Source organism: Dendropsophus ebraccatus, chromosome 12, assembly GCF_027789765.1.
Source record: "Dendropsophus ebraccatus isolate aDenEbr1 chromosome 12, aDenEbr1.pat, whole genome shotgun sequence".
Classification (NCBI taxonomy): domain Eukaryota; kingdom Metazoa; phylum Chordata; class Amphibia; order Anura; family Hylidae; genus Dendropsophus; species Dendropsophus ebraccatus.
Genome location: NC_091465.1, coordinates 36,829,494 through 36,901,582, shown reverse-complemented (window position 1 = coordinate 36,901,582; position 72,089 = coordinate 36,829,494). Strand labels below are relative to the sequence as shown.

Sequence of the window (72,089 nt, the reverse complement as noted above, 5' to 3'; positions counted from 1 at the left end):
GAATTATTTGCATTATTATTATTTGTGTTATTTGATTTCATTGTGGTCCCACCCACACACTACACAGTTACTACCTGTAACACCACACAGCACACAGATATTACCTGTAACACCCACACAGCACGCTGTATTCTCTACCTGTAACGCTGATATTGGAATAAAGTAAAGAACTTTTTGAATTTAATTTTATTTTTTTTTCTTTTCCTCTCCACGCACATATTATGATTGAGCATCTTTTATCTTTGAAGTTGAGCCCCACAATAAGGACTTTATCCAATATTATCTTACATGGGATATACTGTTTATGCCTTGTTTTTTTCCCCTGGTGGGGTTGGCAGTGCCAGCTCTGTCCTGTTTAGCATCATTTAATTGTGTACTGCATCATTTTTTTGAAGACGCTGCAGTAATCAGTGAAGTTGCAGCAGCTGCTTCTGGATGGTCAGAGATTGTTAATCACTCAGGGGTTTTGGGATCCAGCCAAGCCTCCGGTGACATCACGCCCTGCCCCCTGTCTGCATCATCAGCCTGTGCTCAGCAAATACACACAATGTGAGACAGAGGCATGGAATCTTTGTCTCCTAAGGTGGGAGAGCAGTGGGAGCAGGAGACAATGTGAATTGGCACAGAGGCCATTCTTCACTTCCTGGATTTCTATCAGCTACCAGTGTGGCAAAACCGTACAGATATGGTAAGACATTATATAGACGCACATACTGTATATAACTTTTAATGTACTTTTATTAGAAAACAAGTTTTCCTTATGTGGAGTTCCCCTTTAACTACCTGTGTCTTGAAAATTAGGATTATGTATTAGGGATAGAAATGGTCGTTATCAACAAGAAGTTGAGTCTGTAAGATTCAGGAATGATATGGAAGGGCTGGTGAAGAAAGTTAGCTAGGGAAAGGCGTGAGAGAAATTGTTGGTCACATCCACCAATTGGGATAGTGTATTCAGGGGGATTCTGATGATAAAAAGCACATAATCGGCAAATGCAGTCATGGTGACATCACGACAGTATTGTGGTGAGTTTGCATATGGATGTATGTGACATAATAGAGGGTCAAGAGAAAGGTTAAAGAGAAGGGGGGAGAGGGGGCAACACTGTCGTGTTCCTCTGAATGTGTCAAAGGGCAAGGTCTGTTAATCATTAGTTTGGAATTGGCATCCGACTGGGTGTAAGCTAAAAATTGAGTCAGGGCTAAAACGTCTGCGCTGGATAGTGGTGTGAAGACAAGGCCATGAAGCCTTTTCAAAAGCTTTTTCGGCATCTAAACTGAGTATAATAGTCAAAGAAGATGAGGGATTCTGAGCCTCTGCTAGGCAGGAGATAGCAGTTCTCATATTGCAGACAGCCTGTCTATTTCGGGTAAAACCTTGTTGAGAAGGGTGAATAAGAGCAGGGAGTATAAACTGCAAACGAGTTGCCAAAAAATTGATAGTCAGTGTTTAGCAAGGTTATAGGCCTATAGGATTGGGGGAATTGGGGTCTCTGCCTGGCTTCGGAAGCAAAACTGTCCGCGAATCTAGGAAAAGATCCACTGGAGCGTGTCGGATAGATACATCTTGTATAAGCAGGTGAGCAGCGGTATCAAGTCAAGTTGGAGGTCTAGGGGGACCAATGCAGTGGGCTTGCTTGATGGAGATGACATCAGAAGGGTCTCCTATCTCCAATGCTGTTGACAAAGTAGACGTCAGAAAATGTAGGAGAGTCGGGCTGAGAAATGATTCCGGGATGCCAACAAACCTGAGGTTATTTTCTCATTCACGGTTCTTCAGGTCATCCATTTTATCTGTAAGTGCTGTCTCAGCTTTCTGGTATTGCACAACAATTTGTTCCAGTGTAGAGGTTGTTGTTTCACATGATGTCACTCTGCCTTCTAGATCAGATTTTTTTTGTGTATTGGCAGTGATCTGAGTGAGCACTGAGGCAATAGACGTATAAAGAACATCCAAGCGTTTCTCAAACATTGGCATTAATATGCAGGAAACCTTTTGAGCTACTGATGTGGCACTAATGGGGTTATGGACTGGAGAATCTGCTAGGCTATAGCTGGGGGACAGATTAGGTGGTGTGATGTCGTCCCTACCTGGAGAAGCAGGTGCAAATAGATCTCTAGAAGATTGTTGGGAGGAGGCCAAAGGTGGTTTGGGTATGATTTTGTCCCGTTTGCTCTTTAGTAGCCATGACGGTTGGCTCGTTGGCAGATGAGGATGCTGAAGACTATAGATGTTGGCGAGTGGCTCTCTCAGGCATGGTTTTAGATAGGAATTTGTCCATTACCTCACTGGAAGAAGCAGTATAGAATAATAGGATTGCGGGGTTTACTCTGGCTCCATAGGAAAATAGATGACATCAGAGGCATCAAGAGCCCAAGGGCTTAGTGACGCTGATAAGGTGATATTGGGTGAGAGAAAGGCGATCGTTTGCATGTAGTGCAATGCTGCAGATTTTTGAGGCAGAGGGGTCTTCCAGTAATGCAATACAGTTGGGTCAACATGATAAGTTTACTTTGTCAACAAGTAATGCGATTAATATATTGATATCAAAACGTGTGACATACAGCAAAGCGTCCGTGCAGGCACTTAGGGTCACTGTGCATGAGGACAATGAGATTCTGTTGCCGTTTAGCAAGGTTGGCTTTATAGGTCATCTTTATCAATGAGAAATGCTGGCCAATGCGCCGAGGTCAAGGCGTATTAGATACAGCAAAGCATCCATGCAGGCACTTAAAGTCACTGTGTAATGAGATTAGTTTAGGTCACTGAGGAACAAGATTGACTTGTCTGGTCAGCTACTGGTCAGCTATGACAATAAGAAATGCAGGTTAATGTGCTAAGGGCCAGGCGTATTACATACAGCAGAGCGTGCCTATGTGTAATGAGATTAGCTTAAAACGAGGTTCTGCAGCAGTGTGGTAAGGTTGGCTTTGCTGGTCAGCTATAACAATAAGAAATGAAAGCCAATGTGCTGAGCTCTGAGCATATTACATAGGCAACTTATAGCTAGTATCGTATAGCTATAGTATAAGAGATCAGGTGCTGCGGGTATGGAGAGAGGGTCTTGGGCTGGAAATACTCACAGTCCTCTATATTGGTGGAGCAAAAGTCTGGTCTATTGTGAAGCTCCTGCATCACTCAGCCCTGCCGCCTGTTCCCCAGATCTAGATGCCAGACCTTTGTTGCGCTTCCCCCCTGGAAGCAGATGGGCAAGGTCTGGCAAAAATGCTGAGGTGGTTGCTGTCAGCATCTCTGCCGTGCCACTACGCCAGTCTTCTGTGCCCCAGACGTGAGCGCCAACTTCAGGAGCCGGGAAGTGGTCTGGCTTGTGCCCCTCTGAACCCATGTGGCTCCCTGCATTGGCGGTCCGGGCAAATCCCTCACTGTGTCGGACCAACATCCTCTCCCCTGTTCTCAAGACGCGAGTGGCAAGGCGCAGAAGCCAGGGAGAAGCAGTCCGATGCCGTGCCCCTCTCAGCTCACGTGGCCCACTTACAATGGCGGTCCCGCTTTGTGCAGCCGGCGTCCGTTTGTCGGACTGACTCCCAGCATCTTCTAATTTGGGACCTCCAAGCTTCCTGGGTGCGAGGGGGAAGGGTCATTGAGATTGTGGCAGTACCAAATATGTGTAGATTTAATAATTTATTTTTTAATTTTGTAGGGGGAACATATAGGCTATGTTCACACTATATACAAGAAACAGAAAAAGCGTCCGCTTTTTCTATTTTAAAAAACCTACGATTTTGCCACAATTTAATTGACTTCATTGCATTGAAGCCAATGGAATGTCGGACGTCCAATGCACACAGTGTACTAAATAACGGAAATTGTCTCCGTGGCCGTCAAAATAATGATCATGACAATTTTTTGCAGATGTCTTTTACAAGCACCAGATGTTATTTTTTAGTTGTTCACACAGTTTTTCTTTTTTTTTTTTTACCACCCTTTCACTGTTTTCACTATTAAAGTGGTTATCCAGTGTTACAAAAACTTGGCAACTTTTCCCCCTCTCTTGTCTTCAGTTCAGGTGTGATTTGCAATTAAGCTCTATTTACTTCAATAGAACTGAATTCCAAACCCCACCCAATCTGGAGACAGGAGAGGGGAAAAAGTGGCCATGTTTTTGTAGCGCTGGAAAACCCCTTTAACCCTTCGAGGATCGGGCCAATTTCAATTTATGCATTTTCTTTTTTCCTCCTTGTGCTTAAAAGGCCATAGCAGTTGCATTTTTTCACCTAGAAACCCACACGAGCCCTTATTTTTTGTGCCACTAATTGTACTTTGCAATGACAGGCTGATTTTTTTCATAAAGTACACTGCAAAAGCAGAAAAAAATTAAATGTGTGGTGAAATTGAAATAAACACATTTTTTATTTTTTATTTATTTAATTTTTTTACGCCGTTCGCCCTGGGGTAAAACTGACTTGTTATATATGTTCCTCAAGTTGTTACGATTACAACGATATGTAACATGTATAACTTTTATTTTATTTGATGGCTGTTAAAAAATGCATTTTTTGCGCCATGATGTGTTCTTTCTATCGGTACCTTGATTGCGTATATGCGACTTTTTGATCGCTTTTATTACAATTTTTCTGGATTTGATGCGGCCAAAAATGCGCAATTTTGCACTTTGGTATTTTTGCACTTATGCCGTTTACCGTGCGAGATCAGGAATGTGATAAATTAATATTTTGGGCAATTACGCACGCGGCAATATAAAACATGTTTATTTATTTTTATTTATAACATGGGAAAAGGGAGATGATTCACACGTTTATTAGGGGAGGAGGGTTTTTATTAATAATAACACTTTTTTTTTCCACTTATACTAAAAGCCCCCCTGGGGGACCTCTAGTATAAGTACACTGATCTCTCATTGAGATCTATGCAGTATAGTAGTACTGCATAGATCAATGAGATAGGCACTCTATTGCTTTGACAGCTGCATCTGAATACTTAATTAGTGGGCATGGCGATTGGACCGTGCCCGCTAATAGCCGCGGTCCCGGGCTACAAGCGGCACTGGGACCGCGGCAGTTCAGAGCGGGGCCATCGCACTGCCTCACTCTGAACTCCCCTAGCGACCACTGGACGTAGGGGTACACCCAGGGTCATCTAGGAGTTAAGCTCCATTTACTTCAATGAAGCTGAGTTTCAAACCCCACCCAAACTGGAGACAAGAGTGGTGCAAAAGTGGCCATGTTTTTGTAGCACTGGATAACCCTTTTAAATTCTTTGGACTTTTCAATTAAACACACACCCAAAGGCCCACCTAAACTAGAATAATGTACCAAAAGCAGTCATTGCACTGACGGGCATCCAAACAGCAGAATGACGGATGCAATTTTGAACTCAAAACAAACATTTTACCAAACCCACCATTCACCTGCAATGTTCTGATTGCTTGTGCAATACACCCCACTGTATGTCAACATTATACGGAGAGGTAATATATACAGCCACATTTTCTCTATGGCTGTATACGGGAACAATTATGTCAGGCCTGGGGCCTTCAAAAGGCTTGACTGTGATTTGACTGTGGCATGTAAGGACTTACACTCTCAGGATCAGAGGTTTCTCTGGTCTTGGCAGTTAATGCTGGAGCGTGGTTGTCATACTGACAGTCAAGCTCCCGAGATCTTGGCAAAGGAGACCTATGCCTGGTGACTAGGCTGCTGCCTTAAAATGTGGAAGCGAAGTCCGGCAAAAAATTTTATTAAAGTATAGTATTGCCCCCCCAAAAGTTATACAAATCACCAATATACACTTATTACGGGAAATGCTTATAAAGTGCTTTTTTCCCCTGCACTTACTGCTGCATCAAGGCTTCACTTCCTGGATAACATAGTGAAGTCACTTCCTGGATAACATGGAGATGTCACTTCCTGGATAACATGGAGATGTCACTTCCTGGATACAATGGTGATGTCACTTCCTGGATAAAATGGTGATGTCACGACCTGACTCCCAGAGCTGTGCGGGCTGTGGCTGCTGGAGAGGATGGTGGCAGAGGGATGCTCAGTGTCCCTCCAGTGCCCTGTGTCCCTCAGTGTGCCCCTGCCATCATCCTCTCCAGCAGCCACACCTGTTAAAAACAAGGCACATGATGAGTTTTTGGTTCTGTATTTATAACCAGAGGTTTGATGAAGTGTCCTCCCTTTTTAATAGCTAAACATTCATATAAATCTTTTGTCCTATGAATTGTGAGTAATCCAGGAGCTGCTACTGTACCTGCATACCGAATAATTTTACTGTATACAATGGCTGTTATGGGTGTGCCTGGAAATCAATTAACCATCGAATTCGATGCACAGTACAGCCTGCATGACAGCCACACAGTGTGTGTGAACTGTTTTAAAAAAAAATACATTGCTTAAACATAGATATGAACAGAAAATTTATATACTCAACTAGAAAAGTCTGCAATAAGGGTGGGTTCAGACTATGGAATTCTCGCGGATAAATTCTGTGGAATTCCATCGCCTATACGCGCTCATGGCTGCGCGCCTTTCCGCCGGCTCCACAGACACCATTTTATGGGCCAGCTGATTCCGCATTCCGCCAAAAGAATTGTCACATCAATTATTTTGGCGGAATGCGGAAAATGGCCCATAAAATGGTGTCTATGGAGCCGGCGGAAAGGTGCGTGGCTGTAAGCACATACAGGCGACGGAATTCCGCAGAATTTATCTGCGAGAATTCTGTAGTCTAAACCCACCCTAATAGAGGAAGGAGCCCTCGTTTAAAGGTGTAGTTCACCCAAAAAAATTTCTTTCAAATCAACTGGTGCCAGAAAGTGCCAGAGATTTGTAATTTACTTCTACTAAAAAATCTCTTTTAGTCTTCCAGTACTGCTCTATGTCCAGCAGGAAGTGGTGTATTCTCTCTATTCTGACACAGTGCTATCTGCTGCCACCTCTGTCCATGTCAGGAACTGTCCAGAACAGCAGCAAATCCCCATAGAAAACCCCTCCTGCTGTCCAGACTGCAAAGAATACACAACTTCCTGCCGGACATACAGCAGCTGATAAGTTCTAGAAAAATCCCAAAAAATTGTTTATAGAAGTAACTTACTAATCTTTGCCACCAGCTGATCTGGAAGAAAAAAATTTTGGGTAACAACCTCTTTAAACTATGTTCTCACTATGGGATCATAGCGGGGAAAGGCAGCCGCCCCGTGTTATTGATGGCAGCTAATAAGAATCATGATAGTAGGAACATAGCCTTAAAGACCCTTACCTTTTGGCTGAAGTCCAAAGCAATTACACAGAACATCTTTTGCTATGAAAGACCTGCCCTGCCCCGCATTACACAAACATCTCACTGGTTAAAAGGTTTTTATCAGTCAGGGTCTAAATGGGGAAAGCCACCGGCAGCCAAACTGCTCTCTCACCTCTGTGTCTATGAAACCATGATGGTCCCATAGACTTACATTATAAGTCTGTCCTAGTCATGTGACATGGAGCTGGAAGAGCATGGGCTAAGCACAGATCATGGTTTCTGCATTACAAAACATACATATACATGGGTAACGAAGTATGTTAGTTACATAGTGTAAGTTAACACCCGATTAGTGATACATAAATAACTGTGCCGGTTAAAAAACATATATAATACACACAGACCTTCAACATAGGCCGAATCTTCAGATCATCCTATTACAGGATTACTTTTTCTAGACTGTGTACAGAATGGCATAGCAATCATAGCAAACATAGCAATCCTAAAATCTACCTCCTAATTATATCTCAATAGCATAAAACTGGAGGCTTGTATAGTAAGAACTGGTTTGGTACCTATGACTTTTTTGCTTGTTTTTTTATGTTTGTTCTTTATAGAACGGAGGACATGTTTCAGCGTGACAAATGTTGAAACTTGCACCTTTAATCCCACCACATAATGGTAAGCCTGGTTCTCACTGATCATGTGTACACTTTACCTGTGATTTGTTGCATATAATTGCTCAGAGGGGCTATTTCCATCGGGCAAAGAGATGGCAAGCCACTAGGGTATAATATTATTTGGGAGTGTTGGGTGTCTGAGCTCTGGGACCCTCAAAAATCTTAAGGTGAATGTTTGGCTTCAACCAAACATTTTTATATAACCTCTTGGGTGCCGCTGCACGAATTCCGATGGTGACTTCCACTTTTTGAAACACCGCCCAGTTCAATGTATACAAATTAAGTCTTTGGTGCCCTGAAGGCAGGCCTAGCACCCCAATGCACCGATGTCTCCTCCTCTGGGTGACACGTGACTTTCTGTTCTCCTCTGTTCTGCCTCCTGTATGCCTATGAGCTCCGTTGTCAGAGTGGGTTATGAGTTCTAGTGCACAGGTTCATACCCTGCTCTAAGCACATTTGAACGGATGGTCAAGTGGATGTTTATAAAGTGCTGGCTGCATCAGTACCGCAACCGTAATACGGTGGTGTGAGTGGTACCTATATTTTGGTAGTGGTCTTCATAAGCATCCACTAGATCGTCTGTTTAAATGTAGAAGAGGGTATGAACCTGTGCAGCAGAACTTGTAACGCGTTCTAACAACGGAGCTTATAGACATACAGGAAGTGAGACAGAGGAGTGCAGAAGGTGTGCTGTGTTGCTGGGCCCACCTCCATTGCACCTAAAGATGTAATTTGAAGGAGATCTCGGGGGTTGGGTAGCACTCCAAAATGTGGAGGGCATTATCAGAATCTGTGCAGCGTCACCCATCAGGCCATATGGAAATTTTTTATGTTGGTTGACGTGGTACCTTGTTACTGGAGGAAGTGCAGGGCAGTCTTACCCAGAGAGAGAGAGGACACAAACAAAACTGTTCCTGAAGTAGCTAAGCCAGGGCCTGGCTTATGCCAGGACCCCTGTCCAGGACACCAAGGGCCAGTTCAGACTAGGTCATCAGTGTGAACAGATGCAGGTAGTGACAGAGTTTTCCTCAAGCAACTACTTCTTACACTGTGCAGGGCTAAGCACAAGTAAGGTAGAGTAGCCACCAAGGAACATCCTAGCCCATGCCAGGAACACATCTAAAAAGTGCAGCACAGACTCCTGGTACAAGTGGAGCTGGTCTCAGTAGGACAAAGATACCGTAAAGTTAAAGTCTATGTATCCCACTGCGCAGTGCAGGTAACTGGGAGACCTCAGAGACCTACCTATACCCAGATAGCCACGGCTGGGGCTCGTGCTACCCACCTAGGATGAGTTCTACTACACTAGGGGGCAGAAGGCGGTAAGACACTGTCTAAACGTGAGTATCACTTCACTACTGAAGATATCTACCAAGGTTCCGCCAGTGTACAAGGCTACACTGGGCTTAGGGCTCCTTCGGCAAACTCCTCTCCTCTCTACCTTCTACAAAGCACTACTACTTCTTCTGCTCTTCTCAAGCACCTACCTCAAGCACTAAGTTAAGCATTTAAGCCTGTATCCAGATTGTTATTGTCTGTAGAACGTGTACTGTTAACTTGCAAAAGCTTTACAGTAAAGTTGTTCTATTCTTATACCAAACGCACAGGACTCTGCTCATCTCTGTCTGTACCAGCACCTATACACACACCACCTAAATACATAAGACGATTATCTGTCAAATTAGGCAGATATTGATCCATGTAATAAAAACAGTGATCAGCCGAGGAGTGAGCAATCATTCGCCTGTTGGCTAATCAACAAAGAAGAAATCTATCCACACTACCTGCTGTGTCTCTGCAGCCCCCACTGACTGCAGCGGCCACTATACTTCTCTCTGCAGCGACAGCCCGCTCAGCCAATCACAGGCTGGGGTGCTGTCCCATCTCTGCCAGTGATTGGCTGAGAAACCTGTCACTGCAAAAACGTTTTAGTTGGTGACTGCAGTCAGACGGGGAGCGTGGAAGGCAAGCATAAAACATATTTTTTTAATTTTACCCTTTTAAAGCAAGGACTGCATGGACGCCACTACCAATGTCTGTGCACCCCCGTCTTCACAGTTATTAAGCCTTCTAATAGCATCACATTGTGCATAAGGCCGTCTAATACAGTCCTTAGAGGGATATAATTTACAATTAAGAAATTCACACTGCAAATTTGACACAGTGAAAAAGGTTTTTCCTTTTTTTTTTTTTGTTTAAGTATATGTTCTGTCTCCCTACTCTTCTGTCATGCTTGAGGAAGTGCTTAGCTATTTATTCAATAAAAATGAATGCAGAGGTTTGATAACAAGGCATACAAACCTCCCAAGTGTCCCTGTTTTGGAGGGATAGTCCCTATTTTTGAGCCAAGTCCCTCTGTCCCTCTTTGTCCCTTACATGAACCTCTTTTTGACCTCGAAATTAGATTTGCATCAATAAACTTTCTTATGTTGCTCTAGAAAGTGTCTGGTTTCTTACTGTATAATAGACCCAAACTTGCATACTATTCTATCATGTGGTGCAAGCTGGATCCTAAAAAAATGTTCAGATGAATTATGTGACATTATGGCCCCTTTTACACATTATATCACATACAGTATGGAGTTCATATGGCCCCATACACACATCTGTAGGTGTTATGGATTCATTTTGGGAGCATGTTCCATGACAAAAAAAATTTTAAGCCATTGTGCGTCCATGTCACCTACATATATGACAGGGGGTCCCTGCAAATGCGTAGAGTTACTGAAACACATTTTTAAACCTATCCGTAGTTGGTATGTTCACACTACGGAATCAGCGAGTAATTTCAAGCAGAGGTTGAAATAAGACTGACCAAAATACTGACAAAAATACCATGTGTGAAGATAAACTAAAACTCATGGAATCCATAGACCTCAAAATGTTCAAAAAAACAAGAATCCTACTTTAAATATGTTTTAATAAACCTAGTAGGATTTTATCTTGTGTTTATGTAGCAGTTTGCAGTCATGCAGTATTTCAGTTATTTACCCAAATGAATCTAATGTTCCTCCTTCTAAGAGCCATAGCGCTTTTATTATTCCACCTACAGAGCTGGCTGGGGTGTCATTTTTTGCACCATGATCTCTAGTTTTTATGAATATCATATTGGTGTAATAGAAAAATTTTGATTGCATTTATTAATTCTTTTCTGATATATAATTTTAAAAAATCAGCAGTCTGGGTGTTATTTTTTTTCCCTGTTAACGCCGCTCACCATGCGGGAACAATATTGTTATATTTTAATAGATCGGACAATTCCACAAGCTATGATATGTAATATGTTTATTAATTTATTTAGTTTACATATTTTATAATGGGGGTATAAAGGAGGTATTTTAAACTTTTATAGGGGGTTATAAAGTTTTTTTTAAAAACGTTTAAAAACTTTTTTTATTACACTTTTTTTTACACCTATATTTCTACACCTATCATTAGATTGCATATACTGATCTATGCTATGCCATAGCATAGCATAGGTCAGTGTCATTGGCGATCTATGTAGAGAGCCTTCCTGAGAGCAAACTCTATGCACAGATGGGCGATCCAACAGGATGGAGGTAAGTGTCTTACCTCTGTCCGTCGGTACGAGTAATCAGGACCCCTGCAGCATGGCTGCAGGGGTCCCGATTAGTCAGTGACAGGTGTAAAACCTTTCACTAACTACTTTAAACGCAATGACATTAACTCCTGTGCTCTCTGTATGATTGTCTATTGCAGGAACAGTCAGATTATTCTTCAGACTTACAAGTAGTAGGGGCAGTATTATTAAGGTTTAGTACCTCTTTACAATAGTCCATTAATTACATACAGTGCAAAAACATGTTCAGACCTTAATGCTCCAAAGACAGGTGTGTATACTAAACATCAACAGAAGCTACAGTACTTATTCACAGGGTACAAGCTTCAGGCTTATGTCAGCTTGTACTGTATTTCTATGTTACACTGACATCTACAGGGCTATTGCATAATACATTGTATTCATAAAGATGCATCACAAAGACATAATGGAGGGGATTGAACACAATGGGGGAATTTATCGAGACCATCCCTACATACCATCGAGTCTATCCCTACATACATTCTTACATTGATATCATCTTCACAGAAACTATATATCAGCTTCAAGTACATATCAGCTGCTGTATGCCCTACATAATGTTTTTTTTTATTCTCTCTAGTTTGACAAAGTGCTCTCTGCTGCCAACTCTGTCTGTGTCAAAAACTATCCAAAACATGAAAGGTTTTCTATGGGGATTTGCTACTGCTTTGTGCACATTTTCTCAGTGTGAACATACCCTTATTGTGGAGTTATGACTAGAGATGAGCAAGCTGCGGTTCTAAAAGTTCACTCATCATACTTACCTGTCTGTGCTCCTCCGGTATCCTTCTTCTCAGTGGCCAACCACTGTCCAAGGGTGCTATCCCGTCCAAGTCATTCAGTGATTGTAGAGTAACAGCCTGCTCAACCAGACAGCTGGAGGTACTGGAGACCCACCAGGCAACACCCGGGGAGCTCAGACAGGTAAGAAAATATTTTTTTTTGTTTTGTTTGTTTTGATTTGTGGCTGCCATCTTTCTGGACTTGCTCCGAACTCGGTATTGAACCAAACTTTTTGCAAAGTTTGGAACAAATCTGGGTTTGGGAGGCTCAGCTCGCTTATCTCCAGTTGTGACATGTCTTTTGGGTTTGAAAACGAGAACGTTTTTGATAACAAATATTTACACAAAAAAAATCACTTCACTTTACTTCACTTCACTTGTAGCATATAGGAGTTTAATAGCCGCAGGCCTATGTGTAATCCATTTTTTACAGGAATATTCCAAAATAACATTCTTACAATGGTCATAGAAAACAACAGACGCACTTGCTACATGACATTTATAAAAGAAGCTTTTACCGTGCTAGTAAATCATTAGTTTAAAATACTCAGCAAATTAATTACAGTTAATTTAGTGTTAATTGCAAAGATATAACCTTAAGGATTTAGGAATATAGGAATAACCTTAAGGATTTAGGATATAGGAATACTACAAATTTATATATTTCTTATATTAGGTGTTTTGGAACCCATGAAAATGCTTAGTCTGGGGTTACAATAGTAAATACCAGCAGTACATCAGTTGTTTTAAAGTAGCAGTCCGCTTTTTTTTTCTTATTGTCACCCCGCTGCAGGTTGGTCCCTCACCCTGTTTTCCTGGGGTTCAGCATCATTACGGTATTCTGATGCCATTCAGATCCTGCTGACGCTGAAGTCAATCACTTCCGGCCCCTCTTTTTTTCCCCATGGCTTTTGAATACCGGAAATCAAAGTTTTTAATGCATCTCTATTATCACGTTCAAATCTACCCACCATCTACTATCCAAGGGTGTAACATTTGGCTAGCCACATATACTATTACTATTTCATACATGCTTTTTGCATGGTGAAAATGATGCAGCGTTTTATTTCATATTTTGAAACTTATGGCTTGTCTTTAGTTCAGGTGTGGTTTGCAATTAAGTGCCATTCACTTCAATGGAACTGAGCTGCAAAACCCCACCCAAACTGGAGACAAGAGTAGTACTGTCTCTGGAAGAAAGTGGCCATGTTTTTGTAGCACTGGTTAACCCATTTAACCTAATCCAACTCCAAACTGATTATTAACCAGTTTAGCATTACATGTTTACAAGCTAAAGCATGCAGATATTTACCAGTACTTCCAAGAAATGGTGGCTATAGATTTTTTTTTTACTCTGGTTTCCGAGCGTGAATAAAATAGTTAGTGTCATAATCAGTAACATCCATCCTTGATTTATCAGCACGCGGTGTATACACGGCTTTTATAATTTGGTAACCAGCTTCCTTAAACGCCATCTCCAGCTCTTCCTTTTTTACAATCATTGAACTAAAATGTTTTTGACCAACAGAATAAAAAGTAGCATTCAGTCCACTTAAAATTAATAGGTGACCTCCAGGTTTTATCAAGTCCTGGAAATTTTTCAGAACATCACAGAATGACTTTATGTCCGGACACGCAACGTCAAGGCAGAGACAAGAGAGGAGACAATCGACTTGTGGCACAACCACAGGGTCATAGGGGTTTCTTTTCAGAGCATCACATTTCAGGACTTCTTTCACCTTACTGCGGAGCTTCTCAGCCTTTTTTTTGCAATTTTCACTTGAAACATAAACAAACAAAATGTTATACAGTGTATCCTTTTTTTTTATATATAAAGTGATAATGGATACCAGAAGAAAATGCAAGAGATTAAACAGTTGTCTTATGCACAATCCCTGTGCATTGCATTTAAAACGACTCTGTATTCACAATCTCCCCCCCCCCCCCCCCTTTGCAGTGCAGGGATAGGTCAGGTCCTGGGCACTAACACTACTTTACCGCCGTTGACTGCCTTGCAGGATCTCTGTCCTGAGAAAACCTGTCCAGGTTCGAGCATGCACAGTTGAAAGCTTATCTGACTTCCCGGGAGGAGTCCGCATCACGGAACAGACCGACCTGGAGTCTATACTCCTGTTGCCGTCGCCCCCTGGGGGGGGGGTCGTCTCCCAGCTGTACCGCCTTCTCTTGGCCAAAGACGCAGATCATGCCCTGGCCTATATTTCAGCATGGGAAACAGACTTGGGTGTCACATTTTCTGAGTCAGACTTGCAAAAAATCTTTACGCTCACGCATAAATGACCACTGGCCTGCCATGCGCAGGAAAAAAACTTCAAAATATGTACTTACCCGATGGTACCGCTGCCCCTCACTGCTCCATTGCTTCTATCCAGATGTATCCGACACGTGCTGGCTCTGCACCGCGGCTGTAAGCTCCATGCTTCATATATAGTGGGACTGCCCTGTCCTGCGCCCTTTCTGGGATGCAGTTTTTGAAATCTATACCACGGTCACAGACAGGGCCATAGCTCCATCTCCTGCCCTTGCTCTGCTCTCCTTGGTCCCTGGCCCCTCCTCGGCCGCCAAGAAAGGCCTGCTCCGTCATTTCCTGACAGCTGCCAGGGCTGTAATCCCCAGGCACTGGAAGTCCACGACAGCCCCCTCCATTGCTGAGTGGCTGGCCGAGATGGACTTTATTTATCAAATGAAATCCTTGACGGCGGTGGAGCACGGCTATAGGAAAAGGGTGGATCGCATCTGGCTCCCATGGCTCACCTTCAAGACTAGTCCTTGCCTTGCAAGATGGCTCACGTGAGCTGAAATTGTGGTGCCAGCTCCCCTTTCTGGCCCCGGATACGAATGATACTGCCTCTGCATCTGGGATGTCATGGTTCTCCTCCCATATCTGTTCCTGCATATCCCTTCCCTGTCTCTCCCCGCCTCCCCCTTCTCTCTTTCTTTTCTCCTCCTCTCCTCCTCAATTGCTCCCTCTCTTCCATGCGTTACTTCTTTTCTTCTCCTTCTTCGGAGATCTGTTCTGATTTGTTGGTTGCCTAATAGGGCGTTTGCTTGTTATGATATTACACTGGTGGACACGAAAGACTGCATTTTCGGCCTCCTGAGGCAGAAATACTCCAGCCCACTTACTCCGCCACATTGGATACAGCGGAATCACTTCTTCCCAGACTGTTTGCTGAATATGTATCCATTGTCTGTTGGACTCTGATTTGTCTGCCATTACCCTGCCTTACTTTCTTTCTGCTTTATTGTTAAAAAAAAAAGTCTTTCAATAAAAGCTTGATTTACAAAAAAAAACAAACAAACAACTTTTAAACTTGCAACCCTGTGTCAAATTGGTGTGGCCTAAAGTGCAATCTATGCTGTAGCCTTGCACCTCCCCTCCATCCCTCCCCCCTGCCCTCTTCACCATTAGGAATGCCCCAGGCAGGATTTCTACTACTCATCACCTGTCTGAACACTGCACATGTGCTGGATTGTTAAGGCACCTGTGCAGTGTTCAGACAAGCGATGAATAGGAGAAAAATTGCCTGGGGGCATACCTTATGGTGAGGAGGGATGGATAGGCGGTAAAAGCCTAGGGCAGGGGTACTCTAGGCCACGCCGATTTGACACAGGGCTGCAAGTTTAAAAGTTGTTTTTTTAGGACAATAACTACATCACCTGCCGAACGGACCCCAGGACAGATCTTGGATTAAAAGCTATCTGTTTTGCAAATATATGCAATGCCCATGATATACCAATTCTGGATCATCTATATTTAATGCTCTGTGATGTGCCGTTCTTCTGTTATTTCTATTAGATATCTATGACTCAATAACCAACTGGGTGTTACCAAATGGGGGCGTGTCCCTACTCTGTTTGACATCATCCAATCAGAGCTGACAGTGTCAGACTGTGTATGGACATGCCTCCAACTGGTAATACACAGTTAGTTATTGAGTCATATGTTTCATAAGAAAGATGGAGCAACCACACATCATAGAGCTATAAAAAAGATGTTCCAGAAATGTTTTTTCATAGTTCAAGTATTTACTAGAACAGACAGGTCAGTAGAGGTGACAGATTCCCTTTTATATACATTGTTCAAAAAGTTACAACACAAAAGAAAAGTTGTAAGAACAGGACATACACATAAGAAATCAGTTATACAGAATAAAAATGAATACAACAAAGAATAAGGAGTCCTCTTACTAATTTCAGTTGGTAAAGTATTCACAAAGGAGAACCATTGAGATTCTGGATGTGTCTGCAAACCTGACTTGCATCTTTATGAGTCTCAATACATGTAAGTCTCAATGTTATATTCTTAAATTTCCTTTGCCCCCCTTCCAGTCCTCCTTTTACTTTTATGACAGAAGGCTAGCTACTTATATTGTAAAAGGGAACGATAATATGGCCATCAAGTTTCCAATGAAAGTTACCTACCTGTATCTTATACTGTTGTTTCAAACCATCCCTATAATGTCATTCCTAACATATTTGAAAATCTCACTGTTGTTATAACTTTCTAAATCAACAGTAGATGTGATATAAAGCAAGTTTGCAATTTACATTCATCATTAGGCTATGTTCACAATACTTAAGTTTCCGGCCGTAGCGCGTTCCGTGAATAAGCTGCTGGAGATTTACGTAGTTTGCGTACAATGGAAAGTATACGATCTACGGCTGCACAGTTCACACTACGTAAGAACTTACGCCAGGATCGTACGCGGCGCCGTAAAAAATGAACCAGACCATTGTTTTTGGACGGAAATGCCGTAACTTACGCCCGTAGCGTAACATGCGGTCCCATACGGAGTGGTGATTTCTTCATTTTTGCACTTTGATTTGCCGATCCAAAAGGTTCTGTGGGGTGTCCGGGGCTAGCCGAAGATATCTAAGTAAAAGACCGCTGTCAGATCGCTAAGTACGGCGCTCGGGAAGCGTATGTAGACTACGGGCGTAAGTTGGCGGACAGTACGTAGCCGGCCGCAACTTACGTAAATCCCCGGCCGGAGTTTCACATGTATATGTCCGGCCGCGTAAAATATGCGGCCAGACATATACGTAGTGTGAACATAGCCCTATTATGTTTTAGTTATGCTGTAAAACAAAGCTATACTTACTCGTATCCAGGTCCAGTCGTCTGAAGGCAGATTTTTATTCTTGCGCTTGTTGAAAAAAAGAGTCTAAACGCAGGATTGATGCCTTCTCTGTGTGCAGATGACTGGGACTTCCTGTATTTGGTCACTTTTTTTTTTTTTTACAAAAAATATAAACACAGGAAGTCCTGTGTTTCCCATTATAACAAAAAAAAAATAATGAATGTAAATTGCAAACATGCCTTATATCACATCCCCTGCTGATTTAGATTTTGAAGGTTATAATAACAGACACTTTAATAAAAATGACTCCTTAGCCCATTAAAACAGCTGGGAAGTCCTTGCCAGTAGGTGTCTCCTTGCAATCTGCCGTTCACTGCCTGTTGTTAGGGGAAACATGAAAGAGGGGAGAGTCTGGGCTACGTAGCCGCAAGCCATTTATATCCACTTCTCATCTACAACAAGCTATGAAGCTTAGGAAAGCTGTCCTTTGTGTAGATACCATCCATAACTATAGCATAACAAATGGTCTGAGGGGACTGAAATATCCACTTTTGTTTGAAGGGGTTGGCTACTTTATAGTAAAATTGCTCAGTGTACATTATTAGTAGGTGTACTCACTGTATATACTGACAGCAGCTCCCTGTGTACCTCATAGAGCTAAAATCGGGCTCCCCTCCTCCAGGCTGTGCTGCCCTGCTCTGTGGCGAGTCTGTCCATAAGATGGCTGACATGAAGGAGCATGTGACCATGCCCCGTCCCCTGTGTCCACCATAGGCATATATAGGCTCAGTGTTGGACACTGGGGGGTGGGGCATGGTCACATGCTTCTCCATGTCAGCCATTTTATAAACAGAAACACAGAGCGGGCAGCCCAGCCAGGAGAAGGGGAGTCTGATTTTAGCTCTATGAGGTACACAGGGAACTGCTGTCAGTATATACAGTAGGTACACTTACTAATACTGTACACTGAACAATTTTATTATAATGTGGTCAACCCCTTTAATTTATGTATATTGCTACTGTAAATGACTTAAAGAATTATTCACAGAATAACACACATTACAAAGTTATACAACTTTGTAATGTATGTTATGTCTGTGAATGGCCCCCTTCCCCGTGTCCCACCACCCCCACCTGTGTACCCGGAAGTGTGGTGCGCTATACATTACCTGTCACGTGCCGACCCCGTCTCCGATCTTCAGTCAGTGACGTCTTCTTCGGCCGGCCGGCGAACAGCTCCGACTGTTCCGAATGCCAGCCACCCTCTGCAGCATCATCCGATGCTCAGCCGCGATTGGCTGAGCATAACTGTGCTCAGCCAATCGCGGCTGAGCGGCTGATGACGCGGCCGCAGCTGAGCATTGGATGACGCTGCAGAGGGCGGCCGGCATTCGAAACAGTCGGAGCTGTTCGCCGGCCGGCCGAAGAAGACGTCACTGACTGAAGATCGGAGACGGAGGTCGGCACGTGACAGGTATGTATAGCGCACCACACTTCCGAGTACACAGGTGGGGGTGGTGGGACACGGGGAAGGGGGCCATTCACAGACATAACATACATTACAAAGTTGTATAACTTTGTAATGTGTGTTATTCTGTGAATAATTCTTTACCGCCGCACTACCCCTTTAAGTCATTTACAGTAGCAATATACATAAATTAAAGGGGTTGACCACATTATAATAAAATTGCTTAGTGTACAGTATTAGTAAGTGTACTTACTGTATATACTGACAGCAGCTCCCTGTGTACCTCATAGAGCTAAAATCAGACTCCCCTTCTTCTGGCTGGGCTGCCCTGCTCTGTGTTTCTGTTTATAAAATGGCTGACATGGAGAAGCATGTGACCATGCCCCGCCCCCCAGTGTCCAACACTGAGCCTATATATGCCTATGGTGGACACAGGGGGCGGGGCATGGTCACATGCTCCTTCATGTCAGCCATCTTATGGACAGACTCGCCACAGAGCAGGGCAGCACAGCCTGGAGGAGGGGAGCCCGATTTTAGCTCTATGAGGTACACAGGGAGCTGCTGTCAGTATATACAGTGAGTACACCTACTAATAATGTACACTGAGCAATTTTACTATAAAGTAGCCAACCCCTTCAAACAAAAGTGGATATTTCAGTCCCCTCAGACCATTTGTTATGCTATAGTTATGGATGGTATCTACACAAAGGACAGCTTTCCTAAGCTTCATAGATTGTTGTAGATGAGAAGTGGATATAAATGGCTTGCGGCTACGTAGCCCAGACTCTCTCCTCTCTTTCATGTTTCCCCTAACAACAGGCAGTGAACGGCAGATTGCAAGGAGACACCTACTGGCAAGGACTTCTAAGCTGTTTTAATGGGCTAAGGAGTCATTTTTATTAAAGTGTCTGTTATTATAACCTTCAAAATCTAAATCAGCAGGGGATGTGATATAAGGCATGTTTGCAATTTACATTCATTATTTTTTTTTTGTTATAATGGGAAACACAGGACTTCCTGTGTTTATATTTTTTGTAAAAAAAAAAAAAAAAAAAAAAAAAGGGACCAAATACAGGAAGTCCCAGTCATCTGCACACAGATAAGGCATCAATCCTGCGTTTAGACTCTTTTTTTCAACAAGCGCAAGAATAAAAATCTGCCTTCAGACGACTGGACCTGGATACGAGTAAGTATAGCTTTGTTTCACAGCATAACTAAAACATAATAGGGCTACGTATATGTCCGGCCGCATATTTTACGCGGCCGGACATATACATGTGAAACTCCGGCCGGGGATTTACGTAAGTTGCGGCCGGCTACGTACGGTCCGCGAACTTACGCCCGTAGTCTACATACGCTTCCCGAGCGCCGTATTTAGCGATCTGACAGCGGTCTTTTACTTGGATATCTTCGGCTAGCCCCGGACACCCCACAGAACCTTTTGGATCGGCAAATCAAAGTGCAAAAATGAAGAAATCACCACTCCGTATGGGACCGCATGTTACGCTACGGGCGTAAGTTACGGCATTTCCGTCCAGAAACAATGGTCTGACATGGTATGGCGAACAGCTCCGACTGTTTCGAATGCCTGCCGCCCTCTGCAGCGTCATCCGATGCTCAGCCGCGGCCGCATCATCAGCCGCTCAGCCGCGATTGGCTGAGCACAGTTATGCTCAGCCAATTGCGGCTGAGCATCGGATGACGCTGCAGAGGGTGCTGGCATTTGGAACAGTCGGAGCTGTTCGCCGGCCGGCCGAAGAAGACGTCACTGACTGAAGATCGGAGACGGGGGTCGGCACGTGACAGGTAATGTATAGCGCACCGCACTTCCGGGTACACGGGTGGGGGTGGTGGGACACGGGGAAGGGGGCCATTCACAGAAATAACATACATTACAAAGTTGTATAACTTTGTAATGTGTGTTATTCTGTGAATAATTCTTTACCGCCACACTACCCCTTTAATGTCTACCACTCCAATTAGAGACTATATGACTCTATATGACACTGTATTCAGCTAAAACCTTTGGAGTGCAATGGTTTTCCAATACCTCGTGGACAGAGATGGCAGTAGAAAGCTCCATGTCAGACTGGAAAGAATACCCCACTTTCTGCAGGGCAGCTTCCTACAGCAGCTTATAAGTAGAAGTAATTGTGCAAAACTGTAAAACCTTCTGACACCAATTAATTTGAAACATATTTTTTTTTACCAGTGTACCCCTTTAATACATAAGAGAGGAAAATGGCTGCTGACCTTCCAGTGTGTCCTAAAAATTGTTAAAATTGGTCATCGGTACAGGAGCAGTGGGGGCCTTAAAGGACAACTTAGTTTTTTTCTGGCAATTAAAAGACATTACAAAGTTATATAACTTTGTAATGTGTTTTAATAAGCCTTCTAAACCCCCCCCCCCTTTTTTTTACAGGTGCCGAAGTTTTCCTTGAGATATAACTTTTTGATCTTTTTATGGCTGAAATTGTCCCTTTTTGTTAACTTTAGTCACCTTGGGCACCCACAGATTGATAAGTTTTTATGACTTATTATGTGACCTTTATTTGCTTTAAGTGTCCCTGTCCTTAAAACTTTCAAAATCTGAATCAACAGTAGATGTGACATAAAGCAAGTTTGCAGTTTACATTGATTATGTTTTTTTTGTTATCATGCTGTAAAACAAAGCCATACTTATATCCAGGTCCAGTCTTCTGAAGGCAGATTTTTAGTCTTGGCCTGGTTGAAAAAAACAGACTAAACACAAGAAGTCTGACCAGAACAGAGAGTCACATTCACACGACTGCCTTCTCTGTGAGCGCAGATGACCTGGGAAACACGGGACTTAGACTCTGTGTTTAGACTCTTTGAAAAAAAGGGAGAGCCTTAACACAGGAAGTTCCGTGTTTCTCATGATAACCAAAAAAAAAAATGTAGATTGCAATCTTGCTTTATATCACATTTACTGTTGATTTAGACTTTAAGAGCAGTGCAGAATGGAATTCAATACCTATTTCCTTCCAGCTCACAGACATATTTGATAATGTGAGTCCAGTCAAAAGCCTCCGGATTCTTCTTTAGCCATTTCTGAAATTCAGCGCGGTTTTGCTCAAGGAAATCTGAGACAATGATTTTATCAAAGACCTCGCAAGCAGAAAGAAGGTGATAAATGGAGGGTCCAGTGCCAAAATCAAGCAGCGTCTCTCCTCTTACTCCACCTTAAAAGAAAGCACATTCAATATATATATAGCAAAGGTTACTCAATAGTGCAAGGAAAAATAAGAAACTATGTAATATATCTTGGATTATTTATTCTGTTGTCAGGCAACTTCTATGTCCCCCTCATTAACTTAGCCCCATCCTTTAGCAAGATCGGGGATCAAGTTACAAGCAAGGCAGCTCTATGGAGGTTGGAGAAGAAAGATTGGAGCGGAGTGCCTGGGTACACAGGCAGAGAGAGAGAGAGAGAAAGCCTGCTCTGTAAGAGATAGCATCCCAGGGCATTATATACAGCTTTACCAGGGCTTGCATGCTGCCGCTGCTGCTTATTAGGCTGCTCGCAGAGACAGAAAAGTACAGGATCTCCTCCTCTGTGTCTGTAGACACTATAGACATTATGCTTCACCCACCAGCTCTGGAAGAACTGAAAATATGAGGTCAAGTTGCTGGTGACTTCACTGTGATTAACCTTCCCGGCATTACATATTGAAGAGACAGACGCCCAGGGACGCTGTCTTCATGAGCCATCTCGGAAGGGAGGGGGGATGCTGAGGGGTTTCAGAGTAGAGATGGAGAGAACAGAACAGGGGAAAGGAGACTGAAAGGATAATAACAAGTATGGAACAAATCGTTAGTCTCCATGAGTGATGATTCAACATTTATTTTACCCAATCAGATAACCCCTTTAAGCCAGCAGTATCTCTGTTTGTATCTGTCTATCTATCTGTCTGTCTCTATCTGTCACAGGTTTGGTCCTGTAACAGTGGGGTTGCAGGGCGATTCCGTGGCCCCCCTTCCCTGCTTATGCTCGCTTTGCAGGGTTAGCAGTCACTGACCGACACAGTGTTGATTTAGTGTAAGGATTCATGTGAGCCAGGAGACCTGCATGTGGTACATGAGGCAATATGATTTGATCAAATTATATACCAGCCTTCTGGCACTGGTTTTTAGATGTAGCCGAGAGGCAATAGTGTCAGCCATAGGCGTGAGGTGCAGTTGCTCCTTTCTCTCCATGTCCGTATGATTCAACATTTATTTTTACCAATCAGATAACCCATTTAAGCCAGCAGTGTCGCTGTCTCTAACTCTTTCATTGCAGTTTCTTACTCCTCCCATGTTGTCCTTCTACTAGCATTATAACCTGATCTCTCAGTGAAGGTGAAAGTCCATATACTCTCTGCTCTACAGATTCCCCCTTTGAGAGAATGAACAGGTTAAAAGTCAGTGAGAAGTAGAAAAGGAGCGTGATTAGGGGAGAAGGGGGCATTTTTCTCAAACATACATTGCAGAGTTTTTTATAGCCCTTTTTTTATCGATTAATGCAATGTTTTGTAATGACAGACTCACATACATAAGTGGTTAAGCAGATGTTTAGTTTCCATAGATCTCCTGGAATATTATTAAGGGTGGCTTGACACGTAACGGATCTTCAGCGGATTTCTCACTCTGGATCCCTGCCCTGTACACTCTATGGGCACACAAACTCGCAGCGGGATGGATATCCCGCTGTAAGTATGTCAGCAGTCCCGCCCCGTTAACCCCCCTGCCGCCGGAGCGTATGCATTACCTTCTCCACGCTCCGGCTTGCTTCGGAGGTTCCCGTCACGTCCTGCTTGCCCAATCAGTTCGCTACCCCACCGCCAAGCACTGATTGGCTGAGCGGGACGTGAACATGCCGGGAGCCCCAAAGCGAGCCGGAGCAGGGAGCAGGTAAATTATACGCTCTGGCGGTGGGGGGTTAACGGGGCTGGCTGCTGACATACTCACAGCGGGAATGTACAGGGCAGGGATCCGTTATGTATGAAGGCACCCTAAAGGAGAAGTCCAGCCTCAACAAGTATGTGACAGGCAGCAGGGGAGAGCATAACAATGAGGCATTGCTTACCTCTCCCGGGGCCAAAGATGGGCCATCTGACCAGCCACAGGATCCCTGCCAGAGAGCAATTTTCCCCAAGTTGTGATGGCGTCTTGACTCTGGGATAAAAGCCCATCACGGCTTTGGACAGCCCACTCAACCAATCAGTGCCTGGAGTGGCGTTTCGCCCCAGTCACTGACTGGCTGAGCTGCCAGTCCAACAGTCGGGTTGTGACATTGGCTCTAGTGGAGATCCCGGAGCCCGGCAGTGGTCCTGGAGCAATGATCCAGCGCTGAACGGGCACAGGTAGGTGAATTAGTAATGTTTGTATTTTTTCCCTCTTGCCCTGCCGTTGCAAAAAAAAATTCTGAATCCGGACTTTTCCTTTAAGAGCATATTATGTGCCTGAAGAAATTTATATTAACACCATTCACTGTAGATTATTGTGGTCACTGAAGCAAAGGAAGCAAAAAGAAAAAAGGGTAGGGAAGGCAAGAATCTAAGAATGGATGTGCGGTTTCATTCTCAATGGAATGTTTCATAAGAATAATTACTTAAATATGATTTTAAATTGCTGTTAAATTTTTCTTTTTTATTAATGCCAAACAGCTCCTTGGTGGGGGGGAGCCGGGTGTTGCTACTCCGCCAATTATCTATTAATAGCTTATGCTGTGGATTGATTATTAATTGTTTTAATGCGAGAAACCTTCTTTAAAGAAACCAACCAAACAAGTAATAATTTCACCATAAATGTCACAATCAAACCTTTTAGTGAATTACCTTTAGTGAATGTGTCATGTAGATTTGTTAATATAAAATCTGTCAATTCTCCACAAGCAGCAGCATCGCCAGGCACATAGTATGTCTGCAGGTATTCCTTGGGATTAAATTCATCAATGTAGCTCTGCTTGTCAGTAAAAGAAACGGCCATAATTTTCTGTCTTCAGGACTTTCCTTGGATTCTCTGTTTGACTTTTAGAAAAAAAGAAATGCATGTAAAATAGTATTAACCATTTACCTGCCTAAACCTGCTACTCTTCCCAGTGTCTAGTTCTGATCACAGTGTATACAGGAGTATATAAAACTTAGGCTATTACAAGAAGTAAAATGACCCCTTTGGAATTGCCGGGATTTCTAACCAAATCACCAGAGATGAGCACAACTCGAGCATGCTTGAGTCCCATCATTTTGCATTTGATAACCGGTGGCCGAAGAAGTTGGGTGCAACCGTAGGCCTCCTTAGGTCAGCCATTGGTATCAAAATTCTGAATTGCGCATGCTCGAATTGTACTCATGTTTTCAAATTACTTATACTAACTAATGTGGTTTGGTGATGCTTTTCCTACATCTCTGCTTTGGTTTTGCAGGTGTCACAAGGTAGCTCGATGTCCCACACATGGTCTACAGACTACTGCTTTTGACCATCCTTTTAAAGATGAACAAAAATTGTTTGACAAAATTTCAATGCATGTGGATTCACTTAAACAATTCACCTTAATAAATACCTCAATTTACCATCGCCTCTCTTCCCTGTCTTCCTTTTCTGACCGTTATATATATAAAGCTAGTGGGCACCACTAATAATCATGGAGTGCTAAACCAATGCATATAAGTAGTACATCATCCTCTCAAAAGAAAAATACATATGCACAAAAAATGGTAGCACATCACAAAAATATTTATTATAACACTGACATAGATACAAAAATACCACATAAATATATGAATGTACAGGAGTAGTAAAATGAGGGAGACAACACCCCAAATACTGCTCTACATTAAAAACACTAAAATGTCACCATATGTCCTGCTGGCGTTCCAGCCAGGACTAATCTACCACTCTGTAGAAGAAAGTCCCGGCACTTCACCAATTCAATTGTTGCTTATTTTATTATGTGCAAAACATCACATGCGTTTCGGCATGTTGCCTTCATCAGCTCCTGGCCTGTCCCCCTCCTTGAATTGGTGAAGTGCTGGGACTTTCTTCTACATTACGTCTGGGACACCATCCCACCACGAGCACCACCACAGCAGTGCCATCTCCACCACTACTCCTACTCTACCACTCTGACTCTGGACTGTATGTACAATATCAAAAATCCAGCAGCTCTACCTAGACAGAGACCCGGTAAAACAAAATACTTTATTAAGCCTAAACTACAGTACATTTGCAGACCTCTGTGTAAAATCCTACTGTAATTAATTTTAACTGTTATACTGCCACCTACTGGCCAAGTCTTGAATTACAGTTAGATTACAATTAACGTGAATACCCTGACACATTAAAAGAAAAGTTTAACGCGTCAGGGATCATGTTGAAAGTGGCTACATCTGTATAACCACAAATAATGAAGAATAGAAAAAAATTGGAAAAGATCACCATATGCAGTCCAACAGAATGAGAGCCAGATGGGATAAGAAATCACCCCATGCGTTCTGCCATGTAGCGGCTTCCTCGTGATGTGCTTTTCTGACCTTCACATGTTGTCCATTTTATATTCTTATTTTTGTTAAAAACAACAACCAAAAGTATATTGAGAATCATTACAGCATTAGATGAACGTATAGCCCTATGTTGGCTGCCTTTTACCTGGGGAAAAACAGCCATTTGCCATTATGAGGCTAAAAGTGAGGTTTATAGGTTTTTCTGCCGCTACAGCTGAATTGCCTCCAACATTTGTGCCTAAATAGAATAGTTGCATATGTCAGGTCCATAAGTGAACAATTTGGTGGTTCTAAGGGTAACACCACTGCAAGCCTATGAATACAAATCTTTACACAATAGTCTACGGCTCTTAAGTTGCAGCGTTTTCCACCTGCTTGGTAGTGGTACACAACTAGAACAACTCTATAAGAAGCTTAAAAAGTGGCACAGAGCACAGAAGGAAAACCAATGTCGTTTGTTTTTTTGGGGGGGGTTGTATAAACTCTTCATCAGGTAGAAACACTGTGGTTTTACTTCAACAGTAAAAATAAAATCTTATGTTTGGATTCCTTCCATTATCCGAATGGGTTTTTCAAGCTTTTCACATGCAGTATTGCCATAAGAAGCTGCTACCTCTCTCTCTTTCTATACCATGTGCTCCCAGTCCCCCCCCCCCCTTAGTATGCACACTCTTTATGCCATGCGCTCCCAGTCCCCCCCAGTATGCACATTCTCAATACCATGTGCTTCCATTCCCTCCTTAGTATGAACACTCTCTCCACACTGCCCCCCTCCTTAGTATGCACACTCTCTCCACACTGCCCCCCTAGTATGCACACTCTCTCCACACTGCCCCCCTAGTATGCACACTCTCTCCACACTGCCCCCCCTTAGTATGCACACTCTCTCCACACTGCCCCCCCTTAGTATGCACACTCTCTCCACACTGCCCCCCCTTAGTATGCACACTCTCTCCACACTGCCCCCCTCCTTAGTATACACACTCTCTCCACACTGCCCCCTCCTTAGTATACACAGTCTCTCCACACTGCCCCCCTAGTATGCACACTCTCTCCACACTGCCCCCCCCTCCTTAGTATGCACAGTCTCTCCACACTGCCCCCCCTCCTTAGTATGCACAGTCTATCCACACTGCCCCCCCTCCTTAGTATGCACACTCTCTCCACACTGCCCCCCCTCCTTAGTATGCACACTCTCTCCACACTGTCCCTTAGTATACACACTCTGTCCACACTGCCCCCCTAGTATGCACACTCTCTCCACACTGCCCCCCCTTAGTATGCACACTCTCTCCACACTGCCCCCCCTTAGTATGCACACTCTCTCCACACTGCCCCCCTAGTATGCACACTCTCTCCACACTGCCCCCCTCCTTAGTATACACAGTCTCTCCACACTGCCCCCTCCTTAGTATACACAGTCTCTCCACACTGCCCCCCTAGTATGCACACTCTCTCCACACTGCCCCCCCCCCCTTAGTATGCACAGTCTCTCCACACTGCCCCCCCTCCTTAGTATGCACAGTCTCTCCACACTGCCCCCCCTCCTTAGTATGCACACTCTCTCCACACTGCCCCCCCTCCTTAGTATGCACACTCTCTCCACACTGTCCCTTAGTATACACACTCTGTCCACACTGCCCCCCTCCTTAGTATGCACACTCTCTCCACACTGCCCCCTCCTTAGTATGCACACTCTCTCCACACTGCCCCCCTAGTATGCACACTCTCTCTACACTGTCCCCCTCCTTAGTATGCACTCTCTCCACACTGCCCCCCTAGTATGCACACTCTCTCTACACTGTCCCCCTCCCTAGTATGCACACTCTCCCCACACTGCCTCCCTCCTTAGTATGCACACTCTCTCCACACTGCCTCCCTCCTTAGTATGCACACTCTCTCCACACTGTCCCCTTCCTTAGTATGCACACTCTCTCCACACTGTCCCCTTCCTTAGTATACACACTCTCTCCACACTGCCCCCCCTCCTTAGTATGCACACTCTCTCCACACTGCCCCCCCCCCTCCTTAGTATGTAATCTCTCTCCTCATTATTTCCAGTGCCCCTTCCTTCTCCCTTCTCCTTACTACACACACTCTCTCCACCATGTGTTCCAAGCCCCCCCCTCCCCCTTCCTTTGCATAGCTGGGAAGGCCCCTCTCCCCTGGACATCATACCTGCCTGGCAGCTAGTGGGCAGGTCACAGGAGGCAAAGCATTTCTATGTGTACCTTGTGTGTCTGGCCCTCCTCCTATCCAGTGATTGGTGCTCAGGAGTCAAGGGGCGGGGCAGTCAGATGCAGGGAGAGCAGAGACAGAACTGAGTGACTGCGACCGCTGCGACCCCTGTAGCTACACCACTGTCTCTTCCCTTTGCTCCTCTCTTCTGGGCAGATGTAACAATAAACTTCCTGACTTTGTTATCATTAATTTGTTTGCCTTTCTGATTTGCTGAATGAAACACATGATATATTTTATTTGAAGCAATTGTCTATACTTGTAATAATTTCTTGAGGATCCTGTTGCAATGCTGAGGCTTGTCTCCAGGAAATGGCTGATTCTGGCAGTCATCCTGTATAAGGAATTTATTAGGTTCATGTAAGGCGAGGAATGTTCCCTGCTTATTATGAAATAGTAGTTGGTGTAACTTGGTGCTCCAGGGCCTGATTATGCCATCTCTAACAGCTCCTCCACCCACCACGTGCCATTAGTAACTAGTGTTGGACTGGGGTACCTGGGGCCCACCAGAGGAAATGATCCTTGTGGCCCACCAATATAGAACCAGTGAGACATGACACGCTGACCCCGTCCTTTCCTGGATTCATCTGTATCTGTGACAAATCCCTTGTGAACAACATTTTCAGTTGAACTAAAACTCTCAGAACACCCTTTATGTATACAGCTCTCAGGGTATGCTGGGAGTTGTAGTCTCTGAGTGGACAACCCTATAATAAATCACTGTGTGCAGAGGCTCCTGGTGGCTGCAATCTGTGGGCGACAACCATCAGTCCTGAAGGTCCAGCAATACATCTGTCTACAGCGGCAGTTATCAGAGGATTGTACTACTGTACTACAACTCCCAGCATATCCTGAGGGCTGCAGACTGTCAACTTGGGCCTCGACCAAGATATCTATATACCACCACAAGATATCATATTACCACCACAACCACTACCATCACCACCATATTGTTACTGATCAAATCCAGTATACTAAATCAGATTACAGGTAACAAATAATACCCCCGCATACTGACTAACACCACCACATGCTAACTAACACCACCACATACTGACTAACACCACCGTTGCTACTGACTAACACCACCGCTGCTACTGAATACAATCCACTGTACACAGATCACTATCACCTCATACAGTCATATAGAGGTAGACCCAGCTGTACACAGGTTCTGTAAACCATATTAACCCCTTAACGACCGCGGGCGTATATTTACGCCCTGCGGTCGTTAAGGACGTTCAGAGCGGGGCCGCGCGGCGACCACGCTCTGAACCGCGGCGGTCCCGGGTGCCGCTTGTAGCCCGGGATTGCAAGTATTTTGACAGCTGCATCCGATTACTGTATTAGCGGGCACGGCAATCGGACCGTGCCCGCTAATACAGTAATCGGATGCAGCTGTCAAAGTTGACAGCTGCATCCGATTACCGTTTGCAGAGATGGCGCCGTCCCCGGCTCGGCACTCGTTTACTTCCGGCTGCAGCAGCCGGAAGTAAACGAGTGCCTATCTCATGGATCTCTGCAGCGAGATAGATCAAAGCACTTATACTAGAAGTCCCCCAGGGGGGCTTCTAGTATAAGTGTAAAAGTAAAAAAAAAAAGGTTGTTATTAATAAAAAGCCCCCTCCCCTAATAAAAGTCTGAATCCCCCCCCTTTTCCCAGGTTATAAATAAAAGTAAATAAATAAATAAATAAACAAACATGTTTGCTATTGCCGCGTGCGTAATCGCCCGAACTATTAATTAATCACATTCCTGATCTCGTACGGTAAACTGCGTCAGCGCAAAAAAATCCCAAAGTGCAAAATTGCGCATTTTTGGTCGCATCAAATCCAGAAAAAATGTAATAAAAAGCGATCAAAAAGTCGTATATGCGCAATCAAGGTACCGATAGAAAGAACACATCATGGCGCAAAAAATAACACCTGACACAGCCCCATAGACCAAAGGATAAAAGCGATATAAGCCTGGGAATGGAGCGATTTTAAGGAATGTATATTTGTAAACAATGGTTTTAATTTTTTACAGGCCATCAGATACAAGAAAAGTTATACATGTTATATATCGTTTTAATCGTAACGACTTGTGGAACATATATAACAAGTCAGTTTTACCCCAGGGCCAACGGTGTAAAAACACATATCCACTAAAAACACAAAATGTGTTTTTTTTTTTCAATTTCACCACACATTGAATTTTTTCCTGCTTTTGCAGTGTACTTTATGCAAAAATTCAGCCTGTCATTGCAAAGTACAATTAGTGGTGCAAAAAATAAGGGCTCATGTGGGTTTCTAGGTGAAAAAATGCAACTGCTATGGCCTTTTATGCACAAGGAGGAAAGAAAGAAAATGCAAAAATCAAAATTGCCCCGGTCCTTAAGGGGTTAATTAAAGTGCAGTTATATCAAGTGACTTACAGGGGGCGTCTTCTCTGATCAGACTCGTTTTCATCCTCTTCTCCATCTTCCCTGGGCCATTATAAGAACTTCTCCGAGCCACAAATCCACAGAATCTGCCAGACAGACATATTAGGCTCCTCACTCTGTCATCCTCATCTCTCTACAAACTGCACATCTGTATTGGTCCCTCTATACCCTCATTTAGTGGGTAGGCTGACTCTATGTGACCCCCCTTATAGGTGCCCCCTGTATTATCCCCCTTATAGATGCCCCCCTGTATATTCCCCCTTATAGATGCCCCCCTTGTATTATCCCCCTTATAAATGCCCCCTGTATATTCCCACTTACAGATGGCTCCCCCTTATAGATGCCCCCCCTGTATATTCCCCCTTATAGATGGCTCCCCCTTATAGATGCCCCCCTGTATATTCCCCCTTATAGATGGCTCCCCCTTATAGATGCCCCACTGTATATTCCCCATTATATATGCCCCGTATATTCCCCCTTATAGTTGCCCCCTGTATATTCCCCCTTATAGATGCCCCCCCTGTATATTCCCATAGATGCCCCCCTTTATATTCCCCCTTATAGATGCCCCTTGTATATTCCCCCTTATAGATGCCCCCTTGTATATTTCCCCTTATAGATGGCTCCCCCTAATAGAAGCCACCACAGTATATCCCCCCTTAGAGACGGCTCCCCCTTTATAGATGCCCCCCTGTACTGTATATTCCCCCTTATAGATGCCCCCCCTGTATATCCCCCCTTATAGATGTCTCCTCCTTTTAGATGCCCCCCCAGTATATTCCCCCTTATAGATGGCTCCCCCTTTATAAATGCCCCCCCTTTATATTCCTCCTTATAGATGCACTCCCCTGTATATTCGCCCTTATAGATGGCTCCTCCTTATAGATTCCCCCCTGTATATCCCCCCTTATTGATGGCTCCCCCTTTATAGATGGCTCCCCCTGTATATTCCTCCTTGTAGATGCCCCCCCTGTATATTCCCCCTTATAGATGCCCCCTCCTGTATATTCCCCCTTATGGATGCGCCCCCCCCCCATATATTCCCCCTTATAAAAAAAAAACACATCACACCTTACAACTTCCCCGTCGCCTGTCTTTTCCCCCGGATGCTGTCCCGTCTGGCTGACCGGCAGCACATGCACCAGCGAGCTCAGTGTGCGCCGGTGCTGGTACTTCCGTTACAAATAGCGTCTCTAACACACGCTCCCTGTGCCGGAAGTCCCACCCCCGGCGCACACTGTGGTATGCTATCTGTCCGACCACCCCTAGGGAGCCAGGGGGGGGGGGGGGCATGAACACTGATGCTGTCATCTGACTGGGTGAGGGTCCAGTCAGATGACAGCATTGTTAAAGGGGCCGCCCGACAGTCAGTGTGCCCCCTGCGTGTCGGGCCGGGGCCTAGTAGAGGATCCTCCGGAGGACCAGTCTGACACTGTTTGTAACTCTGCTATTATACCTCTGTACCCCCTATAGCTATACACCTGAGTGTCCTCACTTCATAAGTCAAGGCACTAATAGTTATTATTCACATTACGCTGTAATTATCATATCACATCTAGATCATGTATATGCATGAATCCTTTCTAGACCACCCCTATGCATAGGGCTCTGATGCTTAATGGAAAAACCAACACTAAGTGGGAACAGAGCCTTAAAGGGGTATTCCCCCCAAGAGCTAAAAAAATAAAATGCTCCCAAACCTAGCTGGTCTTACTCACCAAGGCCCCCTGAGAATTTTGAGCCATCTCCCCTCTTTTTTAGCTGCTTCTGTTCGTTCCAAAGTTTTAAAAAAAGCCAAACTGTATCCAACATGGTGCCGGCCAGAAAACTACATCTCCCATCATGCAATGCTTATGCCTGATTGGTACATGATGTAGCAGAGCTGATATCCACAATATATAGCAGAGTTGAGTGAGCCGCATAGCAAAGTTGAGTGAGCGGCATAGCAGAGTTGAGTGAGCTGCATAGCAGAGTTAAGTGAGTTGCATGCAGAGTTGAGTGAGCTGCATAGGTTTTGTGTGTGCCGCAGGTGAGCGCTCCTGTACTGTGACACTTCCCCCTCCACACACAGCCGACAGTGCCCGCTCCTGTCAGCCACCCAGCCCGCACATGTGCTGTGATACCCATGCTGACATTGTGCGGCAGGGGCAAAGCACAGGATCAGGCTGGCACGGAAGCTAGAACAGGCACAGTAAGCTGTGTGTGTGGAGGGGGAAGTGTCACAGCGCAGCACAGGAGTGGGCATGGTTGGATATGGGAGGGGGGGAGCGGGCCGGGGGATCATAGGAGCAGGTATGGTTGGATTTGGGGGGGGCGGGCCTGGTTGGATCTGGGGGGGGGGGAGTGGGCCAGGAGATCACAGGAGCGGGCATGGTTGGAAGTGGTGGTGGGGGGGATGTCACAGCACAGAGGTGAGCCGGGGGGGCTGACAGGAGCGGACATCCAAAGATGTGTGGGGAGGGGATCACAGCAGCACTGTAGGAAGCTAAGTGAGACTGTAGCTATCCTCCCTCTCTTCAGTGGGCTGGGTTAACCCGGCCCATTAAAGAGATGGAGGACACGTGATCCCGACACGGAGGAGGGGGGCCAAGAGCAGGGAGCAGTGATGGGTTGGACTTAGATCTAATGATTCTATGTGTTTGGTGGGGGTGAATGCACCTAGATAACAGCAAAACTATGCAGAATCCATAATACATTGATATTGAAAAGATGTAAAGCTACAGGTGGGCAATGTATTAATGCAAAAATAATTTTGGGGGGAATACCCCTGTAATCTTAGTGTTTCATAGTATGCTGCAAGTTTAGACAGGTTTACGGCCATATTTTAACTACAAAAAACATTGTGTGCGTATACTGTATACCTAATGCTGCTGATTTTAGGGTGGAATTATATTGGCATTGAACCAATATAAATTAACAGCTGAAATCTGCACCATTAAATCTGCAGCAGATCTAGCTCCTTAGGAAAGCCTCTAGTGCACCGTTTAGCCGACCCGCCGCCTCCTACAGTTATGCCTATGTATGTATATTGAAGTATGCATAAGCAGGCCGGTCTTTTTTGCACATGCATCGGAACAGCAGCCCATGGGAGATGGGCTGCTGTTCCGATGCATGTCCAGAAAAGACAGGCCAGCTTATGCATACCTGAATACCGTAGGAGGCGGCAGGCAATCTGAACTTTGCACTGAACACCGAGGAATACCACCAATGCACCTAAGGATCTAAGTTACATATTTCCCTCAGATTAACCTATTTGAAAACATGGGGACATACGAAGATAACAAGAGTGGAGCCGGAAGGAGGAGGTTTGCCCAAACCTCCTTTTAAAGGTTTTATTCAGGTATGGAACCTGGACGATTTCTTCCGTTTTGCAACTAAGTTCCATCGACATAAAAAAAAAAAAAAAAACACACCCACTGCAAAACCACACCCAAACTGTAGAAGAGCATGATGATGTTTCTCGAAGAAAGCCGCCATGTTTTTCTAAGCCTAGATAACCCCTTTAAGAGCCGTTGATGCCAGATTAAATGAATGTTCATTTTAACGTGTTCACGTTCTTTGCTGTTGAATATATCTGACTAGACCTCAAAGAGTCACGTATCATTCTATGGTCATTGTCTAAAATAATTTTTCTCATAAAAGAATCGATTTAATAAAAACTCAAGTCAAGACAAATAAAAAACTACAACCAGACTGGCAGGAATGATGGCCTATGCTTTATCTATGACTGCCCTAAAGGCTTTTTTTTTTTTTTTAAATAGAACAGAGACCTGCAGTATATATACTTTTGCCAAGAAACTTTGCCAAATTTCTATTAGTCATGCAAAATGGAGAACCACCTATTAACATAGCAGTTTTGTATGTATCCACGTCAGCTTCTACATCTGTATATCTAATGACTGTGGTAATAAATGGAACACCTCTTCCCAATAATAATATTGCCAGGGGGTAGACCTCACTAAACAAACATTGATGGTATATAGTAATGGTGTGTTTACACAGAGAGATTTATCTGACAGATTTTTGAAGCCAAAGCCAGGAATAGATTTGAAAAGAGGAGAAATCCCAGTCTTTCCTTTATGACCTATTCTCTGTTTATAGTCTGTTCCTGGCTTTGGCTTCCAAGATCTGTTAGATAAATCTCTCTGTGTAAACGCACCATAAGGTTGGGCAATCAGTGTTATAACCTTGGAATCCCTGTTACTTAAGGGGTAGTGTAAAGCAGACTTGATCTTAAGGGATCAACTGAGCTGACATACCTTGCCTTCTGCCATACAGCGTTTAGATAATAGAGCCCTTTTACTTATTCATGCAGGAGTTTTGATTTTCAGCAACAGTTTAAACACAATACTGCTAATGTAAATAAATAAATAAAAAAAAACTTGTCGTACACAGACTCAGCAAAAAACGAACATAAGGTTTTCATCAGACTTTACGGCAACCTCATTCAAGTGGCATAAGACTGTGCTGTGACCACTGTTGGTGCCTACAGGAGGACCCACCGCCCAGTGGTGCCAGACTAGTTCACCCCTAGAGAACACCACAACACAAGTGCACACATCAGAAAACCTTACCATTCCATGTGGCCCAACCCTAGAGAAAAATAGCTACTGGAAACACATGAAGATGTAAGGTTCTTTATATCGGTTCATTTGTTTGTGGTGCTGTGTCTGTGGCATTTAGACAGGCCAATCACAAGTCTATGTAGCTGTCGATAACATTTCTCTGCACGTCGGTTGATTTCTTCTTTTCCATGTAATTAATAAAGACCATCTCTATAGGACCCACCACATAAATTGTCATTCTATGGATTTAAAGGGGGTTTCCAGTGTTTGTAAAATATAATATGTTGCTGGGCTGTTGTAATACAGACATAAAAAAAGATATATATTTATCTATCCCATGTCTCCTGCAGCTTCTTCCAACTTCTTCGCCCATGATTGGCTGAGGGGGCAGGTACTGCAGAGAGCTCACGCCTCGGTAGAGTAAGAAGGCATGAGCTATGGGGACTAGAAGAAGCAGAGTGGGAACCAAAGGTAGGTGAGTATAGCTTTTTTTGGTTTCACCATAGCCCCAATAACAAATTATAAATGCCGGAATTCTCCTATAAATTGGCACTACAGGTCAAATCCATTCCAGATTCCCATCACGATTTTTTCTGCAGAACGCAAAATAGACTTCTTAAAATATATAGTCTTTGTTACAGCATAATGAAGTATAAAATTTGTGCACAATAAATACGAATAAACATAAAAAAACACAGCTACCTATTCCACCTACTGCTCCCAGAGCACCGGTCCACCCCACTGGCCTGCCTCTCCTCCTGAATATTCATCCAGTACTCTGTAGTGATGAGTGACGGAGTGACATCACTGAAGAGAGCAGCCTCTATATTCATGAGGAGGGACAGGCCAGCAGGGTAAGTGCACTGAGGACGATAGCCCCACCACTGTTCTATCAAACTGACTCATTTTCATATTGAATATAGTAAAGATTTCCCCAAAAGAGTGCGGAGGATGAAGGTAAGAAAATTACCTTCATCCTCAGCATTCTGTGCCCTATGGGTGCAACAAAAATTTAGTTTATACAGTATGGCTGCACACTACTTGGGAAAAAAAAACATTTGAGCCAACAGGTTTTAGTTCATGTTTTTTTTAAGTACTGTAGGAGAAATTATTTTACCTATAGTAGCATCCTTTTTAGCTACAACATATTTATTATTAAATATTAAGGTTAACTTACACAGACACAGAGTAGGGAGAGGTTTCTTGAAAATGTATTTAATTTTATTGTTCTCTACTGAAAGATTTAGAAAGAAACAAATATTCCCCGGTCACTCCATCCAACTATTGACACCAGCCCTGACAACCAGACCAGGTGTCAGAGTAGGGAACTGGATGACAAAGGACAGATGCTGCCCTGATGCTGGCACCTACCCCTCTGTCCCTGTCTAATTACCTCAACTGTCCTAGGTGGCAGTGGACACTTGGTTGACAGTCCCTAACCTGTATAAATGAACGCTGAACAAAGACAGACAAAAAACACAATAGGTCAGGGGTCTGGGTTGGTAAATGATAGGCAGAGCAGCACAAAAATATAATCTAAAAGGGAAGTCAAAAGAAAGAAAGTCAAAATGCCAGTAATTCCAAGTGGGAAAAAATTCTAGGTCAAGACGAAATTCAGGGTATGAGGCTCTATTGCAGGCAAGGAACAGGGACATGGGAAGGTTAAGACCTGGAGTCTTATAAGACCTGGAGTCCCAGCCCCAGGAGTATTCTGACAGCTGACTGGCAGTGCCGCCCACCAGTCAGTTAATTAAAAATCACCAACACCTTTTGCCGATCATCCAGGGACGTTGAAACCCCACACTCCCCGTACCCGGCCGGGCCAGTTGCCAGGGACGCTGTTGTCAGGAGGCCAGCCACACACTCTGGAGACACGGGGAGCCGGCTGGCTCCTGACACCAGGATTTTGCACGGTCGGTGGCATGTCCTGGGCTGGCATTTTTTTCATATTGTGCCCACCTTGTGACAGTGGGTGGTGACACATGACGCAGCCACTTCAACTGGCCTCATGGCAGAAGCCCCTGATGACATTTTGTTGTGTTTTTCTTAATAAATGTCCCCCAATATTGTTACAACCCCCATATATGATTATTCAAAATGCAATAGAATCAGTCCGGCACAGCTGACTCATTCACAGATGTTGGGTTAATCAGTATGATAGCAACATGCAGCCAACTTATCGTAGACAAACAAATCAGTACAACCTTGTTGCGGTGCTCTGCCCCATGCAGCAATCCAAGTATTTAAATACGAAGTAGTGAATAGGCAGCACTCACCATATAAACTTAAATAGTTATTTTATTGGATGAAACATTAACCAACATACTGTATGTGCAAGACAAGACATAGGCAACAGCCGTTTCACTTTATTCATGCATCATCCGGCTTGCACTTATGTTGTAATCGCTAAATGTTTCGTCCAATAAAACAACCATTCAAGATTACATGGTGAGTACCGCCTATTCACCACTTCATATTTATACTGTATACCCATATATGATTATTTTCACATATAAACTCCACTGTTTATAGTGTTGACAAGTAAAACCTTTTTTTGGTGGTGTGGAGTCAGTAAACATTTTTATTAAGTTTTTAGACTGTTCCCAACACCAAATCATACATTTACTAGAACTTGGTGTTATTTTAACAAGTTAAAGCATGCAGATATATAAGTATTTCCAAGAAATGGTGGCTGTAGAACTTGACCTTATTCTGGTTTACGAGCGTGAATAAAATAGTTAGTGTCATAATCAGTAATGTCCATTCTTGATTTATCAGCACGCGGTGTATACACGGCTTTTACAATTTGGTAACCAGCTTCCTTAAACGCCATCTCCAACTCTTCCTTTCTTGTGGTCATTGAACTGAAATACTTTTGACCAACATAATAAAAAGTACAATTCATTGCACTTAAAATTAATAGGTGACCTCCAGGTTTTATCAAGTCCTGGAAATTTTTCAGAACATTGCAGTATGACTTTATGTCCTTACATGGGGCTTCCAGACAGAGACAAGAGAGGAGACAATCAGCTGGTGGCACAACCACAGGGTCATAGGGGTTTTTCTTCAGAGCATCACATTTCAGGACTTCTGTCACCTTACTGCGGAGCTTCTCAGCCTTTTCTTCACAAGTCTCCCTTAAGTATATATATAAAAAAAATGTTATACACTGTATTTTGAATGTCATTGTAATGATATAGCTTCTAGAAATGGTAACAGAATTCACTGATATTACCTAGATTTCTGTATTGATTGTTAAAGGGGTTATCCAGTGCTACAAAAACATGGCCACTTTTGCCCCACTCTTGTCTCCAGTTCAGGTGCGGTTTGCAATTAAGCTCCATTTACTTCAATGTAACTGAGTTTCAAACCCCACCCAATCTGGAGGCAAAAGTGGCCATGTTTTTGTAGCACTGGATAACCCCTTTAAGAAAATGTGATCTGACACAATTATCGACAAGGACAGTCCAAGTAGACTACTAACACACAAACAGTGGTACCGTGTCTTTTATTTAACATTTTGGACCAGATTTTTCACAGGGTATAAAATACAAACTGAGATAAACTGAGCAACCAATCACAGCTCAGCTTTCAGATCTGATAAAATAAAAACTGAGCTGTAATTGGTTGCTATAGCCAGTTTATACCAGTTTAAACCTATTTTACACACTTTGATTAATTTGGGCTATTGAATAAACATCCATGGTGCAGGGAGAAAAAGGAAGATACTTACACCTCGCTCAGGGTTGGAGTGGTCAGACCTTCACCAATATCTAGAAAAACCTAGGAGAAGCGTTTGGCTGAGAGCTTCACTCTCTGGTTTCATGTAATTTCTGTCTTGCTGCAGAAGACAAGCTCTTGACCTTAAAGGGGTTGTCCAGCATTAGGCTCAGTTCAGAGCGGGGAGAGGAGGCGCGTGAGCCTCCCATAGACTGTCATTATGACAGGGAGGCTGGCGGCATTCTCCACAGCAGAACTCCACCACTTTTGCTCCGTGTGAACGGAGCCTTAGAAAAACATGGCCACGTTCTTCCAGAGACAGCACCACTCTTTTCTTTAGATCAGGTGTGGTTTGCAAATAAGCTCCATTCACTTCATTGGAACAGATTTGCAAAACCTGCACCCAACCTGGAGACAAGAGTTGTTTTGTCTCTGGAAGAAAGTGGCCATGTTTCACTAAAGCTGGATAACCCCTTTAGGGTGCGTTCACACCTACCGCATCCGCAGCTTATTTTTCCGCGGAAATCCGCAGGTCTGGTAGTGCAGATTTCAACCTGCGAGAAATCCGCATATGTGTGCGTTTTGCGTTTTTTCTGCAGCAAGTTTATCGCAACTGAAATGTCAGTTTAAAATGTCTCTCATTCTAAACGGACATTTCAGTTGCAATAAACTTGCTGCAGAAAAACCGCAAAACGCACACATATGCGGATTTCTCGCAGGTTGAAATCTGCAGTACCAGACCTGCGTATTTCCGCGGAAAAATAAGCTGCGGATGCGGTAGGTGTGAACGCAGCCTTAAAGGGGTTTTCCCGCGCTAATTCTTTCCGCCCAAAGAATTGATATGTCAAAGTGATTCTAGCAGGAGTGTAGACAAATCTAACCTGCTGTTGGATTCTAATAGTGCAGGGGATGGGTACCATGGCCATACCTTTATTAAGAAGGTGATTTAATATGTAAATAAGGCAGTTTAGAGCACTGGGGGCACTCCTGTATCCTTAAAGGAGACCTGTCACCCCCTGTGCCGGGGGGACAGGCTCCCAACCCCCCAACTCCCCCCTGTTACAGCCCCCTATACTCACCTGATCCCGCCGGGTCACGGAGATATCAGTGCACGAAGCCCGGGAGAAGCCCGAAGCCCGCGTGCTCACAGGAGAGTCCGACGCTCATAGAGAATGAATGGGGAGTCCGACGCTCCGTCATTCTCTATGGTCATCGGACTCTCCTGTGAGCGCGCGCGCCGAGATTCGGGCGCTCATATTTCTGTGACCCGACCGGATCAGGAAGCGGGACCCGGCGGGATCAGGTGAGTATAGGGGGCTGTATCGGGGGTCGGGAGCCTGTCACCCCGGCACGGGGGGTGACAGGTCCTCTTTAAGTGCTCCAATATGCCTACTGGCTTCTACAGCAGTATATTTAATCCTCTCTGACACAATTTAGTGCAGTAAGAAACCTCCATAATAATCCAGAGCAGTAGCAAACCCCTATAGAAAACCTGTCCTGCTCTCGACAGTTCCTGTTACAGACAGAGGTAGCAGCAAAGAGCACTGCGTCATCAATTCCTGCAGAACGTACAGCACCTGATAAATACTGGAAAACTTGATTTTTTTTTTTAATGGAAGTTATTTACAAACCTGTATAACTTTCTGACACAATTTTTGTTTCGCCGGAGTACCCCTTTAAGACAAGACGCATTGCGTCTAAACCTAGGCCATGTCTCTTTTATCTTTACCGCGGCCATTTCCTAATAAACCACGCCTCCTTGTCAGGTGATGATGGTTTCTGGTCGGTTTGGTGCACTTTGCTAATATAATGTGAGAGATTGATCAAACATGGTGTAAAGTGAAACTGGCTCAGTAGCCCCTAGCAACCAAGCAGATTCCACCTTTCATTTCTCACAGACTCTTTGGAAAATGAAAGGTGGAATCTGATTGGTTGCTAGGGGCAACTGAGCCAGTCTCACTTTACACCATGTTTGATAAATCTCCCCCAATGTGTGTTGATTGCTGAGCGCTACAATTCTGATGCATTTAAGGACACAAATCTAGCAAGTTGGTGTAAACTTGAAATTGAAATCAATACCTATTTCCTTCCAGATCACAGACAAATTTGATAATGTGAGTCCAATCAAAAGCGTCCGGATCCTTCTTCAGCCATTTTTGGAATTCAGCGCGGTTTTGTTCAAGGAAATCTGAGGTGATGATTTTATCAAAGACCTCGCAAGCAGAAAGAAGGTGATAAATGGTGGGACCAGCGCCAAAATCGAGCAGCGTCTCTCCTCTTACTTCACCTTTAAAAAGATAAGTTGATGAGATGGGAAGATTTGCTTTAAAGAGTTGGTTTTTCTTGTACAAGTGTTGGAAAGAAGTGAGATTGAAGAGCAATAATATTAATATTACATTACTGCTAGAGATGAGCGAACCTGGAGCATGCTCGAGTCCATCCGAACCCGAACTTTCGGCATTTGATTAGCGGTGGCTGCTGAACTTGGATAAAGCCCTAAGGCTATGTGGAAAACATGGATATAGTCATTGGCTGTATCCATGTTTTCCAGACAACCTTAGAGCTTTATCCAAGTTAAGCAGCCCCAGCTAATCAAATGCAGAACGTTCGGGTTGGATGGACTCGAACCCGAACCCGGTTTGCTCATCTCTAATTACTGCCATAAACCAATTCTACATGAATGTTAGGGAGATGAGCACCTGGGTATCTTCAACATGAGATCTTATATTCCTGTTTTTGACCCCAGATTTAAGCCCCACCCCGTATACCAATGTAGTTGGTTTAACCAGAAAATATTCTGAATATTCTTGATCATGTCTGTAAGAATAAATTTCCAGAAGGGGGTGGGACTGGGCAACTCTGTCATGGCTGCATATCCACATTGCAATATACAGTAGTCATTGTAGCAAGATCTTCTTTCTGCTGATTTCATAGGGGAGTCTCAGTAGGTAGACCCCCACCAATTTTACGCATTTACCTATTCTGTGAATGGATGCTTTGAGTTGGAATGATTACACTAAATATCATATTATTTTCAATAAACTGAAATCACTTACCTTTAGTGAATGTGTCGTGTAGGTTTTGTAGCACAAAATCTGTCCATTCTCCAACAAGGAGACCTCCCCCTGGCACATAGTATGTCTGTAAGTAATCTTTGGGGTTAAATTCATCAATGTAGGTCTGCTGAGAGGTAAAGGTGTTGGCCATGATGTTCTGTCCTTAGTAATGTCCTTAGAATATTTTAGATGCTTCAGACCTCATTGTAAAAAACAAACAAAAAAAACCCAGAATATTATATAAAATAGCTTTTCCACCTTTCTATGGAACTATGTAGGGTCCACTTCTTATACTGAGATATCCATCGTAAACACTTTCTGTGGTAAATAGGACAAAGAGGCATTGACTCTCCTTAAGGTAAGGCCCGTCATAAAGACGTGTGGAGACTTACAGACCATTGCTGCTCCACTGAGAATTCTGAGATATGCAAAATGGCTCTCACACTTCTTGAGCAAAGAGATGTCCCTTCAAGTCTAGTCTCGCTTAGTCAAGGAGCCTTAGAACATTGACTGGAGATTTTATGCCAAGCCAAACAATTAGAGATGAGCGAATAGTGAAATATTCGATAATTAGAAATTCGATTCGAATAGCTCCCGATATTCGTATATTCAAACGAAACCCATTATTGTCTATAGGAGGTCACCAAGTGCCCAATAAAACCTCAGGAAATGATGCCAACACCTCTAGAATGCATACGGGACAGCAGGGAAAGTATGCCTGGCTGCATCTATTACTAGTGATGAACGTAAAGTAAAAGCGTATGTTTCGGTCTAGCGGTACGCACTTGCGTAATATTAGCATATATATATATATATATATAATATTATAATATACAACATATATAAAAATAAAAGAGCTGTTTAATTCCTTTACAGGATAAAGACTGTGCAAATCAGTAGTAGCAAGATAACAGGTATTATTCCACAATCACAGTATACAGCTGAATACTAGATATATAATTGTTTTTTACAATAATAAAATGAAAAAATGTTAAACATGGTGTAAAGCGAAACTGGCTCAGTTGCCCCTATCAATCAGATTTCACTTTTCATTTCTCACAGACTCTTTGGAAAATGAAAAATGGAATGTGATTGGTTGCTAGGGGCAACTTAGCAAGTTTCACTTTACACTATGTTTGAAAATTCTTCCCCATAGTTTTTATACTCTTAGCCCTAACAAGGGCTTTTGTGGGGTTCCTTCCTACCTAACTTCACCTAAAACTTTGTCTCCCTGGTAAACAGTCTGTCCCTCTCTAGCTCCAACCAGCAAGTGACACAAATCTGAAATTCCCTATTCTTATACTAAGTAGGTGACATAGTTTAGCCAGCCAATCACAGTTAGAGGGGTTTTTTTATGTCCTGCCTATTCCTAGTGCCTTTATATATATAAAGCTAGTGGGCACCACTAATATTCATGGAGTGCTAAACCAATGCATATAAGAAGTACATCATCCTCTCAAAAGAAAAATAGCATATGCACAAAAAATGGTAGCACATCACGAAAATCTTTATTATAACACTGACATAGATACAAAATACCACATAAATAAATGAATGTACAGGAGTAGTAAAATGAGGGAGACAACACCCCAAATACTGCTCTACATTAAAAACACTAAAATGTCACCATAAGTCCTGCTGGCGTTCCAGCCAGGGCTAATCTACCACTCTGACTCTGGACTGTATGTACAATAACAAAAATCAGACATCTCTACCTAGACAGAGATGGAAAAAAAATAGGAAAAAAATTCCCTGAGGAAGCCGATAGACGGCGGAACGCGTGGGGTGATTTCTTATTCCATCTGACTCTCATTCTGTTGGACTGCATATAGTGATCTTTTCCAATTTTTTTCCTATTCTCCTTTTTTTGTGGTTATATTTTGTTTTACAGCGTCTCTGTCTAGGTAGAGATGTTGGATTTTTGTTATTGTACATACAGTCCAGAGTCAGAGTGGTAGATTAGCCCTGGCTGGAACGCCAGCAGGACTTATGGTGACATTTTAGTGTTTTTAATGTAGAGCAGTATTTGGGGTGTTGTCTCCCTCATTTTACTACTCCTGTACATTCATTTATTTATGTGGTATTTTGTATCTACAGTATGTCAGTGTTATAATAAAGATTTTCGAGATGTGCTACCATTTTTTGTGCATATGCTATTTTTCTTTTGAGAGGATGATATTCCTAGTGCCTGTCCCCCCCTGCATGTTTATTGGCTGGAAAAAAGAGCCAGGGGGTGTGGGAGGTTGAATTAAATTTTTACAGCGTTATCCTTCAAATATTCGAACGTAATCGAATAGCATGAATAGCGTACTATTCGATCCAATACACTATCCAACAACATTTATGCCTAAATAGAATAGTTGCATATGTCAGGTCCATAAGTGAACAATTTGGTGGTGCTCAAGGGTAATACCACTGCAAACCAATGAATACAAATCTTTACACAATAGTCTACGGCTCTTAAGTTGCAGCGTTCTCCACCTGCTTGGTAGTGGTACACAACTAGAACAACTGTATAAGAAGCTTAAAAAGTGGCACAGAGCACAGAAGGAAAACCAATGTGTTTTTTTTTTGGGGGGGGTTATAAACTTTTCATCAGGTAGAAACACTGTGGTTTTATTACTTCAATAGTAAAAATAAAATCTTCTATTTGAATTCCTTCCATTATCTGAGTGGGTTTTTCAAGCTTTTCACATGCAGTATTGCCTTAAGAAAGCTGCTATCTCTCTCTCTCTCTCTCTCTCTCTCTCTCTCTCTCTCTCTCTCTCTCTCTCTCTTTCTAGCCTACATCAGTAATAATGGATGTTACCAGGGTAGTAGCTAATGTTTCGTGGGCCCTGGTTCAAGAGGTCAATCCAGGCCCCCCACCCTTGCCAGCACCTGCTCCCCACCCCACCTTCACGTAATTAAAAACCCAGTCCCTGCCACCCCCCTTCTTAGTTTGCACAGTCTCTCCACACTGCCCCCTTCCTTAGTATGCACACTCTCTCCACACTGCCCCCCCTTAGTATGCACACTCTCTCCACACTGCCCCCCCCTTAGTATGCACACTCTCTCCACACTGCCCCCCCCTTAGTATGCACACTCTCTCCACACTGCCCCCCCCTTAGTATGCACACTCTCTCCACACTGCCCCCCCCTTAGTATACACTCTCTCCACACTGTCCCCTCCTTAGTATACACAGTCTCTCCACACTGCCCCCTCCTTAGTATACACAGTCTCTCCACACTGCCCCCCTAGTATGCACACTCTCTCCACACTGCCCCTCCCTTAGTATGCACACTGTCTCCACACTGCCCCCTCCTTAGTATACACAGTCTCTCCACACTGCCCCCCTAGTATGCACACTCTCTCCACACTGCCCCCCTCCTTAGTATACACACTCTCTCCACACTGTCCCCAGTCCCCTTCTTAGTATGCACACTCTCTCCACACTACCCCCCCTTAGTATGCACACTCTCTCCACACTGCCCCCCTCCTTAGTATGCACACTCTCTCCACACTGTCCCCCTCCTTAGTATACACACTCTCTCCACACTGTCCCCCTCCTTAGTATACACACTCTCTCCCCACACTGCCCCCTCCTTAGTATGCACACTCTCTCCACACTGTCCCCCTCCTTAGTATACACACTCTCTCCACACTGCCCCCCTCCTTAGTATACACACTCTCTCCACACTGCCCCCCTCCTTAGTATGCACACTCTCTCCACACTGTCCCCCCTCCTTAGTATGCACACTCTCTCCACGCTGCCCCCCCTCCTTAGTATACACACTCTCTCCCCACACTGCCCCCTCCTTAGTATGCACACTCTCTCCACACTGTCCCCCTCCTTAGTATACACACTCTCTCCACACTGCCCCCTCCTTAGTATGCACACTCTCTCCACACTGTCCCCCTCCTTAGTATGCACACTCTCTCCACGCTGCCCCCCCTCCTTAGTATACACACTCTCTCCACACTGCCCCCTCCTTAGTATGCACACTCTCTCCACGCTGCCCCCCTCCTTAGTATGCACACTCTCTCCACATTGCCCCCCTCCTTAGTATGTACGCTCTCTCCACACTGCCCCCCTTCTTAGTATGCACAGTCTCTCCACACTGCCCCCCTCCTTAGTATGCACACTTTCTCCACACTGCCCCCCCCTCCTTAGTATACACAGTCTCTCCACACTGCCCCCCCTCCTTAGTATACACACTCTCTCCACACTGCCCCCTCCTTAGTATGCACACTCTCTCCACACTGCCCCCCTCCTTAGTATGCACACTCTCTCCGCACTGCCCCCCTCCTTAGTATGCACACTCTCTCCACACTGCCCCCTCCTTAGTATGCACACTCTCTCCACACTGCCCCCTCCTTAGTATGCACACTCTCTCCACATTGCCCCCTCCTTAGTATGCACACTCTCTCCACACTGCCCCCTCCTTAGTATGCACACTCTCTCCACACTGTCCCCCTCCTTAGTATGCACACTCTCTCCACGCTGCCCCCCCTCCTTAGTATACACACTCTCTCCACACTGCCCCCTCCTTAGTATGCACACTCTCTCCACGCTGCCCCCCTCCTTAGTATGCACACTCTCTCCACATTGCCCCCCTCCTTAGTATGTACGCTCTCTCCACACTGCCCCCCTTCTTAGTATGCACAGTCTCTCCACACTGCCCCCCTCCTTAGTATGCACACTCTCTCCACACTGCCCCCCCCCTCCTTAGTATACACAGTCTCTCCACACTGCCCCCTCCTTAGTATGCACAGTCTCTCCACACTGCCCCCCCTTAGTATGCACACTCTCTCCACACTGCCCCCCTTCCTTAGTATACACACTCTCTCCACACTGCCCCCCTTCTTAGTATGCACACTTTCTCCACACTGCCCCCTCCTTAGTATGCACACTCTCTCCACACTGCCCCCCCCTCCTTAGTATACACAGTCTCTCCACACTGCCCCCTCCTTAGTATGCACAGTCTCTCCACACTGCCCCCCCTTAGTATGCACACTCTCTCCACACTGCCCCCCTCCTTAGTATACACACTCTCTCCACAATGTCCCCTAGTATGCACAGTCTCTCCACACTGCCCCCCTCCTTAGTATGCACACTCTCTCCACACTGCCCCTTCTTAGTATGCACACTCTCTCCACACTGCCCCCCTCCTTAGTATGCACACTCTCTCCACACTGCCCCCTCCTTAGTATACACAGTCTCTCCACACTGCCCCCCCCCCTTAGTATGCACACTCTCCCCACACTGCCCCCTCCTTAGTATGCACACTCTCCCCACACTGCCCCCCTTCTTAGTATGCACACTCTCTCCACACTGCCCCCTCCTTAGTATGCACACTCTCTCCACACTGCCCCCCTCCTTAGTATGCACAGTCTCTCCACACTGCCCCCCCCCTTAGTATGCACAGTCTCTCCACACTGCCCCCCCCTTAGTATACACACTCTCTCCACACTGCCCCCTCCTTAGTATGCACAGTCTCTCCACACTGCCCCCTCCTTAGTATGCACACTCTCTCTACACTGCCCCCTCCTTAGTATGCACACTCTCCGCACTGCCCCCTCCTTAGTATGCACACTCTCTCCACACTGTCCCCAGCCCCCCCTTAGTATGCACAGTCTCTCCACACTGCCCCCTAGTATGCACAGTTTCTCCACACTGCCCCCCTTAGTATGTACACTCTCTCCACACTGCCCCCTCCTTAGTATGCACACTCTCTCCACACTGCCCCTTCCTTAGTATGCACACTCTCTCCACACTGCCCCCCTCCTTTGCATTGCTGGGAAGGCCCCTCTCCCCATAACATTTAGAACATCATACCTGCCTGGCAGCTAGTGGGCAGGTCACAGGAGGCAAAGCATTTCTATGTGTACCTTGTGTGTCTGGCCCTCCTCCTATCCAGTGATTGGTGCTCAGGAGTCAAGGGGCGGGGCAGTCAGATGCAGGGAGAGCAGAGACAGAACTAAGGCCCCGTTCTCACTGAGCAAAGGTAGCGGAATTCCGTGACGGAATTGTCCGCCGCGGAATGCCGTTAGCCTCCCGCTCATAATGGGAGTCTATGGGAGGCGCGCGCTCCTGCCCTGTCCACGCTGAAGAATGAACATGTTCATTCTTCAGCGCGTACAGAGCAGCAGCGCGCGCCTCCCATAGACTCCCATTATGAGCGGGAGGCTAACGGCATTCCGCGGCGGACAATTTTGCTTTGCTTTGCTCAGTGGGAACGGGGCCTAAGTGTCTGCGACCGCTGCGACCCCTGTAGCTACACCACTGTCTCTTCCCTTTGCTCCTCTCTTCTGGGCAGATGTAACAATAAACTTCCTGACTTTGTTATCATTAATTTGTTTGCCTTTCTGATTTGCTGAATGAAACACATGATATATTTTATTTGCAGCAAATGTTTATACTTGTAATAATTTCTTGAGGATCCTGTTGCAATGCTGAGGCTTGTCTCCAGGAAATGGCTGATTCTGGCAGTCATCCTGTATAAGGAATTTATTAGGCTCATGTAAGGCGAGGAATGTTCCCTGCTTATTATGAAATAGTAGTTGGTGTAACTTGGTGCTCCAGGGCCTGATTATGCCATCTCTAACAGCTCCTCCACCCACCACATGCCATTTGGAACTCTGCTATTATACCTCTGTACCCCCTATAGCTATACACCGGGGGGTACTCACTTCATAAGTCAAGGCACTAATAGTTATTATTCACATTATGCTGTAATTATCATATCACATCTAGATCATGTATATGCATAAATCCTAAATGGACCACTGGGGCTCCAATGCTTAATGAAAAAAACAACACCAAGTTGGAACATAGCCTTAATCTGCTCTGGATTGCATAGTATGAATCTGATGCTGCAAGGTTTATGGTCATATTTTCGACACAAAAAAAATTGTGTGAATATATACCTATTGCTGCTGATTTTATGGTGGAATTACTTTTGAATTAAACCAATATAAATTCACAGCTGAAATCTGCACCATTAATTCTGCAGCACTATTACATGTGAACATACCCTTAAAGGGAAACAATCAGCAGGTTTGTGCAAACAAACCTTTTGATATGTCCCTGTAGCCACCTACCTCCTCTTTCCGGCTCTACTCTTGTTATCTGTGAGTACCTGAGTATGCACACCTGAATACCGTAGAAGGCGGCAGGCGACCTGAACGTTGCACTGGGCACCAAGGAACACCCCCAATGCACCCCCTAATTTACACATTTTCCTCAGATTAAACTACTTGAAAACAAAGATAATAAGATCGGAGCCAGAAGGAGGAGGTTTGCCCAAACCTTTTGATAGTTATTCAGGCTTGGAACTTGGCCGCTTTCTTCCAGAAACAACACTCTTGTCTATAATGTGGGTGCGTTTTTGAATCTTTGTTCCATCGAAATATAAAAAAAACACACTCTGGAGACAAAAGGGGTGCTGTTTCTAGAGAAAGCAGCCATGTTTTTCTAAGCCTAGGTAACCCCTCTAAGCGCCGTTGATGCCAGATTAAATTAATGTTCATTTTAACGCATTTACATTCTGCTGTTGAATATATCTGACTAGACCTTAAAGGGTGACATATCATACTATGGTCATTGTCTAAAATAATTTTTCTCATAAAAGACGCTGTGGTATCCTACCATGAGTGTTGCTATTGGTTACACACTTCGAAAAAGCCTGTACTTATTCTGCAAAAGTGGTGATGAAGGTAGTGATAAAGTTTCACCACTAGATGAACGTATGTAAAGGGTTATCGTTTACATGTGTGTCACATGGATCTGCGGACCTATGGGAATCTGTTCTTCTCTCCTATCACCTCTATCTTTACTTCTTCTATTGCACTCTTCACCCACTCACAGCGCACTTTAGATATGCTGAGGAAGAAAGTCACATGGGTGGAGGAAGTGCATGAGTCTTTTGAGCTGGTCATTGTAGAGGAAGGACGCAAGCTAGACATCTCTCTACAGTGGTCCTCTCTGGGCCCTGGCCCTCTGCCAGGTCCCCTACTCAAGTTTAGTCTTAGTCAGAACCCCGTATGGGTAGAAAGCAAGACAGGACACAGTGTTATGACTTCACTAGAGAGGACAAGTCAGAGACAACCTCAACCCACACTGTGGACTATCAGAGTCACAGAGCAGGACAGTATCCACAGACAGCAGTAAGCTAGGAACTGATCTGGATAGAGCAAAGTTGTGATAAGCCTAGGAACTCTATCTGGCAGCGCGGTTGTCAGCAGGGAACCATCAGCATTCTGGGGCCTTGTGTCACCCTCATAGGACGGGTCACCCAACACTGGGCACAAGTATTCTCTTCTTCTTCTAAGTATTCTTCTACCTCATCCTCCAACATCTGGGCAGAGCACAGTATTACTTGGGTTGAGACTTTCACGACATCCTCCTCTCTGCTACTCTGCTTCTTTGTATGTCTCAACACTCTACTCAGTCAGCACGACTGTTCTCCTCACTCTATTCCTGTCGCAGATCTAGTTATTGTACTATCAAGTGTTTTATCAAGTGCTTTATCAAGGGAATTATCAAGTGTAACCCATCTTGTCAAAGTAAAGCTGTATAACTTGCTGCACATAAGTATCTTTCAAGTAAAACCAAGCTTATTTATGATAAAGAGACTTTGTGACACCGACACAGTATACACTACAGCCTTGGGACATTTCCCCTTTCTGTGGGTGAGAGTTCCGATAGTCCGGGAGGGTCACTACACCATCCGTGACTACACTATCCCAAGGGACCCCGTAGCAGCCCAGCAGGACACTGTCCACAGGGGAAAAGGGTACAACTGGCCTTTTAATATAAAAGCAGGTGTGCCACCACATCTGTGTTCCCTACTGGCGTCACAAATTAACATCTTAAGGTCCAGCTGTATCTCGGCCAACCACCACAGAAGTGGCGTCACGCCTCGCCATCTGGCAAGTGACCAGCTGCTCCTCAGACACAACACCACCAGGGGTTACCACAAAGCAATTTAATAAAAACTCAAGTCAAGACAAATAAAAACCTGCAACCGGACTGGCAGGAATTATGGTGTACAGTCAGCACAAACTAATGAACGTCTTTATATCTATGACTGCCCTAAAGCCTTTTTTTTTTATTAAATAGAACAGACACCTGTAGTATATTTACTTTCGCCAAGAAATTGTGCCATATTTCTATTAGTCATTGAAAATGGAGAACCACTTATTAACATAGCAGTTTTGTTTGTATCCATTTGAGCTTCTATATCTGTATATCTAATGACTGTGGTAATAAATGGAGCACTGCTCCCCAATATTGCCAGGGGGTATACCTCCACTGAACAAACATTGATGGTATATAGTAAGGTTGGGCAATCACTGTTATAACCTTGGAGGACCCTGTTACTGAAGGGGTACTGCAAAGCAGACTTGAGTTTTAGGGATCAGCTGAGCTGACATACCTTGCCTTCTGCCATACAACGTTTAGAGAATAGAGCCCTCTTACTTATTCATGCAAGAGTTTTGTTTTTCAGCAGCAGTTTTAACACAATACTGCAAATCTGAATAGAAAAAAAAACTTGTAATACACTGACAAAAACAAACATGAAGTTTTAATCAGACTTTACGGCAACCTCATTCAAGTGGGTCCCTGATCTAATAGGCATTGGACTATGCTGTGACCACTGTTGGTGCCCACAGGAGGACCGAACTCACAGCCCAGTGGTGCCAGACTAGTTCACCACTAGAGAACACCACAACACAAGTGCACAGATCACAAAACCTTACTATTGTATGTGGCCCAAGACCTAGAGAAAAATAGCTACTGGAAACACAAAGATGAAGGCTTCTTTATATCAGTTCATTTGGTTGTGGTGCTGTGTCTGTGGCATTTATTACAGACCTAACACAAGTCTATGTAGCTGTCGATATAAAAACCATTTCTCTGCACGTCGGTTGATTTCTTCTTCCCCATGTAAATTAATGAAGACAATCCCCAAAGACCCACCACATAAATTGACATTCTATGGATTTAAAGGGGTTTCCAGTGTTTGTGAAATGTAATATGTTGCTGGCCTGTCGTGAAACAAACGCACACAAAAAAAGATATAGTTATCTATGCCTGGTCCCCTGCAGCTTCAATTCAGTTTCTTCCAGTCCCCTGATCTCCTGTTTTTGTACTACTTTCAGGTTGAAAATTCTCTGCAGGACCTGCCCACTTTCTGGTCAAGAAAGGACACTGCTGTCACCCATGATTGGCTGAGGGGGCAGGTCCTGCAGAGAGCTCTTGTCTCGGTAGTAGTAAGAAGGCACAAGATATGGGTACTACAAGGAGACAAATAGGAAGCAGAGGTAGGTGAGTATAGTTTTTTTTTTTTTTTTGTTTCACCATAGCTCCAAGAACATAGTATTGTTTTGCCAAATGCTGGGACTATCCTATGAATTGGCACTGCAGGTAAATTTGATTGCAGATTCCCATCATGTTTTTTTCTGCAGAATGTAAAATAGATTTCTTAAAATATAAAGAAGCATACAAATTTTGCACAATAAATACAAACAAAAATAGAAAAACACAGTGGAACAGGTAACTGTGTTTAAAGAAGCATACAAATTTTGCACAATAAATACAAACAAAAATAGAAAAACAGTTACCTGTTCCACCTACTGCTCTCAGCGCCCCACTGACCTGCCCCTCCTCCTGAATATTCATCCAGCACTGTACAGTGATGAGCGCCGGAGTGACATCACTGAAGAGCACCACCTCCATATTCATGAGGAGGGAGAGGCCATGAGGGTGAGTAAGTGCACTGAGGGCGATAGCCCCACCACTGTTCTATCAAACTGACTCATTTTCATATTGAATATAGTAAAGATTTCCCCAAAAGAGTGCGGAGGATGAAGGTAAGAAAATGACCTTCATCCTCAGCATTCTGTGCCCTATGGGTGCAACAAAAATTTAGTTTATACAGTATGGCTGCACACTACTTGGGAAAAAAAACCATTTGAGCCAACAGGTTTTAGTTCTCATGTTTTTTTTAAGTACTGTAGGAGAAATTATTTTACCTATAGTAGCATCCTTTTTAGCTACAACATATTTATTATTAAATATTAAGGTTAACTTACACAGACACAGAGTAGGGAGAGGTTTCTTTAAAATGTATTTAATTTTATTGTTGTCTACTGAAAGATTTAGAAAGAAACAAATATTCCCCGGTCACTCCATGCAACTATTGACACCAGCCCTGACAACCAGACCAGGTGTCAGAGTAGGGAACTGGATGACAAAGGACAGATGCTGCCCTGATGCTGGCACCTACCCCTCTGTCCCTGTCTAATTACCTCAACTGTCCTAGGTGGCAGTGGACACTTGGTTGACAGTCCCTAACCTGTATAAGTGAATGCTGAACAAAGACAGACAAAAAACACAATAGGTCAGGGGTCTGGGTTGGTAAATGATAGGCAGAGCAGCACAAAAATATAATCTAAAAGGGAAGTCAAAAGAAAGAAAGTCAAAATGCCAGTAATACAAAGTGGGAAAAAATTCTAGGTCAAGATGAAATTCAGGGTATGAGGCTCTATTGCAGGCAAGGAACAGGGACAGGGGAAGGATACTTATGAGACCTGGAGTCCCAGCCCCAGGAGTATTCTGACAGCTGACTGGCAGTGCCGCCCACCAGTCAGTTAATTAAAAATCACCAACACCTTTTGCCGATCATCCAGGGACGTTGAAACCCCACGCTCCCGGTACCCGGCCGGGCCAGTTGCCAGGGACGCTGTTGTCAGGAGGCCAGCCATACAGTCCCACTGCCATTCCACCAAACTGCCTCATTTTTATATTGAATATAGATTGAGATTGAGTAAAGATTTCCCAAAAGGGTGGTGAGGATGAAGGCAAGAAAGTTACCTTCATCCTCAGCATTCTGTGCCCTTTGGGTGCAAAAAAATTAGTTTTTACAGTATTTTTGGACACTGTACATCTGACACTCAATGGGGGATGACAGGCCCCCCGGCATAGTCCTGAAGCCCGATGACATTTTTTTTATTTCATAGCAATAATTAATTTATTTTTGCACGCATTGCATTAAATTCCTGAATACCTTTAAAGGATGTAATGTAATATGGCCAAGGAATGTAATGTGGCTGTATACGTTTAAAGTGTCACTGTCGTACTTTTTTTTTGCAGAAATCAATTAGAGGTGATTTTAATTGGGTTTATTAGGCAAATATGCCATTATCTGCATTCAAAAAGACTTTTCCCAGGTCCCCCCCTCCCTCCGCTTTTCCATTCAATGGTCATTATCAGGAAATTATGTCTTGTTGCATCAGACGTGCCCCTGTCTGTTCTATGGAGAGGGGAGGGGGGGGGGAGGTTAGTCGGCAGCAGAGAGCAGAGAACAAAGGATTATACAGCAATAGCTATGTGAAAGCCTCTATTCAGAGGTCAGTGCTGATTTAGGGTGCGTTCACACCTACAGGATCTGCAGCAGATTTGATGGTGCAGATTTAATGTTGTGTTCAGTTATTTAAATGAAATCTGCTGCGGATCTGCAGCAGAAAATCAGCTGCAGATCCTGTAGGTGTGAACGTACCCTTAAGAGGAGATAGCCCAGTGATGTAGCTGTAAATTACCTCTTTGTTGTCCTGTTTTGGTGCCTCATTTCCCTCCACCCCTCCCCTCTCCATAGAGAACACTGAAGACAGGGGGGGGAGAGCTTGAAACTGCTTTCTCATGATAAAGATGTATCTTTCGGCTAATAAACCCAATTACAAAGTTACTTAAAATCGCCTGTACTATTGATTTCTGCAAAAATATGAAACGACAGGTACACTTTAAATGAACTTTTATCTACTTGTTCTTCCCTGTCGGATTTAATAACTTGTATAGAGGACAGCCATTCAATAATATTCTATGCAACCTAGAAAGAAAGAGGAGTGGCTGCACATCACACCCATGGCTTGCAATAATGCCTCTCGGCTACATTTAAAAAACAATGTCAGAATGTTGGTATATAATTTGATCAAAGCATATTGCCTCATGTACCACAATAATATTCTATTATACCACCAAAGGATCAAATTATCACTTCACATCCAAATACACAATGGGGCAAATTTATCACTAGCATTATGTGCCCTACAAACCACTCAATTTGCGCAAAAGTCGGTTCCTTTTTAGTGGTGTAAGCCCTGCTTAACTGATGGGTGGGCAGGGAGACAGGACACGGTGGGGAGGAGGCATGGCCTCATCCAGCTCCTGATTTAATGGTTTACACCTCCCAAACAATTGTAAACCGTGGCAGAAGTCTACACCTGCTCCATGCGAAGTCTACACCTGCTCTGTGCGCCTCTTGGTAAATCCGACCGACTGCATAGGGACAGGGCTTTAAAGGGGTAGTGCGGCGGTAAAAAATTATTCACAGAATAACACACATTACAAAGTTATACAACTTTGTAATGTATGTTATGTCTGTGAATGGCCCCCTTCCCCGTGTCCCACCACCCCCACCCGTGTACCCGGAAGTGTAGTGCATTATACATACCTGATCCATGCTGACACGCGTCCGCCATCTTGTGCCAAACGTCATCTTCGGCCGGCCGGCCCGAACACCTCCGATCTTCCCGAGTGCCAGCCGCGTCATCAGCTGCTCAGCCGCGATTGGCTGAGCATAACTGTGCTCGGCCAATTGCGGCTCAGCGGCTGATGACGCACTCGGGAAGATCGGAGGTGTTCGGGCCGGCCGGCCGAAGATGACGTTTGGCACAAGATGGCGGACGCGTGTCAGCATGGATCAGGTATGTATAATGCACTACACTTCCGGGTACACGGGTGGGGGTGGTGGGACACGGGGAAGGGGGCCATTCACAGACATAACATACATTGTGTGTTATTTGTAATGTGTGTTATTCTGTGAATAGTTTTTTACCGCCGCACTACCCCTTTAAGGTAAGAACCATGTATGAGTACGCCAGTCTCAATAAATGTCCCCCTATATTATTACAACCCCCATATATTATTACTTTCAAATATACTCTTCACTGTTTATAGTGTTGACAAATAACACCTTTTTTGTGGTGTGACTTTAGCAACCATTTTTATTAAGTTTTCAGACTGTTCCCAACACCAAATCATACACTCTTTAGAACTAGGTGTTATGATTAAAAGCTAAAGCATGCAGATATATACAGTACAGACCAAAAGTTTGTTCAAATAGCCCTAACACAGCCTAGAGGTGTTTTGGGGGTCATTGTCCTGTTGAAAAATAAATGATGGTCCAACTAAAAGCTAACTGGATGGAATAGCATGCCGCTGCAATCTACAATTTTCATAGTCATGAAAATACAGAAAACTCTTTGAATGAGAAGGTGTGTCCAAACTGTTGGTCTGTACTGTATTTCCTAGAAAAGGTGGCTGTAGAACTTGACCTTACTCTGGTTTACGAGCGCGAATAGAATAGTTACATTCATAATGAGTAATGTCCATTCTTGATTTATCAGCACGCGGTGTATACACGGCTTTTACAATTTGGTAACCAGCTTCCTTAAACGCCATCTCCAGCTCTTCCTTTCTTGTAGGCATTGAACTGAAATACTTTTGACAAATAAGATAAAAAAGTTGCATTCATTACACTTAAAATTAATAGGTGACCTCCGGGTTTTATCAAGTTTTTGAAATTTTTCAGAACATCACAGAATGACTTTATGTCTTTACATGGGGCTTCTAGACAAAGACAAGAGAGGAGACAATCAGCTGGTGGAACAACCACAGGGTCATAGGGGTTTCTCTTCAGAGCATCACATTTCAGGACTTCTTTCACCTTACTGTGGAGCTTCTCAGCCTTTTCTTCACAAGTCACCCTTAAATATATATATTTTTTAAATGTTATACACTGTATTTTGTATGTCATTGTCATGATACAGTTCCAGGAAATGGTAACAGAATCCACTGGTATTACCTAGATTTCTGCATTAATTGTTAAGAAAATGTGATCTGACACAATTATCGACAAGGACAATCCAAGTAAACTACTAACACAAAAACATTGGTACTGTGTCTTTTATTTAGCATATTGGACCAGATTTGACACGTCAAAAGTTTTGTGAAGTGACAGTGACACTTTAAAGAAGTCCGGCAAATTTGTTTATTTAAGTATTGTATTGCCCCCCAAAAGTTATACAAATTACCAAAATATATATTTTTTTAATTTATAAATTTTTTATTAATTTTATCAAACAACAAACAATCCCCATAAAATCACATCCATAATACTGCAACATAAATACCCCTACCCACCCCCACAGAGAACAACTATCACAATAAGCCCCTACATACATACAAAGCTTATTTCTCCCGTGGAGTCACCCCACGAGGCACCAACTAACACTTCTTGAAATATAAACATCCACTCTCTATCTCCAACATTCATCTCCTATGTCGTACTCAATATCTCTTTACTTTATCCGCACAAAATATCTCAAAATAAGGCACCCCACTGAAAATAAGGCATCCCCCAAACAGACCCCCGCTGCCACCCTTCGCCACAGGGTTTTGTCTGGTTATACTGGTTTGTGATGACAACTATTGTACAGTATAAAATAAATAGTACATATATATATATATATATATATATATATATATATATATATACACACTGTATATGTGTGAATTCACCATGGAAAAATAAGACATGCCCTGAGAATAATTCATAGGGCGTCTTGGGGAGCAAAAATTAATATAAGACACTGTCTTATTTTCGGGGAAACACGGTATCACAGGAAATGCACAAAAAGTGCTTTTTACTTACTACTTACTTACTTACTACTGCATCAAGGCTTCACTTCCTAAATAAAAAGGTGATGTCACGACCCGACTCCCAGAGCTGTGCGGGCTGTGGCTGCTGGAGTGGATGATGGCAGGGGGACACTGAGGGACACAGAGCACTGGAGGGACACTGAGCATTCGTCTGCCATCATCCTCTCCAGCAGCCACAGCCCGCACAGCTCTGGGAGTCAGGTCGTGACATCACCATTTTATCCAGGAAGTGAAGCCTTGATGCAGTAGTAAGTGCAGGGAAAAAAGCACTTTATGTGCGTTTCCGGTAATAAGCGTATATTGGTGATTTGTATAACTTTTGGGGGGCAATACAATACTTTAATAAAAATTTAGCACAGTAGACTTAGAAAATTACTTATAATTTTTTGTAAATTTGAAATGGAATTCAATACCTATTTCCTTCCAGCTCACAGACATATTTGATAATGTGAGTCCAGTCAAAAGCATCCGGATCATTCTTCAGCCACTTTTCAAACCACTTTTCAAAAATTCAAACCATTGTTCATAAATATACGTTCCTTAAAATTGCTCCATTCCCAGGCTTATAGCGCTTTTATCCTTTTTGCACTTTGGGATTTTTTTGCGCTTACGCCGTTTACCGTGCGAGATCGGGAATGGGATTAATTAGCCCCTTAACGACATCGGGCGTAAATTTACGCCCTGATGCCGGTAAGGGAGTTCAGAGCGGGGCCGGTCGGCGGCCCCGCTCTGAACCGCGCCGGTCCCGGGTGCCGCGTGTAGCCCGGGACCGTAGGTATTACCGGGCACGGTCCGATCGCCGTGCCCGCTAATACAGTAATTGGATGCAGCTGTCAAAGTTGACAGCTGCATCCGATTACCGGACGCAGCTTCATCCCTGGTGTCTAGTGGGGAGATCGCTCCTCCGGGATGTTATCCCGGAGGAGCGATCTCCGTAAATGAAGCCGGCCGGGGACCGCTCCAAGATGGCGCTGTCCCCGGCTCGGCACTCGTTTACTTCCGGCTGCAGCAGCCGGAAGTAAACGAGTGCCTATCTCATGGATCTCTGCAGCATATCTATGCTGCAGAGATCTCAATGAGAGATCAAAGCACTTATACTAGAAGTCCCCCAGGGGGGCTTCTAGTATAAGTGTAAAAGTTAAAAAAAAAATGTCATTATTAGTAAAAAGCCCCCTCCCCTAATAAAAGTCCCAAAGTGCAAAATTGCGCATTTTTGGTCGCATCAAATCCAGAAAAATTGTAATAAAAAGCGATCAAAAAGTCGTATATGCGCAATCAAGGTACCGATAGAAAGAACATGTCATGGCGCAAAAAATGACACCTGACACAGCCCCATAGACCAAAGGATAAAAGCGCTATAAGCCTGGGAATGGAGCGGTTTGTATATTTGTTGACAATGGTTTAAATTTTTTACAGGCCATCAGATACAATATAAGTTATACATGTTACATATCGTTTTAATCGTAACGACTTGAGGAACATATATAACAAGTCAGTTTTACCCAAGGGCGAATGGCGTAAAAACACATTTCCCCCAAATAAACAAAATGCGTTTTTTTTTCAATTTCACCACACTTTGAATTTTTTTTTGGTTTCGCAGTGTACTTTATGCAAAAATTCAGCCTGTCATTGCAAAGTACAATTAGTGACGCAAAAAATAAGGGCTCATGTGGGTCTCTAGGTGGAAAAATGCAAGTGCTATGGCCTTTTATGCACAAGGAGGAAAAACCGAAAACGCAAAAATCGAAATTTGCTCTGTCCTTGAAGGGTTAATAGTTCGGGCGATTACACACGCAGCGATAGCAAACATGTTTATTTATTTATTTTTATTTATAACCTGGGAAAAGGGGGGTGATTCAGACTTTTATTAGGGGAGGGGGATTTTTATTGACAACAACACTTAATTTATTATTTTTTTTTTTTACACATATACTAGAAGCCCCCCTGGGGGACTTCTAGTATATACACTTTGATCTCTCTTAGCCGAAAACAAACGAGTGCCGAGCTGGGGTCAGTGCCATCTTGGATCGGACCCCGGCAGGTAATAGATAAGGAGATCGCTCCTCCAGGACAACATCCCGCGGGGGCAATCTCCGCCACTAGACACCAGGGAAGCGTTGGATCCGGTAATCGGATACAGCTGTCAACTTTGACAGCTGCATCTGATTACCTTATTAGTGGGCACGGCGATCGGACCGTTCCCGCTAATAGCCGCGGTCCCGGGCTACACACGGCACCCGGGATCGCGGCGGTTCAGAATGGGGTTGCCACGCGGCCCTGTTCTGAAGCCCCTTACCGACAATGTGGGCGATAAAAATAAAGATGGGAAGATTTGCTTTGAAGAGTTTGTTTTTCTTGTACAAGAGTTGGAAAGTAGTGAGGTTAAAGAAAAATAATATACAGTGGTGCCTTGGATTACGAGCATAATTCGTTCCGGGTCCGTGCTTGTAATCCAAATCCACTCTTAAACCAAAGCAAATTTTCCCATAAGAAATCATAGAAATGCAGACAATTGGTTCCACAGCCCAAAAATTATGATTTATTATTCTGAATAACACTAAAAACTAATGAAACAAACATTCAGAAATAGCAGAATATGTGATATATAAGTTACTGTACAGTAATGGAGAGGATGGGAAACACAGGGGCGGACAGAGACTGCAGGGAGCATGAAGGAATGAGCAGGGCAGATGTGGGCACTGTATCAAGGCTTAATTCATGTCATCCATCCATTCAATTCACATTGGAATATTACTCTAGTGTCATTCACTTCCTAGACGTGGAACTGAGGAAAAACGAAAGCGGTTTTGATACCACTCTATACTCGAAACCCACAGATAGGAATAATACCCTATTTCGGAGCAGTCATCATGCCCCACATGTATTTAAAAGCCTACCAAAATCACAATTTATTAGAGCTAAGAGGATTTCGAGTACAGAGAATGAGTATCAAAAAAACGCTAAGGTAATTAAGACGAAATTCATACAGAGAGGGTATAAGGAACATGATCTAAAAACAGTAGAAAAAGAGGTTAGAACAATGAAGAGAAGCAAAGTGAGGAGACATAAAAAGAAAGAGAATAGGAAAGAGAACAGATTACTTTTTAGTATGACCTATGACAGACATGCAAATTTAATTAAGAATTGCATATTAAAACACTGGGGCCTGCTGGCTAGCGACCCCCAGTGTGGTAACATTTTCAAAGAACATCCTATTTTTGGGTACGAGAAGAATAAGGCAGTAGGTAATATGTTAGTGAAGAGTGACATACAGAAGAAGAAACAAAGTAGACAGACCTTCCTGGCTTCGAGCAGGAAGGGGACATTTGCGTGTATGAACTGTCAGCACTGCCATAATATTATCAAAGGTGACATTATCCATCACCCCAGTAAGGGAACAAAAATTGAGGTAAGAGGATTCTATACATGTAACGATAAAAATCTAATTTATCTTCTGAAATGCCCATGCGGGTTAGGCTATGTTGGCCAGACCAGCAGACAAATTAAAGTACGCTTAAATGAACACAAGTCAGCGATTAGAAAATTTAATGACAACAAGGAAAGTAAGGATAAAAAGGAATTCGGAGAGACCACAGTAGCGCGCCACTTTTTTGAAAATCGGCATAGTGTGTGTGACCTTAGGTGGCAAATATTGGAGCAGCTTGAGTTATGTAATGATGTGGAGGAGAATTGTAAGCGATTGCTCCGCAGAGAAACATGGTGGATTATGAAGCTTGAGACTCTTCAAAGCCTTTCTATAGTATGCATGCGTTTATGACAGACATCTGAATTTATTGTATTGTAGTGACCCACCAGGCACTACAAAGTTTTATCTGCAATATGACATGTGCTTTGTAGAAAGTAACTGTGTAATGCTTTATCATTGGTGTCCAGCAGGTGGCAGTGCATTGCCAACATGTTGACAGTGAGCATTGGGACCCAGCGGCCTTCCACCTCAAGTGGGTTGCCTAGGCAACAGTAGGAGGTCTGACAGGTCCTGAGAGGAGTTGAGTAGATGTAGTCGGTGAGGAGGAGCAGACACGTGCTCTCCATCATAGTCAGATATAAGCAGTCTTGTGCTGACTAAAACCTTCAAGTAAGTGAAGTAACCTGCTGAGTGCAGAGCAGGCAAAGTAAGAAGAGAGAGAGGAGAGATTCTAACCAGCCAGATAAAGGCTATAACCACTAAGGCAGAGGGAACCCAATGCTCACTTCATGCAGCCTGACTGGAGAGTGACTGAACACCATTCCAATGTGCTGTATTACTGTGTAAACCAGAAAGTAAAGTCCCTCAGTTATATCACCCAGTCTATTCATTGTCTCCAATCACTGGAAACCAACCACCTCATTGCTGTGACGACCGCCCGAGGCCTTAGGAGAGCCAGGACCGCTAAGGTAGGAGTAAAGCACCGTGACACTATTGCCCCTGACAACACCATCGGCACCCTATCTGGTCCTAATAGAGCCTCCAGTCCACCGTGCGGACGTTGCAAAATGGCGTCACGAACAGGATAGAGACCTTTGCGCCTTGATCCATCAGTACCCTACTAATATCCAGGGGTGCCCCCCTGACAGAGACTGAGATTAGAAACCCCAAAAGTGACTTTTACCTGCTTAAAACAGCTGAATACTGCATTCACTAATTCACACTGGCAGAAGAGAGGTTAATCGGCCATTTTAAGAGATTAGACTGCCCTCCTGCTGCCCATATATGGAGAGAGGCTGTGTGCTGAACTGTGGTATTACATGCTGTGTCTGTGTGGATTGCTTACAAGTCACCCTGTGAATAAAATCTATGCTAAAGCCCCCTCTATAAGTGTCTCTTACAGAAATAAGAGTTCAGCAAGCTGCTTGACCAGAGGAGCCAACCTTCTTAAAGGGGGAGCACAAAAATACAGCCGGCATTGTGTGAAAGGAACCCAGCTAGGCTGTACACTCAGCAAGCTCCTAAGTCTCTGGAGTCCAGGATTTCATGCTGTGGACACATGAGTGAGTACTATTGGGGGAATAAAGCAGGGAAAAGTCTGTTTGAAGTATTAGCTATCTCCCTGAGTAGTAGTATACTACTGTTTGAAGTATTAGCTATCTCCATAAACAAGTTGCTGCATTTATTCTTAAAGGAGCCACGTCCCAATTTCCTGCCCGTTGCCCATAGCAACGCTTAAAAAAAAAAAAGTTAGCTCAATTTAAATCTGCTAGGCTGGTGCAGAATGTTGAGGACAATGTTGGACAGCGAAGACAACACCCAAGTGGGCCACAGCAGTTCTTCAGCTCCCATTACACCCAGCTGCATTATGCAAATAAGTATGCCATACTATCCAGGCGCATCATGGTATCCTCATTATGATGGAACACCTGGTACCCTTCAAGAATTTAGAGAAAAAATGCAAAGTCATTTTAAACTGTGCTCTGTTACTGAAGAACAGAAAGTTGAAATTTTGATCAACCAATTACAAGGACCTGCACTCCGTGAGGTCAAGTCCTGGCCTGGACATGAGCGCCAAAACAGTAAACAGATCCTAGACCGACTGAGTGTTACCTTTGAGTCTAGAACTGCTTCTGAGCTGAAGAAGCGTTTCTTTGGGATGAGACAACACCCCAAGGAGTCGCTTAGAGACTATTCCCTGACCTTGCAGGAAGCATGGCGTGCTGTTATTTGGGTCGATCCTCATGAAGCAGTAGGTCAAGATCAAACCCTTCGTGAACAGTTTATTGAAGGTGTGTTAGACAAGACTCACAGGAGCCAGTTGAAAATGTTGTCTGTACAGCATCCGAATGCTTCTTTCCTAGAATTTAAAGAACTAGCCATAGAAATACTAGAGGAGAAATCTCTGCCAGAATGGCAAGAAGATAACAGAAGTGTGACGACACCCATAACAGCACCTGTAAGTCTGATGGTTGAACAGAGTGCTCAGTCCCCGACTGCTCAAGTCTCACATTGCGCTAAAGCTATGGAAAAAGTAGAGAATGAAGCAACACTGGCTGACCAAATATCACACCTCACCAAAGCAATGGAAAGAATGATGAAGCGGATGGATCAACTAGAAAACCCATCTAGACAAGGAAGAGAAAGTCCTCCCATACGGAACCGAGAGCGACCACCACCACCTACAAGAGAAAAACAGTGGCAACCACCGGTTAGACGCTCAGATACCTGGTATCAGAGTACTAGAGGATTACAGTGTAAATATTGTCACCGCAAAGGGCACCGTGAGGAAGATTGCTGGCAGTTAAACGACAATCCCCTGAGGCTGCGGGACACCCCTCAGGTGGAGAGGCGATAGGTCCCAGAGATGCTACATGGATGCCAAAATATGTGGGTTCTAGGCCTACAGTCAAAGTCAGCATTAACGGTGTGAGCTTCCCTGCCTTGATTGACACTGGATCTCAAGTGACCACTATAAGGGCCGCAGCATTTGAAAAGTGTAGTAATGGGGCACAGTTAACAAAAACTCCAGAAGCCTTGCTCCACATAATCGCTACTAATGGAAAATCTGTACCCATACACGGGTATTGGGAGCCAACCTTGCAGATTGGCGACACAGAACTTCCCCGACAAGGAGTGATCGTGATTCAGGTCCCTGAGGATGAAAACTTCTCAGTGATCTTGGGCACCAACGTACTCCGCCATTGCTATACTGAAGTGCTGGAAGCCCTACGAAAGACTTTACTAAATGTGCCTAGAGGCTCTCAGAAGGCCATCCATAAAACTATGAAAGTGCTGGCAGCTCAGCAGAGGTTCACTAATATCAAAGGAGAAATATGCCGTGCTCGCATCAAAGACTCTCAACCAATCCGGCTGCAACCTGGCACTGAGACTATGGTGTGGTGTAGAGCTTCCATGGGACTACAAGGACAAGATTACCCGGCATTGATAGAACCGACCCTAATAGGAGATGACATACCTGTCATTGCGGCTAGAAGTCTTGTGACAGTATCTCGTGGCCAAGTACCCATTCGTTTGTTGAACCTTAGCAACCAGCCAGTGGACTTGAGAAAGTATCAGGCAGTAGCCAGCTTGTACAGTATTCATCAGGAAGATCTGCTTGAAACGTCTGTTACTGCTGCCCAACAAACTTCAGCAGGCAATTCAACTGAAGATCCAGATTCACAATCCTGGCTGTCAGAACTAAGTATCGGTGATGACACCACCTCCACTGAACAGATTCAAGGTGTGCTGGAGGTAGCCAAGCAACATCATCAAGTCTTCAGCAAACATCCTATGGACTATGGACAGACCAGTTTAATCCAGCATACCATACCAACCGGTACGCATCCTCCTATCAGGGAGAGATACCGGCCTGTGCCTCCTGCCATGTACCAACAAGTGAAGAAAATGGTCCAAGATATGAAAACCACCAACATTGTCCAGGATAGCCACAGTCCCTGGGCTGCTCCCCTAGTCCTAGTAAGGAAGAAGGACGGAACAATCCGCTTCTGTGTGGACTATCGTAAGGTCAACAACATAACGCATAAGGATGCCTATCCATTGCCCCGGATAGAGGAGTCACTTGCAGCTTTAGGCTCTGCAGCCTTCTTCTCAACTCTGGATCTGACCAGTGGCTACTGGCAAGTTCCCATGGCACCAGAGGACAAAGAGAAAACCGCCTTTACTACCCCGATGGGCCTCTTTGAATTCAACTACATGCCATTCGGGCTCTGCAATGCTCCCGGAACTTTTCAGAGATTGATGGAGAGATGTCTAGGACATTGGAACTTTGAGACAGTCCTATTGTACTTGGATGACGTAATAGTGTACTCCAAAACCTATGAAGAACACCTACAGCATCTGGCGGAAGTGCTTAAAAATCTTGCGCGGCATGGGTTGAAAGTTAAGCCTTCAAAGTGTTACTTGTTGAAACCACAAGTGAAATATCTTGGTCATGTTGTGAGTGCCGCTGGCGTGCAACCTGACCCAGACAAGATAGCTCCTGTGAAGAATTGGCCTGCACCTAGAACAGTCAAGGAAGTTAAGAGTTTCCTTGGGTTCGCTAGCTATTACAGAAGATTCATTCCAAAATTTTCCCAGATAGCTAGTCCTCTCCAAGAGCTCCTCAAAGGGAATCCTAAAGATCGTCAGAATTCACGAATCCCTGTGGAATGGACTAGTGAAAGAGAAGCTGCATTCCAGCAATTAAAAGGCAAGCTTACTGAACCACCGATACTGGGATATCCGGACTATAGCCTGCCCTTCTGTCTATATACTGATGCCAGTAAGAAAGGCCTTGGAGCAGTGCTCTCCCAGACACAGAATGGAACCGAAAGAGTAATCGCTTACGCAAGTCGATCATTGAGAGAACCTGAGCAAAATGATCAAAACTATAGCTCCTTTAAGTTAGAGCTTCTTGCTTTGGTATGGGCAGTGACTGAAAAATTCAAAGACTATCTAGCAGCTTCTACATTCACTGCCTACACGGACAATAACCCATTGGCGCACTTGAACTCAGCTCGCTTGGGAGCCCTAGAACAAAGGTGGGCTTCTCGACTAGCTAGTTTCAACTTTACCATCAAATACCGGTCTGGTAAGGCCAATGACAATGCCGATGCTTTGTCCAGATTACCCGCAGAGAAGGAACTTAAATCCATTGATGAGCAGTGGGAAGATGTGGAAATGCCCGCTTTCTACGCTCGATTTGCACGGCAAGAGGCTCAGCAGATAAAGCATAACGCTCTCAGTAGCCCCCAGCAGAGTGATCTTGTTCCTCCAGTTGAAAAAGAATGCTGGCTAAAGCTTCAGGCGGAAAGCAGAGTAATCGGTGAACTATTGGATTACTTCTCCAGTGGGCGAGTTCCAGAGAGAATCCGAAAACACAGAGCCAACACAGAATTGACACGGCTTTGGCGACTGAGAAAATCCCTCTTCCTGTTGAAAGGTTTGCTTTATCGCAGAATTCTAGACCCAGTCACTTATGAACGAGTCTTCCAAGTGGTGATACCCAGAAGAGATGCCAAAATCGTCCTGGACATGTATCATGACCAATCTGGACACTTTGGAGTTCAAAAGACAGAAACTACAATCCGAAAAAGATTCTTTTGGGTCAATATGAGAGCTGACATTGAGGATTGGTGTCGGAAGTGCCCCACTTGTGTAGTGAACAAGAGTGAAAGACAGGATCAGCGTGCACCACTCCATCCAATTGTGAGTAAAAGTCCCCTTGAAATTCTAGCCATTGACCATGTGAAAATTGGACCAAGCCGATCTGGACACACCCATGTCTTAACCATGGTTGATCATTACACCAAATTCGTTGTAGCTGTTCCTGTAAAAGATCTCACTGCCAAAACTACAGCTGCCACCTTGTGGAAAAGCTTCATCCTACCCTATGGCAGCCCTGACAAGATTCTCACTGACAAAGGATCTGCTTTTGAATCTGAGCTGTTCCAAGAGTTGTGTGCTCTGTACAGTTGCAAAAAACTGAGGACAACAGCATACCACCCTCAAGGAAATGGATTATGTGAGAAAGTGAACCAAATCCTGATTAACAGAGTCAAAACCCTCTCCACAGAGAAGAAGGCAGATTGGCCAAAGTTTCTTCCAGAACTAGTGTTCCTTTACAACAATATTTCCCATTGTTCCACAGGATACACTCCTTACTATCTAATGTTTGGAAGACATGGAAAACTACCTGTAGACGTTGCTCAGGACATCTCCATGCCAGATTCAGAATCTCTTCTTCCTCAATCAGATTGGGTTAAAGAACATCAGAGACGTCTAGAAGATGCCAAAGAAATTGTTGACTCTAGAATTGAGAAAGCTCAACAAAAACAGAAGCAGGATTATGATCTACATGCCTGTGCTGAACCCTTTCAAACAGGAGATTCCGTATGGTTGAAAAACAATCATCCTACTAGTAAGCTAGATAGCCATTGGGAGCGTGAACAGTACATTGTACAAAATATTCTTTCTCCAGAAGTGTACGAAATTTATCGTGAAAATCACGGTACTCAGCGAGTACATCGCAACAGGCTAAAGAAATGTTTGAGGGAACCTGATCCTCAACCGCATTCAAGTAAAGAGCCTGAACCTTTTGCAGAAGCAAAAACACCTCAGCAAAGTACCACTACTGAAGTACTCCCTGGATTAGATCCGTTCCAGTGGTTCCTCCAACCTCATATCAACATACTGGTTCCAGGGCCTGCAAACCCTACTTCAGTGGAGACCCAACAGAGTCCTCTGCCTATGCCTCCTTTACCAACTGAAAATATTGACACTCCAGAGAACTTCTCTACTTCGCTTCATGACTTGGAAGAAGAAGGTACAGAACCAGAAGGAAGTACCCAAAACACTTTGCGAAGATCTCGAAGGGAGAATAAAGGAAAGCTTCCTGCTCGTCTGAGAGATTATGAACTGTTACCACCGCCAAGGAAGTTATCCTGTGCAACAAAGACTTTCTTGATTTAAGCTAATAACAAGTAAAAGACTCCACATCTGCTCAGGATATCACCCCAGTTGCGCCATGTTTGCGCCAAAGTCCCTTGCTTTTCCCCTTCTCATGTTCAGATGAACTGTTCATTATCCCTGAAAGGAACTTACTTTATGGATCGCAGTCATCGCCTTGTGGATTACAATTATTTCTATTTTTGTGTTTTTCCTATGGAATAACTTATTTTTGGGAACTATGCTATTCCAAGGATGTTCTTGTTGATGCAACGTTCAAGTTGACTGCCCAGAGAAGAGACTCAGACCTATACTTGAGCTCTCTGTGTCCATTTTTGCACTGAAAAGTGATACGTTGAAACATTATTTTTGCATATTTTTATAATTTTTCGTTGGACTTCTCATGGTAACATGGACTCTTCACTAATGTTTTGCATTGCCTTTACTTAGTTTAGTCAGGATTTGCAGGTACCCCGAGCAGTCCTCACCCATTGGTCCAGACGATGCATTGCCTAGTGTCTGAAAGACGATCCAGCTGCTCCAAGTAAAGAACAAGTATAACTGTGTTTATTTAGTGTAACTGGTTTTTACTTCCTGTGTAGTTAGTTAGAGACGTCTCATTTATATTTTTGTAAACATGTATTGATCAGCATGTTGTGACACAGTGAAGGCCTACACTTAGTTTGGTAGTTTGACACTAGTAGGTATCTTGGCGATAAAGCGTTCTGAGCAATTAATGGCCTTGATACTCTTGAAGGGAAAACAGAATTAAGCCACCCTTCTAACGGTAGATTAGCCAACTTGTTAGGTGGTTGGGATAATTACCCCCACACTTTCTGTGTTTCCTGGCCAGAAACATCGGAAGGTTCAAGACTAGTCTTAGCCTTTAGCACACTAGTATTAGAGAGAAGAGTAAAACACATTAGCCATAGCATAGTCAGGGAACTGGGTATGAGTCTGTGATAACTTTAGGTAACATTGGAGCTACATGCAGCATACAGAATAGCCTAGTCAATCTAGGTCCAGCTCGCATGACAATAGGAACATAGACACTGTAGTATACGTTACATTAGGACCAAGGCATTCCTTACAGGTGCACTCCACCAAACGCCTGGGTGAACATGGTACAATGCCCCGACATACAGGTAGTTTCATTAGCACAAGCCGGGGGCGGCTTGGGTCTTCTTTAAGGGGGTATGTAGTGACCCACCAGGCACTACAAAGTTTTATCTGCAATATGACATGTGCTTTGTAGAAAGTAACTGTGTAATGCTTTATCATTGGTGTCCAGCAGGTGGCAGTGCATTGCCAACATGTTGACAGTGAGCATTGGGACCCAGCGGCCTTCCACCTCAAGTGGGTTGCCTAGGCAACAGTAGGAGGTCTGACAGGTCCTGAGAGGAGTTGAGTAGATGTAGTCGGTGAGGAGGAGCAGACACGTGCTCTCCATCATAGTCAGATATAAGCAGTCTTGTGCTGACTAAAACCTTCAAGTAAGTGAAGTAACCTGCTGAGTGCAGAGCAGGCAAAGTAAGAAGAGAGAGAGGAGAGATTCTAACCAGCCAGATAAAGGCTATAACCACTAAGGCAGAGGGAACCCAATGCTCACTTCATGCAGCCTGACTGGAGAGTGACTGAACACCATTCCAATGTGCTGTATTACTGTGTAAACCAGAAAGTAAAGTCCCTCAGTTATATCACCCAGTCTATTCATTGTCTCCAATCACTGGAAACCAACCACCTCATTGCTGTGACGACCGCCCGAGGCCTTAGGAGAGCCAGGACCGCTAAGGTAGGAGTAAAGCACCGTGACACTATTGCCCCTGACAACACCATCGGCACCCTATCTGGTCCTAATAGAGCCTCCAGTCCACCGTGCGGACGTTGCAGTATTCTCTTCCAGTATGCATCATGCGTCCAGTCTTTGTATATTATAATGTTTGTATACAGACATGGTATATAACCTATGATGATCCGTGTCAGTCAGGATCACGTGAACTCTGTTAGACTTTTAAGGCGTTCCTTACCTGTTTGTCCTTGCGCATGAAGAAGGAGGAGCTTGTCCTCCGAAACGTCCGCCGTGAGGTTGGATGGTTTGGACTGAGAGGAGAGCACGAATCAGCCTGTGAGCACCTTACTACCTTGTCCTGTACGAGTAACCGAAATAAACAGTTAAAGTTTACTTGCTAAGCCAGCACTCGTGTGAGTATATGTTCTCGTGACTACGGAGAGCTAACACAGAGGAACTGCTACACAAGGTATTTCTCGTACGCTGTACACATCTTGGTGTATATTATTGCTGAGTTATTTCGGACAGAGTGGGTGTCCGGTATGATGTGGATGGACTTTACATTCTATAGATTTAGTGCGGTGTTGGTTATTTATTGTGCAGATGTGGGCACATACATGCAGCATTCTCTGTCCGGGGAGAGAGGGGATACAGCTATGAAGATATTACCTCCACAGTCCTGTCCCCTGATGTAAGCCCCAGCCTGAAGTGGATCTGCTATAATTTGGAAGGTGAGGGAGACTTCCTGGGTTAGCGTCCAGTGCTGTAGACCCCGCTATGCAGACCATGTCCCTCCCCCACTCGCGCTCCCACCCAGTACAGGGAGCTCTTAAACCAAGTCACAGTTTTAAAAAACTGTGAGCTCTTAAACCAAAATGCTCTTAAACCAAGTTACTCTTAAACCAAGGTACCACTGTATACCCCTTAAGGTCAAAGCCAATTTTCATTTTTGCGCTTTTGCTTTTTCCATTTTATGTTTAAAAGTCCATAGCACTTGCATTTTTTCACCTAGAGACTTTTATAAGCACTTATTTTTTGCGAAACAAATTGTACTTTGCAATGACAGGCATTATTTTTCCATAAAATATGCTGCGAAACCGGAAAAAAATCATTTGCGCTGTCAAATTGAAAAAAAAAAAATTTGTTTTGATTTCGGGGAGTTTTGCATTTACGCCGTTCGCCCTATGGTAAAACTGACTTGTTTTGCATGTTCCTCAAGTTGTTACGATTACAACGATATGTAACATGTATAACTTTTATATTATGTGATGGCTTTTAAAAAATTCAAACCATTGTTAACAAATATATGTTCCTTAAAATCACTCTATTCCCAGGCTTATAACGCTTTTATCCTTTGGTATATGGGTCTGTGTGAGGTGTCATTTTTTGCGCCATGATGTGTACTTTCTATCGATACCTTGATTGTGCATATACGACTTTTTGATCACTTTTTATTACATTTTTTCTGGATTTGATGCAACCAAAAATGCACAATTTTGCACTTTGGGATTTTTTTGCGCTGACGCCGTTTACCGTGCGAGATCAGGAATGTGATTAATTAATAGTTCGGGCTATTACGTGTGCGTCGATACTAAATATGTTTATTTATTTGTTTATTTATTAATTTATATTTATAAAATGGGAAAAGGGGAGTGATTTGGACTTTTATTAAGGAAGGGGATTTTTTATTAATAAAAACACTTTTTTACTTTTTTCTTTAACATAAACTAGAAGCCCCCCTGGGGGACTTGTATATAGACAGCACTGATCTCTCATAGAGATCAATGCTAT

At 43.9% G+C, this 72,089-nt stretch overlaps 2 protein-coding genes across 5 annotated transcripts; both read right to left on the bottom strand.

Moving 5' to 3' along the window:
* Nucleotides 1-13,379: 13,379 nt before the first annotated feature.
* Nucleotides 13,380-48,295, bottom strand: LOC138769833 (nicotinamide N-methyltransferase-like). Of its 4 annotated transcripts, none has more exons than XM_069948524.1 (4): nucleotides 48,237-48,295; nucleotides 24,696-24,887; nucleotides 21,851-22,058; nucleotides 13,380-14,064 (listed from the first exon to the last, which is right to left on the bottom strand). In XM_069948524.1, exons 2-4 carry the CDS (start codon nucleotides 24,844-24,846, stop codon nucleotides 13,635-13,637), a joined length of 789 nt encoding a protein of 262 aa, XP_069804625.1. In that variant the 5' UTR covers nucleotides 24,847-24,887; nucleotides 48,237-48,295; the 3' UTR covers nucleotides 13,380-13,634. The 4 variants fall into 4 exon arrangements, with proteins under 4 accessions (XP_069804625.1, XP_069804626.1, XP_069804624.1 ...); XM_069948525.1 differs by lacking the exon at nucleotides 48,237-48,295 and adding an exon at nucleotides 28,539-28,820; XM_069948523.1 differs by lacking the exon at nucleotides 48,237-48,295 and adding an exon at nucleotides 28,592-28,819.
* On the bottom strand, nucleotides 36,788-48,325 carry LOC138769831 (nicotinamide N-methyltransferase-like). Its single transcript, XM_069948522.1, has 4 exons — nucleotides 48,237-48,325; nucleotides 42,365-42,564; nucleotides 41,388-41,595; nucleotides 36,788-38,725 (listed from the first exon to the last, which is right to left on the bottom strand). Exons 2-4 carry the CDS (start codon nucleotides 42,513-42,515, stop codon nucleotides 38,296-38,298), a joined length of 789 nt encoding a protein of 262 aa, XP_069804623.1. The 5' UTR covers nucleotides 42,516-42,564; nucleotides 48,237-48,325; the 3' UTR covers nucleotides 36,788-38,295.
* Between the last annotated feature and the right edge of the window lie 23,764 nt (nucleotides 48,326-72,089).

Bases quoted from the DNA above. Each gene is read 5' to 3' on its own strand.
- LOC138769831 (XM_069948522.1), bottom strand. From the start codon at position 42,515: ATGGCCAACACCTTTACCTCTCAGCAGACCTACATTGATGAATTTAAC. The intron at 41,596-42,364 runs GTAAGTGATTTC...ATCTTTTTAAAG, and splicing joins ACACGACACATTCACTAAAG to GTGAAGTAAGAGGAGAGACG. The intron at 38,726-41,387 runs GTATTGATTTCA...TATATACTTAAG, and splicing joins TGTGATCTGGAAGGAAATAG to GGAGACTTGTGAAGAAAAGG.
- LOC138769833 (XM_069948524.1), bottom strand. From the start codon at position 24,846: ATGGCCGTTTCTTTTACTGACAAGCAGAGCTACATTGATGAATTTAAT. The intron at 22,059-24,695 runs GTAATTCACTAA...CTTTCTTTTAAG, and splicing joins ACATGACACATTCACTAAAG to GTGGAGTAAGAGGAGAGACG. The intron at 14,065-21,850 runs GTATTGAATTCC...TTATGTTTCAAG, and splicing joins TGTGAGCTGGAAGGAAATAG to TGAAAATTGCAAAAAAAAGG.